Below are 60,948 nucleotides of genomic sequence, written 5' to 3'. Positions count from 1 at the left end.
ACCACCCAGTGGGGACAAAAGTCCTGGCTTCATAGTCGATTTTTTCTGACACCACCTCGGCAGGGGTTTGGCATGACTTTTACTGTCCGTTCAGGGTGAAAATATAAGCTCTTCACTTGGCATTTATTAGCATTGATGGGAGTTGGGCCACATTTTTTTCCTATACTTTTGGGATGCAGTAAAGCAACTATTTTCTGAAAGTTTACCATATTGTTAAGCTGCCCATTCCCTGGTTCTTTTACTGGACAGAACTGGCTTTTGTAGGGTCTTTTTTCTTGTCTGGGCCCATCGGCATTTCTAGGTTGCCAGGTTCTCCACCACTGTCAGATATATGAGGCAAAAAGAAAACCCATGGAACCAATGTTCTTTTCTTCCCCCCGCCTGCCCCGCACCACACAGCTTGTGGGATTTCAGTTCCCTGACCGGGGATTGAACCCAGGCCATGACAGTGAAACACCAAGTCCTAACCACTAGGCCACCAGGGAACTCCCAATGTGCTCTTTTCTTTTGGGTCCTGAGGTCCTTAGCCAGCTTGCCTCCTTCACTCCACTTTTCTGAGTCAGCTTATGTTTGTTTTATAAATATCATTTCCAAAGTTTTTTATTGTACTTAGCAGGAGGAATAGGGAAAAGTGCTGCTCCACTTTCTCCCAGAAAGAGAGAATCTGCTCCATTCTCCCAGAAGTGGAAATCATGTAATTGGGTCTTTTAAAATATTTCCCGGGCTTCCCTGGTGGCGCAGTGGTTAAGAATCCGCCTGCCAATGCAGGGGACACGGGTCTGAGCCCTGGTCCGGGAAGATCCCACATGCCACGGAGCAACTAAGCCTGTGCACCACAACTACTGAGTCTGCGTGCCACAACTACTGAAGCCCGCGCGCCCTAGAGCCCATGCTCTGCAACAAGAGAAGCCACCGCAATGAGAAGCCCGCACACCGCAAGGAGGAGTAGCCCCCGCTCACCGCAACTAGAGAAAGCCCGCACGGAGCAACAAAGCCCCAACTCAGCCAAAAATAAATAAATAAATTAATTAATTAATTAATCAATTTAAAAAAATATTTCCGAAGTCTCTACTTACTTTCTGAGCATGTGGAATACATTTACAACAACTTTTAAAATATCCTTGTCTGCTAATACTAACCTCTGTGTCACTTCTGGGTTGGTTGATTGCTTGATTATTCTCATTACTTTTCCTATTTTCTTAACTCTTTTCATGCCTGGTAATATTTGATTGAATGCCAGACATTGTGAATTCTATTTTGTTGGGTACTGGGCATTTATGCATTTCTATAAGTCATCTGGAGTTTTGTTCTGGGACACAGCTAAGTTACTTGGAAGGAGTTTGATCCTTGCACATCTTGCTAATATAATTTTTTAGGTGTATCCGGAGCAGTTCTCAGCCTAGGGCTAATTAATCCCTGCTACTGAGGCAATAGCTTCTTGAATTCTCTACCCAATGCCCTATTTTTCCAGTCTAGCTATTGAGAACAGGCACTATTCACAGCCCTGTGTGAGCATCAGACACCATTTCCTCTTATCCTTTCGGATGGTTCTCTCCCTGGCCTCAGTTTCCTCACATACATGTGCTGATTGATACTCAACTGAATACTCAAGGAGGACCCTAGGCAGATCACCCCGATCTTCTCTCTGTGCAGTTGTCTCCACTTTGGTGGTGTGTCCTACAAATTCTAGCTGCCTTGTTCTCCCTAGACTCTCAGTTCCTTCTCAATTCAGGGAATTCACCAGTCTCTTCCTCAATTTCCCCTCTCTGTGCAGTACCCTGGAAACTCTCTCGAGGAAGTATGTTGGACAAATCATATGATTCACTTTATTTGTTTCCCTTTCCTCAGGGATCACTGTTCTTCATTGCCTGATATCCAGTGTCTTGAAAACCTTTTTTTTTTTTTCTCAATGTACTTTGTCTGGTTTTTGTTCTGTTTGTTCCTGGCATGAGGGTAAATCCAGGCCCTGGGACTCCATCTTGGCTAGAAGAAGTCACAGGCAGGAATTTATAAATGTGGAGATTTGTCCATGGAGATCATCAGTAAGAGATATATTTCAGTTGGTGTGATTTTTATGAATGATGAATACTGTAACCTGGGTTTGAGACAAGTATGCCAAAGAACCTGTATCTATAAACAAGGAACTTGTATCTACTAAGTGCTCATCAGTGTGGGATATATTGAGAAGTATTTAAGAAAGGGGAGATATGTCAATGTAGGCTGTCAATGAGATATTCTCCAGTAGGTGAAAATTTATGTTCAACTGGGATTTTTAATGTAAAAAAATTCCAATGGGCAGGTATTTGCACATCAGAAGATTTGTAAATTGGGTTGTCAATGAGTGATATGACTTTGGTGAGTATTTAAGAATAAAGAGATTTGTCACCAGTGATCATCAATAGAGTTATACCTGGTTGAGGGGGAGAGGTTTTTATGAATATAGATCCTGGTAAATGTGGAGCTATCACTTAGGGATACATTGATAGGTGTATAAGAATGGAGAGATATACAACAGGTATCGTCAATAGGGTATATGTCAACAAGGGTATTAATAATGGGTATATTTTTTAAATGAGCTGGGCAATAGGACATATGCCAATAGTCAAGTGTTTAAAAACAAGGCAAATTGTCATCAAAGGTTATAAATAGGTTACACCATCAGGTGGGTGTTTATAAAGACTTTTCAATGGACAAACAACAATGGAGTATGTATTATGGAGGTTATTTATAAAAAGAGATTTTTCAACAGGGATTATAAATAAGAAAGATGCCAGTGGGTGTTTATGCATAAGATTTCTCAGTGGCAGACTGGTGATATGTCAATAGTTTTTATTTCTCAGTGAGGAGATTTGTCAAGAGGGGTCATGAGTGGAGATATTTTAAGGGGTTTTTTTTGGAATGGGGTGATTTTTTTTTCCCCAACAGGTTAAGGAATGAAAGATTTTCCAGTGAGTAGATATTTATGAGAAGGAAGATTTGCCGGGACTTCCCTGGTGGTCCAGTGGTTAAGACTCTGCGCTCCCAACGCAGGGGGCCCGGGTTCGATCCCTGGTCAGGGAACTAGATCCCACATGCCGCAACTGAAGAGCCCGCATGCCATAACTAAGACCCTGTGCAGCCAAATAAATAAATAAATATTTAAAAAAAAAAAAAAAAAAAAAGATTTGCCAATGGGGACTGTCAATGGAGATATGCCAGTGGAATATTTGTGAATACAAAGATAGTGCAAAAGTGATTGCAGGAGGCCTTATATAAACATCTCCCCTTGATTGTGCGTGTAACCTGTGAATGTGATGAGATATAATTCCATGATTATATTACATTATGTAGCAAATTAATTGCAAATGTAATTAAGGTTACTAATCAGTTTGCCTTAAAATAGGGAGATTATCCAGGTGAGCCTAATCTAGTTAAGTACCTTAGCCCTTCAGAAATGCAGAGTTTTCTCCTGCTGGTGACAGAAGAGGATGCTGGAGAAATTGGAAGCATGAGAAGCATTTGGCACGTCCTAATTGACTTTGAAGACAAAGAGGCCCACATTGTGAGGCATGCAGTTGGCCTTTAGAAGCAGAGAGCAACCACCACTGGCTGACAGCCAACAAAGAAATGGGAACCTCAGTACTACAACTGCAAGGAACTAAGTTGTGCCAATAACATGAATAAGATTGAAATGGATTCTTCCTAAGAGCCTCCATAGAAGAGTCCAGTGTGGCCAACACTTTGACTTTGGTTTTGTGAGACCATTAAGCAGAGAACCCAGTCAAGCTTACTTGGACTTCTGACCTGTGAGATCATAAATGGGTGTTGCTTTAAGCTGTTAAGTTTGTGGTAATTTGTTACACAACGATAGAAATCTAATACAGTATTTGCCAGCTGGGTATTTGTGAAAGAGGGGATATGCCACAATGAAGAGAGGTTACTTTTCAAGGGAATTATTTACACAGGGCTTGGGGATTTGTCATCTGTTCTTGGCAACAGTAGAGATTTATAAACATGGGGATTTGTCCACAGTGAGGACTGCATAATGGAGAATTGTTATGGGTTGAATTGTGTCCTCCAAAAAGATACATAACCCCCACCATTTCAGAATGTGACCTCACTTGGAAATAGAAGCAGGAACATTATCACTTGGGGGGTGGCTGTCTCAGAAGTCTTTGAAAATGTTGGTATTTTTCAGTGGGGGGATTTGTACACTAGAAATTAGTGTATGAGCATCACCATAAGAAAAACATTACAAATGAGTATATTAAATATTTGTAATGTCTTTGAGTTTGTCAAAATCATGAGTTAAAGATGCCAGAGGGCATGCAATTACTACTAGTATTATACATTATTTCCAATATTATAAATTATCATGCCTAATAAAACATTATTTGCAATAATGTAAATAGTCATTACTAAGATCTATCACTAACATTATAAAATATATTTACCATTACTATCACTAATAATAACTAGTACAGAGAGCTATATGCCTAGCACTGTTTTAAGTACTTTACATATATAATGTCATTTAATATTCACACTGCCCGTATGAGTTAGGCATTATTTTTATCCCCATTTTACAGATGTAGAAACAGGCATAGAGAAGTAATATGATTTCCCCAAGGACACAGAGCTAGGAAAAGGCAGGATTTCTTTCTCAGTCGTAAGTGGGAATTAATTAATTGTTTTTCTTTAAAAAATATTACAAGGAATCAAATTAATAATCAAATTAATATTACAAGGAATCAAATACTGACTTAGTTAATATCTTTTTTATTTTTATAATATTTCTTAAAACTTTATTGAGATGCAATCCACATACAATAAAATTTACCCATTTAATATGACAATTAAATTAATTTTAGTATATTCACAAAGTTGTGCAACCATCACAATAGAATTTTAGAATATTTTCATCATCCCAAAGAGAAGCCCATTAGCAGTCACTCTCCAGTTCTCCCACCTCCCCCAACCCCAGCCCTAGGTAACCACTAATCTACTTTCTGTCTCCATAGTTTTACTTATTCTGGACATTTCATACAAATGGAATCATACAATATGTGGTCTTTTGTGACTGGCTTCTTTCAAGTAACATGTTTTCAGAGTTCATCCATTTTGTAGCATGTATCAGTACATCATCCCTTTTTATTACTGAATATTTTATTGGATGGATATACCACATTTTGATCATCCATTCATTAGTTGATGGATATTTGGGTTGTTTCCACTTTGGGACTACTCTGAATAATGCTGCTGTGAACATTTGTGTGTAAGTTTTTGTATGGATATATGTTTTAATTTCTCTTGGGTGGATACCCAGGAGTGGAATTCCTAGATCATATGGTAACTCTATGTTTAACATTTTAAGAAACTTCCAAACTTTCTTCCAAAACAGCTGCACCACTTTACATTCCATTAGCAATGTAAAATGGGTCCAATTTTTCTACATCCTCGTCAACACTTGCTATTGTCTATCTTTTTTATTCTAGCCTACTAGTGGTTGTGAAGTATTATCTCATTGTGGTTTTGATTTCCATTTCCCTAATGCCTAATGATGCTGTGCAGCTTTTCATGTGCTTAGGCCATTCATATATCTCATTTGGAGAAATGTCTATTCAGATCCTTTGCCCATTTTTAAGTTGGGTTATTTTTTTTTATTGGGTTATACAAGTCCTTTATATATCTGAGATACACATCCCTTATCAGATATATGATTTGCAAATATTTTTTCCCATTCTGTGGGTTGACATTTTACTTTCTTGACAGTACTGTTTACCACACAAAAGTTTTTAATTTTGATGAAGCCCAATTTATTTCCTTTTTGTTTTACAGTACGTGCTTTTGGTGTCATAGCTAAGAAACCATTAAGGCCTCGGATTTGAATACAGATTTGGCTTCAGTGTTCATGTTCTTCATCATTACACTACATTGCCTGTCTAGCAATTGTCACTGTTAGTAATATTACACATGAAGTTATTATTATGAGAGTTTTGTGTTTTGACCGGAAAAAATATCCAAGGGGTGAATACACCCATAAATCATCCTCCAATCCTAGCACAGACCTCAGAAGGATTCTGGGTAGGGACTGTGAGACCCATTTTTTCAGGGAGAAGTAATGAGGGTCGGGTGAGGGTAGGGCCAGCCCCCAGGCTACCCATGGAGCTGGACCCCATGCTGCACACCTCACAGGACTGCCAACCCCTCGTACTTCCTCTCAGCCATCAGAGATTCTTTTCCAAGCAGAGATTCACACACAGACACATGGAATGTGGGGGTAAGGGGTAACTCATTTTACTCACCTTAATGGATTTTCTAGAAGGGTAATCGGAGGAAATGTAGTGACTCACACCAGGACTCTGAACTAAATAGCCTCTCTGTAGGGTCTGTTTCTCCATAGCAGCCACAGCTAAAGGGATCTACCTGGAAGGTGCTCCCTCTGGAGCCTGCAACTCCCACTTGCTGTTTAATGCCTGCGGCCACATCCAGTGTATACAACAGTCCTTGGTGTTGAGAAACAGTTGGCAAAACCAGAAAATAAGCAATAAGACATGTGAACGTACCCAGGATTGAGGTAACATCAGGGAGGGTAAAGTAACCTATTCCATGTATTGGGGAACTGCTAGAAGCAGCAGGAACAGTCTGTGGTTCCAGACAATAGGTCAGGGCTGAGGAAACATCCCCGGACACTAGAAAACAGCCATAGGGACCAGGAAACAGTCATGGCAGTGATGTGAACAGTCAGAGAAATTATCAAACGGCCAGAGGACCAGAAAACAGTCCTTGTAGTTAGAGGACAACCAGAGAGACTCTAGAACAGGCAAATGGAAGAAGAAAACATCCCTAAATGTCATGCAACAGCTATAAATACCTAGGAGACAGCCAGACAGATAAGGGAACAATCTCAAGCTGAGGGCACAGCCAGAGAAACCAGGAAACAGCTAACGGGACAAGGGGGTAGTGTCTGGACCTGAGGAACACAGGGATCATCAAACATCTGAAGAGACCACAAAACAGTCCTTGTATTTGGAAGACAGTCAGAGGGGCTACAAAAGAGCGAGAGCAACAGGGCCTAGATCCAGAGGATCAGGCCAAAAACATCAAAGAAGTGTCTCTGAAGTGCTGGGAAAGGAAAAATTAAAAAGCAGTCTGCAGGGCTGGGGAACCACCAGAGTCCAAGGAACAATTATAGCGATTGAAACAGCCAACAAACCAATTTACAGAAATCAGGGAACAGTGACTGGTCCTAATAGAGGGTCATCAGAAACTGTGGGGAGTAATCACAGGGATCAAATATAGTATATTAATGACTAGTGGGAATTCAACAATCACGGGAGCTAATACAGCACCAGCAGATATGGTTATGGGGACTCATGGGAGTCAAAGACACTGTACTGGCGACCAATAGAAGATCATCAGAAACCATGAAGGGCTCTAATGCAGGGTAGGCTCTAATGAGTCCCAGGCATTATGCTGGGGCTCATGAGGTCAATGCATTGTATTAGAGGATAAGTAACCTGCATCCACAGGGATAGGGGTAGCGAATGGGCTGATGCTGGGGTGGAGACAAAAATCACTTTAGTGGTGGCTAATGGTAATCAGCAGGGTAATAAAGTACTAATGTGGGATCAGCAGACACTAGTCAGATTTTTTATGAAGATCAAAGACACTCTACCCATGACCAAGATTAGAAGACACAGTGATGACACTAATTAATATAGGATCAGTAGCAGATACTGTGATTGAAAAACGTGAGGCAAAGGCTCTAAACTAGTAGCTGGTAGTCAGTAGTCTCAGTGTTGAGGCCAGTATAGGGTTAGCAAACATGGTGATGGGCTCTAATGTATGGTCAGCATGCACTGTACTGGGGCATCATTGTATTCAGACACTGTATTAGTGGCTAATGGGGGATCAACAGGCACAGTGATGATGGTTAATGCAGGGTCAGCAACACTGTGATTGGGACTTATGAAGGTCAAAGACATTGTACTCATTGCTAATGGGTGGTCAGCAAGATGAGACTACTGTGGAATCAGCAGATACTGTGCCAGAAGCTCATGGAGGTTAGTCTCTGATCTTGTGGCTAATTGGGGATCAGCAAATACATTGCTGGAACCTCATGCATATTGAAGAAACAGTACTGCTGCCTAATGGAGGATCAACAGACACTGGGATCGGAGCTAACGTGGGGTCAGCAAACTCTACTCAGGCCACAAGGGGTCAAAGACACAATACTCGTGGTTAAAGGAGAGGGAGGGGGACTCAGCAGCAGACACAGGGATTCAGCTACTGTAAGGACAAAAAATATGGTAATGGGTCCTCAAGGAGGTCATACTCTGTGTGGGTGTCTGACAAGTCAGAAGACATTAACGTATGGTCAGCAGATACACTAATAGGCTATAATGTAAGGTCAGACGACATAGTGATGGAGGCTATTTAGGGGTCCTCAGGTAAAAAACTTGGAACTTGGTAAATGGGGGATCAGAAGATAGAGTGACAAGGTCATGTGAGTTCTGCAGACATTGTGCTGGAGCTCAAGAGGATCAAAGTCACCATATTCGTGGCTAACTGGGGAACAGCAGATAAATATTGGTGCAACTGTGCTGTGTTGTGGGTTCATGGGGGTCAAAGACACTGTACTCATGGCTAATAAAAAACCAGCAGACATAGTGAGGGGATCTAATGTAGGATGAGCAGACACTGCGATTAGAACTCATTGGATTAAATATACTGTACAGTGGCCAATGGGGAATGAACAAAGTGGTGAGAGCCAACATGGGGTCAACAGCCACTGCATTCGGTATAAAGGAAGGTGATGACACATCGCTGGGAGCTAATGGGAGGTCAGCAGTCACCATGTTGAGTCTAAAAGAGGGCAAAAGACATGATACTGAGTTAATAGATCATCAGTCACTAAGCTGGAGGCTAAAGGAGTGAAAAGACACTATGCTGTAAGTAAATGGAGGTCAGTAAAAATTGTAATGGCAGCTAAAAGGGGTTGCGAGACAAGATGCTATGAGCTAAAGGGGGTCAGCAGACTCTGCTGGAATAAAAAGTGTGGGAAGACAAGCTATTGTGAGCTAATGGAAGGTCAGCAGACACTGTGCTCTTGACTAAAGGTGGTGATAAGAACTGCTATAAGCTAATGGAGTGGGTGTTAGTAGACACTGTGCAGACATGTGATGGCGGTAAGAACTACATCATGGTAGCTAATGGAGGATTAGGAGAGACTGTGCTCAGGCTATTGGGAGCCAAATACACACAGTAGTATTGGCCAGTAGGGATCACCACATAAGTGATGGTAGCTAATGGAAGGCCAGCACAACCCATCATGGGGCCTTAGTAAAGGTCATTTTCATGGAGCAAAACCATTTCTAAAGCCTTGGGAGGACCAAGTCTCCCATTGCCAGTGTCTTTCATCTGATCTAGTGGTCAAGATTCTTGGTTTTCTCCCAAGCAGCCCACATTTGACTTCTGATATGGGAACAGGGAACTCTTTATTGTTGTTTTAAAATTTTAATTGACATATAATTTACGTACAATAAAATGCACAAATCTTAAGTTTACTCATTTGATGACCTTGTGTATCCCCATTAACATCCACTCCAGTCAAGATACAGAATAGTTCCATCACCCTGGGAAGTTCCCTCCTACCTCTTAGGAGTTAATTCCTACCCCAGAGGCAATCACTCATCTGCTTTCTGTCACTATAGATTACTTTTATTTATGTTTGACATTTTCCATAATAATAATAATTTTAAAACATCAAATTTAGTTTTTTTAATGGATGAGATGAAGATTGGAAGAACTGATGAGATATCATCTTGATAAACTTAATAATTAGTAAATGAGGATGAGGGCATGCTATATACAAAGTGAAGAAAGTGTAATATGTATATTCAAGTGTATGATGTATTGGGGGGCATCTGGTGATTAATTCAAATATCCTGGGTTGTCATAATCATTATGGAACACTCAGGGATAAAAGCAAAAAAAAGTATTTAATTTAGCATCAATTTACTATGGCACAGTGCTACCAAGTACTAAAGGTAAGGATTCACTTTTGTTTATCAAAAAAGTGCAAGAGAAAATATTCACAAGGTTGAGAGGTTTATCATTAATAGACCGCCACTAAAGAAAACTCTAAAGGATATTTTTCAGGCAAAGAAGAAAATGATCCTGGAGGAAATGCAGAAAAGAATGAAGAGCAACCAAAGTGGTAAATATGTGGGTAAAATAAAATGAATATATAAAACAGAAATGTTTTCTGGGGAGACATACACACACATGTATACACACACACTTATATACGTATATATAGATACATATATTACATATAAATATATATATACCCCATAATACATCATAATATTTTTAAATATATATGTATATACATGTATATGAGCAAATTTTCTATTAAAAGATTAACTTTCAAAGACAATTTCTTAGAGAAAACCATACAATACTATTTAAAATTTAAAAAGGTGAGTTAAATAAAAAGACAAACCATATTCATGGATGGGAGGGCTTAAAGCCATTTTACACCTTTCAGATCGGCAACAATTTAAAAAGAACAGATAAGTCCTGGTGAATATGTGGGAAAATGTAAACTTTTTCTCAAACTGCTCATGAGAGTGTAAATTAGTGCAATTTTTTTAACTTTAAAATTTAGTCAAGTTGAAAAACTTCTATATCAGTCAGAACCCAGTTAGGAGACAGAAACCATAATGATTATTTTAACAGAGAGAACTTAAAATGAATTTTTAACTAGTGATGAAGTTATTAACCACATAACTTAAAAGAGAAAGAGAGAACATTAAAATTATCATGGAGGTAGCAACTGCAGAAAGCAGCTGGCCTAGGGTAACAAGGGAAGAAGTTGGAATTATTAAAAATAGAAGGTTGGAAGCGGGGTCTCATGTGACTGGGATTCATACCTCTAAGGAGGTGGCACCAGCCAGATGCTGCTAGGTCTCTGAGGGGGTGGGGTACCCTAAAGCTGTTAGTGCTGGAAAAGTGCAAACTGGATTAAACTGCTGCTACCATGAGGAACTGCTGCTGCCCAAGTGAAGAAGCAATGCTGGGCTGACACTCAGATGAACAGGGAGCCAACCGGAAGGAAAAAAGGAGCAAGTCCCTTCTTCCTTCTGCAGGCTCAATATTTATATTTAGTATCTCTTACCGGTAAGACCCAACAGGGAGTAGCAGCTGGCAAGACAGAAATGTGTTCTGTAGAGTCATGGCCCCAGCATCACAAAGCCCAGTATAGAACGGTAGGTTCGGAGCTGAAGCACAATAGATTAATAACTGGCATACTATCTACACCCTGGACCCATCATTTCCACTTCTAGATTTAAACACTAAGCACAAAAACGATACAAATGTCTTTCACTAGGGGAATGGAGAGATAAATAAATATATTTATCAACATGGATAGATCTTGGAAATGTAACATTTCATGAAAAAAAGCAAGTTGCATAAGTTTTAAAATAGTGTGATACCACTGATGTAAAGTATTTAAAAGAAATGCAGCATTATATATTGTAGACTTCATATTACACAGAAAAAATTTAGGGTAGATTAAAATTCTAAATGTTGAAAGTGAAACCTTCACTTTAGAGGAAAGTATAGGAGAATATTATCATCTTGAAACCAATAATATGAAAACATAAAACCTCAGCAGAAGAAAAGAGTTAAAAAAATTAAAGAACCAGTCACAGTCTGAGGGGAGATATTTGCAACACACATGACTGAAAAATGATTTTTATATTTTCATATATTAAAAAAAAACAAGAAAAACAACATTTAAACCAAGAAGTAAAAGATAAACAGCCCATTAGAAAACAATGAGCAAAGGATATGAACAGTCATTGCACAGATGAAATAAAACAAATGGCCAGTCAACAGGTAAGCCAATGTTTAACCTCACCACTAATTAGGAAAATCCAAATGAAATGAAAACAACAGTGAGCCACTCCCTAAGGGGATCAGGACAATTTTCACACCAATGTAAGAGCCAAATTGTTACAAGTGCACTCTGTGTGCACCAGTAATCAGATGGCCCAAAGGGCTTGGTCAAATGATGAGGGGAATCTTCTTAGAGAAGCTTTCTCCATAGTACAAGGCAAGGGCTGGCCTAAGTGAGTTATCTGATGTTCTGTGAGAAGTGCTTTCTGGCAGAAGGCTTTCCCACATTCTTGACATTCAAAGGGTCTCTCTCCTCTGTCAATGAGGCATACTTGCACATAGAAGGCATTTCTGCATTCACTTCATTCATAAAGTTTCTCTCCTATGTGAGTTCTCCGATGTTGACACAGGGATTTCTTCATACTGAAGATTTTTCCACATTCACTACATTCATAGGGTTTCTCTCCTGAATGCATTCTCTGATGTTCAATGAGGCGTGCTTTGACATAGAAGGCATTACCGCATTTATTACATTCATAAGGTTTCTCTCCTGTGTGAATTCGCTGATGTATTCCGAGAGATGAGTGCACCCTGAAAGATTTCCCACATTCGTTACACTGATAGGGTTTTTCACCTGTATGAGTTCTCTGGTGATTATTGAGAGTCATCTTCATTCTGAAGCATTTCCCACATTCACCACATTTATAGGGTTTCTCGCCTGTGTGAATTCTTTGATGTTGGTTTAGGGATTTTTTTGCACGAAAGTTTTTCCCACAATCACCACATTCATAGGGTTTCTCCCCTGTGTGAGTTCTCTGGTGTTGAGTAAGGGATATCTTAACACGAAATGTTTTCCCACATTCGCCACATTCATAGGGTTTCTCCCCTGTGTGAGTTCTCTGATGAATCATGAGGGTTGCCTTCTCAGAAAAGGTTTTCCCACACTCAGTGCATTCATAGGGTCTCTCTCCTGTGTGTGTTCTCCAATGCAGAATGAGTTGTGACTTCCTGCCAAAAGATTTTCCACATTCATTACATTCAAAGGGCTTCTCCCCTGTGTGAGTTTTCTGATGAGCAATGAGGTATGATCTTGCACTAAAGGTTTTTGCACATTCACCACATTTATAGGGTCTCTCGCCTGTGTGTATTCTCAGATGTTCAATAAGATTTGATTTCCTGCAGTAGGTTTTCCCACATTCATGACATTCAAAGTTTTTCTCTCCTGTGCGTGTTCTTTTATGTCCAACAAAGCCTGTTCTCTTGTAGAAGGCTTTCCCATATTCAACAGTTTGATCCAAAGTTTGAATCTTCTGATGCTGAAGGTCATTATCATGACTGAGGGCATTACCCCCAACAGAATTGTTGGCACACAGCAGTGAGAGAGAGCCTTTAAAAACAAATCAGATCATATCACTCTCACTCAAAACCCAACATAGGTTTTCCCTTGTCACAGTGTAAAATTAAAATGCTTAACAAAGCCTATAAAAATTCTACATAATTTAGCCCCCAGCTAACTCTCTGATATCACCTCTTAACACTCTCACCACCCACACTTAAGCCACACCAGCATCTTTGCTGTTCCTATGATATATTGCTCAGACTAGGCTTGGCACTTACTGTTCTCTCTGCTCAGAATACTAAAATTCCACATGGCTCTGTCTCTCTCACTTCACTGATGTTGGTGCACTAATGTTAACTTCCCCAAAGAGTCTTCTCTGACCACATTCCCCAAAAGCACAAACCCCATCACTGTCTATTCTTATCTTGAATTGATTTTCTTTTCACCACCAAACACCATGTACTTGTTTGTTTCTGGTCTCTTTCCCTCATTAGACTGCAAGCTCCAGGAGAACAGAGATATTACTTTATTCACTACTGGATCCCCACACCTAGAATGTGACCAGCATATAGTTGACCTCATTTAAGATTTGGTAGATGACTAAATGAATGTATGAACGATTGCTTGACAACAGAAGGCATCCAAGGCAATGGAAGGAAGGAAGGCAATTGAGAATACTAAAGAGAGACAGACTAGCTAAGAATAAATGCCTAAGCTGAGGCAGGCAGGGAAAGATAAGAGTGGTAAATGACTACAAAGATTGAGATAAAATAGGAGAGAGCACTTAAGTGTGAGTAGGATATTGGGATGTAGGATTTAGGTATCTAAAGCATATAGACCTTTGTCCTCCGGTCATTTTCAAAGAGCAAGGGCCTGTGAAAAGAGATTCCTGAAAAACACTGCACAAACTTAACCTTTGACCTGAATTCCTGAGCTCTTATTTCCCCTATTTTCCATATGCCTAGTTCTTGCTCACTCACCTGGGTAACCATGGCCTGAGGATTCCTCCTCTAATATCCACAGTTCTTCCCCTCGCTCCAACTTGAAGATCATCTCTGGTTTGGCCACGCAGAGGCCTGTTAATGGGAAATGGCACAGGACGTGGGCCAAGTTGTCTGAGCTTTAGGGCCTCTGATGGAGGAGAAAGGTGCATCTTCATGAGCTGCACAAGGAAGGGCGCCCATTGAAACCTTTCATTGGGGGAAGCGAGAACACACACACTCTTCCTGGTGCCCCAAACTGATAAATCATCTGTGACCCCTTGAATCTAGAACTAAAGTATTACTGAACTCTACAAAGGCTGCCCAGGTTACAGCAACCAAGAAAGGAAACACATGCTACCAGGAGTTACATGGACAATAATCCTCACCCACTGATGCCAGGTTGCTGTAGTTCTCCAGCATCACATCCTTGTGCATGGTCCTCTGGGCAGGGTCCAGTCTGTACCACTCCTGTCGGGTAAAATCCACAGCCACGTCTTCAAATGACACAGATCCCTGTAACAACAATCTGCAATGATCAGAATGGGACACATGGAAAAGATGTGTGGGAACTAATTCTTTCAATAGAGCACTTTTGACAGTTGACTAGAAAAAGCTACACTGGTGTCAACTGAAAAAAAAAAAGCACAACGTGAGAGTTGTGGGTTAAGTTTTATTTGGGGCAAAATGAAGACGATAGCTCAGGAGACAGCCTCTCAGATAGCTCTGAGGAACTGCTCCGAAGAGGCAAGGGGGGAGGTCAGTATATATGTGATTTTGGTGAAGGAGGTACATGCAATTAAGCACACATCTTGGTAGAAGGTTGCTGCTAGTCAGAAGGAGCAGATGTTTCTGTTAATGGTTTTAGTGCTTTGCTAGATATGAGAAGATGCAAGAAATTGAGTTCAGAAAATTTTCTCCTGAAAATATCTAACTATCTGAAGGCCTGCTCTGCCAGTTTTTCCCAGAGCACAGAGTACCTCATTCCTGATCTCCACCCTGAACTCCTTTCAGGGTATGTTGAAGGTCAGCGACTGCAGTGGCTAGTGACTTCATCCTTGTAGAGGCAGATAGCAAGTGACAATTTTTAGCTGGCACTGGAAACCTGACCCTGTCTTGCTTGATACTATACTTTGGGGGAAGAAAACACAGAACAGTCCTGCTAGTGTATTAATTTTTCAATTCATGGAGAAAAGACCACTGACTACTGAGTTAACACTCTGTGCCTGGACCTGTCCCAATTGCTGGGGAAACAAAGATAGAGTGCCTGCTCTCAAGGAGCTCGTACCCCAATAAGGAGACTTGCACAGGCATGCCGTGTTTTACTGCGCTTCACTTTATTGTGCTTCACAGATATCACGTTTTTTACAAATTGAAGGTTTGTGGCAACCCTGTATTGTCAGATGATGGTTGGCATTTTTAAGCAATAAAGTATTTTTTAATTAAGGGATGTACATTGGTTTTTTTAAACATAATGTTATTACACACTTAATAGACTACAGTATAATGCCAATGTAACTTTTATATGCACCGGGAAACCAAAAAATTCATGTGTCTCGCTTTATTGAGATATTTTCTTTATTGCAGTGGTCTGGAACCAAACCTCCAATATTTCGGAGGTATGACTGTATGTGAACACACACCTGTGATGAGATGTTACAGGAGCTATGCTGGACATGTGTACAGGGTGCAATGGGCTTTCACAAGGGATGGAATAAGATTCCACCTTGTGTTACTGGGGAGGTAGAGCTTTGAATCCTCAAACAAGAATATAATCTCCCTCACGAATATGGGGCAGTAGTATGAGAAAAGGCAGGAAGACATGAAACACACATGGTGATTTACAGAACTACAAATAGCACAGTATGACAGGAAAACAGTGCTTTGGGCTGTGATGAGATAAAGGGCTAGAGAGATATTCAGGGGCAGACAGTGGAGGGATTTTCACCTTTTTTTTTTTCTGTAGATCATCAATCTCCAAAATACTTGACTCTTTATATGATCAGAATATTTTCTGACCTTCACACAATATAGTTAGATTTATAAGTTATACAGAAGTACTGTCAAGTAGGAGAAAGGGAGAGAATATTACTCCCAGGATAAAAGCATGAACAGCTGGGTTGAGGCTGGTGCCACAATATTGAGAGTAGCAAAACAGGAAAGACAGTGGGTTGGCAGAAGGGGAAATTGAGATAGATCTTGGACCTGAGCTGGAGTGTTTATGTCACATACTGATAGAGACATCCAGCTGGAAGGTGCATATATGATGCTGGATCTGTGAGAGGAGGCTAGGATAGATGAAGGATTGAGAGACAGTAGCATTTCAGCACTAGCTGAAGCCACCAGAATAAACTGGGTGGCTAGGAGAACACAGAGCTTGAGAGAGGCATCAAATACAGAGTCAGCAGGTACACCAATATGACATGAAGACTGAAAGGGGGTGGGAGGGGATCTTGTGGGACAGAGAAAATGAGAAAAAGCCTCTTTTCTTTCTCATGCAGTCCTGCCCCAAAGTAAATCCCAGTGCCAAAGATGCAACCTTGCAGCAGCAGGCCCCTCAAACTCTAAGGGAGAGGAATCCTCTTCTTTGGCCAGAGGAATAGTGGTCTGAAGAGTATGGGAAGGATCCCCATTGCCTTTTTTCTAACCTCTCACCACTTGGCCCCAAGGGTAAACCTAGTTGCAGAAAGTGAGTGCCAGGATGGAGATGAAAGCCCCAACTGTCCAGCTAGAGGACCAAGATGGGGAAGCCCTGGGAACAGGGGTGTGGGGGAGATTGCCCTAACAATATAGCTTCAAAATACATGAAGCAAAACTGAAAGAAGAAATGGGACAATCCACAAATACGGCTGCCAACTTTCATCACCTCTTTTAGTGATGAGTGAAAATCAACAAGGATACAGAAAAACTGAACACCACCAATTATCCAATGAATTGTAGAACATTTCACTCAAAAACTGAGATTAACTGTTTCTTCAAGTACACATGGAATATTCACCAAGCTAGACCATATACTGGATCATAAAACAAACCTCAACACAATCAAAGGGCCCACTGGATACCAAGGAAAATTGACTTGGAACAATCAACTCTGAGATATATCCTAATTAAAACTATTAGAATTTAAAGGCAAAGAAAAATATTCCTCAGGGCCTCCAGGCAAAAGAATTAGATCGGCATCAATTTCTCAAAAACAATGTAGAAAGCAAGGCAATAGTAGAACAGCACATTCAAGAAACTTAAGGAAAGAAAGTACAAATAAAGGAAATTATATCCAGCCAAGATACCCTTCAAGTATCAAGGCCATCAGAAAAAGTTTTGAATAGGCCAGAATATGTGTGCCCTTCCTAAGGAATTTGCTAGAGCTGCACTGTTTAATATGGTAGCCACTAACCACATGTGGCTATCTGAGTTTAAATTTTGATGAATTAAAATGGAATAAAATTAAAAATTCAGTTCCTCAGTCACACTAGGCACATTTCCAGTGCTCAGTAGCCACATGTGGCTGGTTACAGTACTGGACAGTACTGGACAGCACAGATACAGAACATTCCCAACACTGAAGGAAGTGTTAGTGGATAGCACTATACTAAACAATGAGCTTCAACCAAAAACAGTGAATGGGAAAATTCTGGCAAAAGGACTGACAGTAAGCATTTCATATATTTAACGGTAAAGCTAAGACTAAAATAAGGCTGGGGTCATGGGTTGAAGGATAATGTATAAACATTAAGTGTCCTGACAAAGTAGAAAAAATACAACTAAAATATGGGAGGAGAAGAGAAAGAAAAAGGGGGAAACTGAATAAGATCATTTACTGCTGTATAGGTAACAGATGAGAGACAAATTAGATGGTAAAAGATTAATTTTAAAAAGGTAAATTGGTAAAGCCATTATGGAAAACAATGTGAAGATTTCTCAAGTAATTAAAACTAGAACTACTGTATGATCCAGTGGTCCTGCTTCTGGGTATATATCCAAAGGAAATGAAATCACTACCCCGAATAGGTATCTGCACTCCCATATTCATTGCAACATTATTTGCAATAGCCAATATATGGAAATAACCTAGGTGTCCATCAGTGGATGAATGGATAAAAAAGGTCTGGTATATATAGAGTGGAGTAGTATTCAGCCATGAGAAAGAAGGAAATCCTGCCATTTGCAACAACATGGATGAACCTGGAGGACATTATGCTAAGTGAAATAAGTCAGACAGGAAGACAAATATTGTATGATCTCACTAATATGTGGAATCTAAAAAAAAAATTAAAAAGTCAAACTCAGAAGCAAAGAGTAGAATGGTGGTTACCAAGTGTATGGGGGAAATGAGGAGAGATGTTGGTCAAAGATTATAAAATTACATTTATGTAGGATGAATAAAGTCTAGAGATCTAATATACAAGCATGATGACTATACTTAACACTGTATTGAACAATGGAAATATTCTAAGAGAGTAAATTTCAGGTGCACTCATCACACACAAAAAATGGTAACTATGTAAGGAGATGATATGTTAATTAGCTTAACTGTAGGAATCATTTCACTATGTATATGTATATCAAATCATCATGCTGTACACCTTAAATATATACAATTTTATAAATAAATATGTAAACAAAAAGAAAGATAAAAGGGTTGACTAAGAGTACTATAAAAAGGATTAACACAAAGGTAACCACCAGCATAAAAATACAAGTCTTCCTAACTACCAAAAAAAAGTTTAGAGGAAACACTCAATAGAAAAAGAAACACAGTAAATATAACAAATACACACAGTAATTACATCATAAGATAAAATGAGAGAACTGAGAACATATTTGTATTATTTATATTACCAAACAGAAATACAAATAAATGTGAATGGGCTTACTTCCTCTATTAAGAGAAAAAGGTTTTCGGGCTTCGCTGGTGGCTCAGTGGTTGAGAATCTGCCTGCCAATGCAGGGGACACGGGTTCGAGCCCTGGTCTGGGAAGATCCCACATGCCGCGGAGCAACTGGGCCCGTGAGCCACAATTACTGAGCCTGCGCATCTGGAGCCTGTGCTCCGCAACAAGAGAGGCCACGACAGTGAGAGGCCCGCGCACCGCGATGAAGAGTGGCCCCCGCTTGCCGCAACTAGAGAAAGCCCTCGCACAGAAACGAAGACCCAACACAGCCAAAAAATAAATAAATAAATAAAATTAAAAAAAAAAAAAGGTTTTCACATTGCCTTGTAAAGCAGAACCCAACACAATGCTGTATACAAGAGACATGCTTAAAATGGTCTTTCAAAAAGGCTAAAGTTAAAAAGATGGACAAAGATTTAACAAATGAAAACAATATAAAAGCAGGGATTGAAATCCTGATACCAGACAGAGTAGAATTCCAAAAGCAATTATACAAGATAAAGTAGGATACTTCGTAATGTTACAAGCCCTGTTCACAATGAAGATATAACAATAAAGATATTTGTAAATATCTATGCACAAAGTAACACAGCAAAAGCCTACATAAGCTGAAAACTACAGAGATAGAAGAAGAAATAGAAGCTTTCTCTAATGGGAGACTTTTAAAGAGAGAGAAAAAGGGAGGGAGGGAGGGAGGGAGGAAGGAAGGGAGAGAGAAGGAAAGAACAAAAGAAAGAAACACTATACCCAGATCATACAGAATATACTTTTTCTCAGGTGTACATGGAACATTCACAAAACTTGATCATATACTAGGGCACAAAGAAAACAATCTCAGTAAGTTCCTTAAAATTGAAATATTACAAGCAACACTGATCACAATCAATAAAGAAATTTAAGAACTAAAAATGGACAAGCTGATTCTAAAATTAATATAGAAATAAAACCACAAGACTTAGACTAGTCAGAGCAATTTTGAATAAGAAGAAAAAAGTTAGAGGACTGACATTACCTCATTTGAAGACTTATAAAGCTACAGTTTTCAAAACAGTGTAGTATTTTTGTAAAGATATACATGAGAGGGACTTCCCTGGTGGTCCAGTGGGTAAGACTCCACGCTCCCAATGCAGGGGGCCCAGGTTCAATCCCTGGTCGGGGAACTAGATCCCACATGCATGCTGCAACTAAGTCCACATGTCACAACTAAAAAAAAAAAAAAAAAAAAAAAAAAAGATCCTGCATGCCGGAACAAAGATCCCACATGCCGGAACAAAGATCCTGCGTTCCGCAACTAAGAGCTGGTGCAGCCAAAATAAATAAATAAATTTTATAAAAAAGATATCCATGAGACAAAATAGAGTTTAGAAATAGATTCACACATATATGATCAATTGATGTCTGACAAAGGTGTCAAGAATATTCAGTAGGGACCTCCTAGAGAAATGGAAATAAAAACAAAAATAAACAAATGGGACCTAATGAAACTTTAAAGCTTTTGCACAGCAAAGGAAACCATAAACAAGACGAAAAGACAACCCTCAGAATGGGAGAAAATATTTGCAAACGAAGCAACTGACAAAGGATTAATCTCCAAAATATACAGGCAGCTCATGCAGCTCAATATCAAAAAAACAAACAACCCAATCCAAAAATGGGCAGAAGACCTAAATAGATATTTCTCCAAAGAAGACACACAGATGTCCTAACAGACACATGAAAGGATGCTCAACAGCACTGATCATTAGAAATGCAAATCAAAACTACAATGAGGTATCACCTCACACCAGTCAGAATGGCCATCATCAAAAGATCTACAAACAATAAATGCTGGAGAGGGTGTGGAGAAAAGGGAACCCTCTTGCACTGTTGGTGGGAATGTAAATTGATACAGCCACTATGGAGAACAGTATGGAGGTTCCTTAAAAAACTAAAAATAGGACTACCATACAACCCAGCAATCCCACTACTGGGCATATACCCTGAGAAAACCATAATTCAAAAAGAGTCATGTACCACAATGTTCATTGCAGCACTATTTACAGTAGCCAGGACATGGAAGCAACCTAAGTGTCCATGGACAGATGAATGGATAAAGAAGATGTGGCACATATATACAATGGAATATTACTCAGCCATAAAAATAAACGAAATTGAGTTATTTGTAGTGAGGAGGATCGACCTAGAGTCTGTCATACAGAGTGAAGTAAGTCAGAAAGAGAAAAACAAATACTTTATGCTAACACATATATATGGAATCTAAAAAAAAAAAAAAAAAAAAAGGTCATGAAGAACCTAGGGGCAAGACGGGAATAAAGATGCAGACCTACCAGAGAATGGACTTGAGGACATGGGGAGGGGGAAGGGTAAGCTGGGACAAAGTGAGAGAGTGGCATGGACATATATACACTACCAAATGTAAAATAGATAGCTAGTGGGAAGCAGACGCATAGCACAAGGAGATCAGCTCGGTGCTTTGTGACCACCTCGAGGGGTGGGATAGGGAGGGTGGGAGGGAGACGCAAGAGGGAGGAGATATGGGGATATATGTATACGTATTGCTGATTCACTTTGTTATATAGCAGAAACTAACACAACATTGTAAAGCAATTACACTCCAATAAAGATGTTAAAAAAAAAAAGAATATTCAGTGGGGAAAGGATACTCGTCTCAACAAATGTCTCTGGAACAATCAATCAGACAGTCATATCCAGAAAAACTTCAGAATTCCTGAGGGATATTTACTGAACTGTTAAGACTGGTTATCTCCAGAAGATGAGATTATGAGGACTCTTCAAATTAAAATTTTTATGTTTCTGATCATTTAGTTAAGGTAGTGTCCGTCAGGTTTCTCCATTGTAAAGTTACCAATTTTCCCTATGTAATTAATGAGCAATGTGTAGGAACATACCTTGAAACTATGTAAATGTGTTGTTCCTCATTAAACTTTCATCCAATAGCTTTGGCATCCATCAATGATTCTTGCTTGGCTTAATTATTACTAACTAGAATGGTTGCAAAAGGTTATTTTTCTAACTCCATCATTCTTTCCACATTACTAGTTGCCATTAGACCTTAAGGAAGAGCTTTCCTTTCTCCCTTGTTCATACATTTACTATCAGTATGGACTCAAGGTTTATCTTAGTCTCCAGCCAGGCTCAACACCCAGCTGAGTACCCAAAGGCCATATGCACATATGTGGGTAAATGGCCAGAGGGCAGAGAAGAAAGTTTCCTGGGACTCTTTGACATGTAAGAATAATGCACTGTGATTCCAAAATCTGTTGGTCAAGTCCTAACAGGGGCCACAGTTAGATTAAAAGGATATAGGGGGCTTCCCTGGTGGTGCTGTGGTTGAGAATCCGCCTGCTAATGCAGGGCACATGGGTTCGAGCCCTGGTCTGGGAAGATCCCACATGCCGTGGAGCAACTGAGCCCGTGAGCCACAATTGCTGAGCCGGCGCGTCTGGAGCCTGTGCTCCGCAACGGGAGAGGCCACGATAGTGAGAGGCCCGCGCACCGCGATGAAGAGTGGCCCCCCGCTTGCCACAACTAGAGAAAGCCCTCGCACGGAAACGAAGACCCAACACAGCCATAAATAAAATAAATAAATAAATAAATAAATAGATAGATAGATAGATAGATAGATAGAGAAACCTTAAAAAAAAAAAAAAAAAAAAAGGATATAGGGATGCAACAGTTGATGGAATTAAGGTGAAAATCTGCATGAAAATGGGAATATTTGAATAGACTTTATGTGAAGTGCATCTCCTTCATCTAAATGTATTCCTGAGATGGATATTTATGTCTGACTGGGGAATACTTCTCCTACGTAGTATTGTAAAACAAGAGGAATATAAGTTCATCCCTTGGCCAGTATTAATTGCACATGATAAATGAGAACCTTTATAATTGCCCAAGCTCATACAAGTTGTTATTTTGAAGCAGTGTAGAAAATGTGTTGGACAAAAAAAGTTACCATTTTAATTAATGACATGTTAGAAGCTGGAGTGCTGGTCCAACAAATTCTCTTAGAATAGCCCTGAGTGGCCCATGAAAAAGGCGGATGGCTCAGGGAGACTAACAGCAGATCATCAAGGCTTAAATAAATTAGTATCACCTAACAGCATCAGTACTTCCTGATATGGTTTCAACAGTGGAAAAATACAGGAAGCTAAAGGAGACTGGTTCTCAGTGACTGATCCTGCAAATGCTTTTTTCCCTATCTCAATATAGGAAGAGTCAACTACAGTTTGCTTTCATGTGGGAAGGATCCTAATTTACATTTACTGTACTGCCAAAATGTTATTTGAATTCACCAGCTGTCATACTTCAACTGTCATAATTTGGTTAGAAGGGATTTAGACTTAATGCAGGTCCCAAGTATAATAATATACTACATTGATGATATCATAATATTGGAAACTGAAGATTGAGCTAGGACTGACTTAAATGCAATAGTGACACATATGATCAACAGAAGCTAGTTGATAAATCCAACAAAAATCTAAGGGCCCACTCAAATGATGAAATTCTTAGGAATACCCTTAGCAGGAGCCACACGTGACATTCCACAGGCAACAAAAAATGAACTGTTGTTGCCTACTTTTGGTACTAAGAAGAAACACAGCCCATGATCGGGTTACGTGGATTTTGCAGGATGCATGGTCCACATCTGCAAATATTGCTAGCTCCTCTCTATAAAATGACCCAAAAAGAAGGCCATATTTGTATAAGGGCCTGAAAAAAAGTAAGCTATGTCTGAATTGCAAAAAGCGGTAGCTCTCTTGATGTCTTTGGGCATCATGAATGGAACGTTGCTGACAACAGGCAAAAGTGGAATTCAAGAGGGAATCTTATGCTAGAGAAAGAAACATTGTTGCAATAATTCAATTCTGTCTTCTTGATGGTTCTTCCTTTATAAATCAGTTCCCTCTGGATGCTCCTTGAGAAAAAGCATTGCAGTTTACTGCACAGGCAGAAAGACCAACTACATCCATGGTGCACTCTTCCAGGGGAGACATTTGGACACTGTTGGGGATGGTACTTTATCCATGCCACGTCATCTGGACATTGATTAGCAATTTCTTATTTGGTAATGCTCCTCCTGCACAGACTTCTTTGATAACAACATCATCAGAACCCTCAAATTGTGCACCATCTAGCAACTCAGAAAAAAAGAGAACCAGCCAGAAAGGAGTATCAGAAAAGCATGGGGAAGACTTCAAAAAGGAAGAGAGACAGATTAAGGACTCAATGATGGTGAAGATGAAAACACTTGGAATGCAAATTCTATTCAACAGATGTAGTGAGACTAGAACAATATGTGCAATAATCATTGCACTTCTCTTACAATTTAATTCAACTAAAATTCTACTGGGATGTAGGATTGCTTTATGTTTTCCAACTAATCTTTATTTTAAAGTGTCTCTTTAATCCTGCTTAGTGGGTGTGGGTTAAAACTGTAACTCAGAAAAGTCAAGAGAGAAAATAACGACGAACTGGTTGCAAAGTCCCTGCATATGGCAACCAACTGTTAGAAGCCTAAAGAATCTAAAGGTCTTATATATAAAATAGATAAATAAGGTCCTACTGTATAGCAAAGGGAACTATATTCAATATCTTGTAGTAACCGATAATGAAAAAGCATATATATATATATATATATATATGTATGTATGTATGTATGTATGTATAACTGAATCACTTTGCTGTGCATCAGAAACTAACACAACATTGTAAATCAACTATACTTCAATTTTAAAAAAAAGAATCTAAAGGTCTGACACAACTACCTTCCATCAACTTTCTTATGTAGTATTTTATGTACCCAGTATCCCTATGCTCTCAGATGGCATGTTTTGTTTAGAAGTATTTTGGTCAAAAACTCTTAAGCCCACACAAAGTAACTGGTATATCACTGAGTAACTTGACTTTGGGTCAGATGCATTTTAATTACCCAATCAGAGGATAATTTATGTTCACCCTTTCTCTTATCACTCATTAACTGTAAGCAAAATCTTATAGGTTTTAATCTTACTTAAACACTGAATGAAAAAAATATTTTCAAAAAGAGAAAAAGCCATAGGAGTCCTGTAATAGCATTTATGACAAAGTTGTGATTGAAGATACTGTTTCCATCATCCATATGAAGATCCATCAAAAGATTTCTTAACTCTCAAGTATCAGGAAATCTTTACTATAGAGGAATTATCGATTTCTCTGTGGGGACATTGAAATTCATGTGTTTGATTGGACTTCTAACTCTGTTATGTCATCCCAGAATATCAGAGATAAATCTAGACTTCGAAGTTTCTAATTGTGTAGGATTGTTGACCAACATGCCTACATTCTAAAACTTGTTTTGATATTTTCTTCTTTTTATTTCCCTTCCTTTTATCCTAATATTTGTCTATTTATACTTAGAAGCTCCCTAAAAACCACAGGAAAACAAAATTAATAAGTAAATAAATGAACAAATAAAAACTGGCTGGAGATGTGGCCATCTCTAACTTTTTTGGAAGATCTGGGAAGGAAGAGCTGGAGAGGGGTACAGCACTGATCAGGAAAAAGTTGCCATGCATTGCCCAGAATCATCAGCCTCCAAACAGTATTACCATTTAGTGTGAAGAGGAAGATTTTTCACTGTCATCCACTGAATTCCTTACAATTTAGTGAACCCTCTCCTGTGACACAAAAATTCAATTTCCCAAAAAATATCTTTAACAAATAATCATAGATGTACGTAAAGAAACAAATCAAGGAGTTTCACCATCAAATTGTCAATTATAATGAAAACTTACCACCATTGCAAGTGCTCAAAGGATGGAGTGCTATGTAACCACTAAAATTATGTAGAAAATTGTTTCTGGACGTGGAAAAATATTTATCTAACACTCCCAATGTTTCTTTTTTTTAGAAAAGGTAACCATTCTTATTAGTTTTACTTCATTTGCCATTATTTTTTATATTATAGGATAAACCAAGAAAGTAATTGTGTTAATGTCATTATAACACCTCCACCAAAAAAACATATGTAAGTATAATAGCAAAGAAGTAAAAGTTCTGTAATTTTAATCTGAACTGGAAATGAGCTCTGTATTTTTTTTCTCTCTTAAGAACTAGGCTGATTTCTGCTTCTGGGAAAATAGAGTAAATATACTTTTCCCCATTCCTCCTGCTAAGTATGACTAAAAACTCTGAACACCATATACAAAACAAAGTTCTAATTCAAAAAAATACACGCACCCTAATGTTCATAGCAGCACTATTTACAATAGTCAAGACACAGAAGCACGCTGTATCCATCAACAGATGAATGGATAAAGAAGATGTGGTGTATATATATATAGTGCCACTTGGCACTAATGAGGTGACACCCTCTCTTCCCCAGCTGGAGTGAAGTCAGAGGAAGCCAGCTAAAACAGGTTTAAATAAGAACAAGATTCTCATAGCATAATACCAAAAATGCCTAGGTTTCAATTGACAATCACTCATATCAAGAACCAGAAAAATCTCAAACTGAATGAAAAAAAAATCAATAGGTATCAAGACTGACATAACAGAGATAATTATCCAGCAAAGATTTTGAATCAGTCATCACAAAAACGCTTCAGTGAGCATGTCTCAGGAAAAAAATAGAAGATATAAAAAAGACCGAAATGGGCTTCCCTGGTGGCGCAGTGGTTGAGAGTCTGCCTGCCAATGCAGGGGACGTGGGTTCGAGCCCTGGTCTGGGAAGATCCCACATGCCGCGGAGCGACTAGGCCCGTGAGCCACAATTGCTGAGCCTGCGCGTCTGGAGCCTGTGCTCCGCAACAAGAGAGGCCGCGATAGTGAGAGGCCCGCGCACCGCGATGAAGAGTGGCCCCGCTTGCCGCAACTAGAGAAAGCCCTCGCACAGAAACGAAGACCCAATACAGCCATAAAAAAATTAATTAATTAATTATTTTTAAAAAAAGACCCAAATTGAAATTTTAGACCTAACAAACACAATAACTAAAATTAAAAACTCAATGGGTGGGGGCTTCCCTGGTGGCGCAATGGTTAAGAATCCGCCTGCCAACGCAGGGGATGTGGGTTCGAGCCCTGGTCTGGGAAGATCCCACATGCCACGGAGCACCTAAGCCCATGCACCACAACTACTGAGCCTGCGCTCTAGAGCCCACGAGCCACAACTACTGAGGCCTGCATGCCACAACTACTGAAGCCTGTGTGCCTAGAGCCTGTGCTCTGCAGCAAGAGAAGCCATTGCAATGAGAAGCCCTCGCACAGCAACGAAGAGTAGCCCCCACTCGCCACAACTAGAGAAAGCCCACGCACAGCAACGAAGACCCAACACAGCCAAAAAATAAATAAAAAACAAACCAAAAAAAACCACAAAAAAACCTCAATGGATGGCCTCAACAACAGAACAGAGGGGACAGAGGAAAGACTCAGTGAAATGGAACACAGAAGAATAGAAATTACCCGGACAAAATTAACTGGAAAAATACTGCCTCAGGGACCTGTGGGACTATAGCAAAAGAACCAACATTCATGTTATCAGAACACAAAAAGGAAAGGAGAAAGAGGATGGGGCTTAAAAAGTACACGAAGAAATAATGGCTGAAAACGTCCCAATTTGGTGAAAGACATAAATTTACAGATTCAAGAAACAGAGCAAACCACAAATAGGATAAAACAAAAGAAAGCCACACCAAGACACATCCTTAAACTTCTGAAAACTAAAGATTAAAATATATGTACTGAGGGACTTCCCTGGTGGTCCAGTGGTAAAGAATCCACCTTGCAATGCAGGGAACATGGGTTCGATCCCTGGTCAGGGAACTAAGATCCCACATGCCGTGGGGCAACTAAGCCCACGTGCCACAACTACTGAGCTCGTGCATCTCAGCTAGAGCCTGCATGCCACAAACTACAGGGCCCATGTGTTCTGGAACCAGTGCGCCACAACTACAGAACCCACGCACCCTGGAGCCTGTGTGCCACAACTAGAGAAGAGAAAACCCACACGCCACAGCTAGAGAAAGCCCACGCGCCACAACGAAGAGCCTGCGCCCCACAACAAAAGATCTCACTTGCCTCAACGAAGATCCCACGTGCTGCAACTAAGACCCGACACAGTCAAAAATAAATAAATTAATTAAATAAATAATAAATCAATCTTTAAAAAAATAAAAATAAAATAAAATATATGCACTGAAAGCCATGAGAGAGAAACAACACCTTACAAAACAATGTGAATGACAGCAGATTTCACATCAGAAACCACAGATGCCATAGGAGGTAGCATAACATTTTTCAAGTGCTGAAAGAAAAGAACTGTCAACACAGAATCCTATACCTAATGAAATATCCTTCAGGAATGAAGGAGAAATAAAGACATTCTCAGATGAAGGAAAACTAATAGAATTTGTCACCAGCAGACTTACCTTAAAAGAATGGCTAAAGGAAATTCCCTAAACAGAAAATGAAAGATAAAATATAGAATATTGGAACACCACAAAGTAAGAAAGAATACAGTAAATGAAAATGTGGGTAAGTGCAATAGACTTTCCTTCCCCTCTGGAGTTTTTAAATTACGTTTGACAATTAAAGGAAAAAATTTTAACACTGTTTGATCTGGTTCTAAATGTATGTAGACAAGATATTTAAGACAATGATAAACAGGAGACTGCAAAGGGGATTAAAGGGAGGCAAGGTTTCTACATTTCACTCAAACTGGCAAAACGATGACAGCAATAGACAATGATAAGTTATGTGTATATAATGTAATATCTAGAGCAACCATTAAATGAGCTATACAAAGAAATACACTCAAAAACACTATACGTAAATCAAAATGGAATTCTAAAATATGCTCAAGAAACTGGTAGGAAGACAGGGAAAAATAAAACAGAAAACAAAGCAGAGAGAACAAACAGAAAAGAAAAATAGTAAATGTAGGCCTAACATATCATTAATTTCATTAAATGTGAATGGTCTAACTACACCAAGTAAAAGACAGAGACTCATAGAAAGGATTAAAAACATGACTCAACTGTATGGTATCTAAAAGAAAGTCACTTCAAATATAGCGATATAGGCAGGTTGAAGGAAAAAGTATGGAAAAAGATATATCATGCAAACATTAATTAAAAGAAAGCAGAAGTATTGTCCACTATACCTCAATAAAGCTAGACGCATGAGTAGCTATATTAATATCAGATAAATTAGAATTTAGAAAAAAAATTTACCAGACACAGAGAGAGATATATAATGATAAAAAAGTCAATCCATCAAGAAAAACAAAGCAATTCTAAATGTGTATGCAGCAAATACAGAAGCAAAAGCTGATAAAACTGAAAGGAGAAGTAGACAAATTATAGTTGGAAACTTCAACACCCCTTCTCTCAACAATTTACAGAACAGCTAAACAGAAAATGAGCATTCTCAACAACACAATGACCCAACAGGATCTAACTGACACTTACAGAACACACCACCCAACAACAGCAGAACACACATTCCTTTCAAGTGTCCATGGAACATATAGCATATCTTGGGCCGTAAAACAAACCCCAACAATTTTAGAAGAATTGAAATTATACAAGTTATTTTTTCTGATTACACGGGAATCAAACTAGAAATCAATAACAGAAAGATAACAAGAAAATTTCCATACACTTAGAAATGAAACAACACACTTCTAAATAATCCATGGTTCAAAGAGGAAGTCTCAAAGGAAATCCAAAAAATACAATGAACTGAATGAAAATGAAAAAAATACATATTTACAATTTGTGGAACACATCTAAAGCATTGCTGAGAGGAAAATATACAGCACTAAATGCATACATTTGAAAGAGGAAAGTCTCAAATCAAAGATTTAAGGTCCCACACCAAAAACCTAGAAAAAAAGACCATATTGAGGATAAGTTAAGAGTACAAACTTGGAACTAGTAGATAAATAAGTCCAAGAGAGCTAATGCACAGAATAGTGATTATAGTCAACAATACTGTATTATACAAAGTTGCTAAGAGACTAGATCTTAACTGTTACTGCCACAAAAAAGAAATGATAATTATGTGATGTGATTGAGGTGTTTGCTAATGCTACAGGGATAATCATATTGCAATATATAAATGTATCAAGTCAACACATTGTCACTTGTTTTTTTTTTGGCTGCACAGGACAGCTTGCGGGATCTCAGCTCCCCCCCATCAGGGATTGAACCCAGGCTGCAGCAGTGAAAGCCTGGAATCCTAACCACTAGGCCACCAGGGAACTCGCAACACATTGTCACTTTAAACTTACATAATGTTATATGCCAATTATATTTCAATTTAAAAATAAAGAAAAAAAGACCAAAATAAACCCAGAGCACAGAGAGGGAAGAAAATAATAGAAAAGAACAGAAATTAATGAAGCTGAACAGAAAAACAATAGATAAAAATCAATGAAACAAAGAGCTGGTTCTTTGAAAATATCAATAAAATTGATAAACTTTTAGTAAGACTGACAAAAAAAAAAGAGAGAGGACACAAATTACCAATATCAGGAATGAAACAAAGAATATCACTACAGACCCAGCGGACATCAAAAGAGAAATTACTATGAACAATTCTACACTTATAACTTAGATGAAATGAACCAATTCTTCAAAAACCACAAACGACCACAAGTCATCCAATATGAAATAGATAAGTAGCCCTGTACTATTAAGGAAAATTTATCCATAATTTAAAACTCATAAAAGAATCTAAAAAGAATGGATATATGTATATGTATAACTGATTCACTTTGCTGTACAGCAGAAACTAACACAACATTTTAAATCAACTATACTCCAATAAAAGTTTTTAAAAATAAAAAATAAAACTCACCCAAAAAAAGATATCTCTGGCCAGATGGTTTCCCTGGAGAATTTTACCAAACTTTTAACGAAGAATTAACACAATTACATAATCTCTTACAGGAAACAGAAGAGGAGGTAATTCTTTCAAACTCATTCTATGAGGCTAGTATTTTCCTAGGATAGGTGAAAAGGGGCCCCCCAAAGATATCCACATCCTAATCCTTGGAATCTATGAATATCACCTTACATGGCAAAAATAAAAAGGTCTTTGCAGATGTGATTAAGGATCTTCCGATAAGGAGAGTATCTTGTATTATCCAGGTGGGTTCTAAATGTGATCACATGTATCCTTACAAGAGGGAGGCAAAAGAAGATTTGACGCACACAGAGGCAGTGATGTGAAGACAGTAGAGAGATATTTGAAGATGCTGGCCATGAAGAATGAAGAGATGAAGTAACAATCCAAGGAATAGCTGCAGCCCCCAAAAGCTGGAAGAGGCAAGAAACAGATTCTCCCCCAGAGCCTCTGCAGGGAGTAAAGCCCTGTCAACACCTTGATTTTCGCCCAGTGATGCTTATTTTGGATTTCTGGCCTTTAGAACTATGAGAGAATAAATTTCTGCTGTTTTAAGCCACCAAGTTTGTGGTAATTTGTTGCAGCAACCACATGAAACTAACACATTCCCTGATTACAAAACTGGATGAATATAGTATAAAAAAGAAAACTACACACCAATATCACTCATGAATATAGAGGCAAAATTTCTTGACAAAATATTAGCAACTATAATTCATTAATATATTCAAGGAATTATATACCATGACCAATTAGGGTTTATTCCAGGGATGCAAGACAGGTTCAATATTCAAAAATCAATCCATATACTCCACCATGTTAACAGGATTTTAAAAATCACATGATTGTATCAATCAATATAGAAAAAGCACTTGAAGAAATCCAACACTCATTCCTGCAAAAACCAGAATAGAAATAGAAATACAGAGTAACACCCTCAATTTGATAAACAGCATCTAAAACAAAACTACAGCTAACATTATACTTCACGATAAAAGACTGAAGAACAAGAGCAAGGCAAGGATGTCTATTCGCACGACTCTTATTCAACATAGTGCTGGAAGTTCTAACCATTACAATAAGGCAAGAAATGGAAATGAAAGGCATACAGAATAAAAAGGAAGAAATTAAACTGTCTCTATTTCCAGATGAAAAGGTCATAGAAAGCATAGAAAAACACACAAAAACCAAGTGTTTTTCTATATGTTAGCAATGAAAACGTGGACTCCAAAATAAAAAATATGAAACCATTGATAATTACTCAGAAGTATGAAACACTTAAGTATAACCCTAACAAAACTAAAAGTTGCAGTAAGTTAAATTGCTGTTTACTTATTTGCAGTAAGTTCACTTCTTGCAGTAAGTTAAATACTGCAACACACTAGCAATCTTGAGAAAGAAGAACAAAGCTGGAGGCATTACACTATCTGATTTAAAACCCTTGAACAATGCAGGATTAGGGGCATTGACCCTCTGAGCAGTTGAAAGTCCACGTATAACTTATAGTTGGCCCACCATATACTTGGTTCCTCCTTATCCCCAGTTTCTCTGTATCCACAGATTCAACCAACTGTAGATCGTGTAGTACTGTAGTATTTACTATTGAAAATAATCCACATATAAGTGGATCCACACAGTTCAAACCTGTGTTGTTCAAAGGTCAACTATATATTACAAAGCTACAGTAATCAAAACAGTATGGGAGAAAACTATAACTCAAAAAGTTACATGCACCCCAATGTTCACTGCAGCACTATTTACAATAGCCAAGACATGGAAGCAACCTAAATGTCCATCGACAGAAGAATGGATAAAGAAGATGTGGTATATATATACAATGGAATATTACTCATCCATAAAAAAGAATCAGATAATGCCATTTGCAGCAACATAGATGGACCTGGAGATTATCATACTAAGTGAAGTAAGCCAGACGAAGACAAATATCTTATGATATCACTTATATGTGGAATCTAAAAAAAGATACAGGGAGTTCCCTGGTGGCCTAGTGGTTAGGATTCAGCGCTTTCACTGCTGTGGCCTGGGTTCAATCCCTGGTGGGAGAACTGAGATCCCGCAAGCCTGGTGGCACAGCCAAAAAACAAAAAAAGACAGATACAAATGAACTTATTTACAAAACAGAAACAGACTCACAGACACATAAAACAAACTTATGGTTACCTTATGGTTACTTATGGTTACCTCCCCTTTACCAAAGGGGAAAGGGAAAAGGGATAAATTAGGAGTTTGGGATTAACATATACACACTACTATCTATATAAAATAGATAACCGGGGCTTCCCTGGTGGCACAGTGGTTGAGAGTCTGCCTGCCAATGCAGGGGACACAGGTTCGAGCCCTGGTCTGGGAGGATCCCACATGCCGCGGAGCAACTAGGCCCGTGAGCCACAACTACTGAGCCTGCACGTCTGGAGCCTGTGCCCTGCAACAAGAGAGGCCGCGACAGTGAAAGGCCCGTGCACCGCGATGAAGAGTGGCCCCCGCTTGCCACAACTAGAGAAAGCCCTCGCATAGAAACAAAGACCCAACACAGCCAAATAAATAAATAAATAAATAAATAAATAAATAAATAAATCAGGAGCTCTAAAAAAAAAAAAAATCAATTAAAAAAAAATAGATAACCAACCAACAAGGACCTACTGTATAGCACAGGGAACTATACTCAATATTTTGTAATAACCAATAAGGGAAAAGAATCTAAAAAATTATGTATATATATATAACTGAATCACTGTGCTGTACACTGAAACTAATACAACATTTTAAATCAACTATACTTCAATTAAAAAGATAAAAATAAAAATAAATAAATAAATTTAGTGAAAAAAAACCCAGTATGGTATTGGCATAAAAACAGACACAAACAACAACAGAACAGAATAAAGAGCCCAGAAATAAACCCATGCATATATGGTCAATTAATTTATGACAAAGGATCCAAGAATATACAATGGGAAAAGGACAATATCTCCAAAAAATGGCGTTGGGAAAACTGGACAGCCACATGCAAAAAATGAAACTGCATTACTATCTTACACCATATAAAAAATTAACTCAAAATGAATTAAAGAGTTGAATGTAAGACCTGAAACCATAAAACTCATAGAAAGCATGGGCAGTAAGTTCCTTGACATCAGTCTTAGCAATGATTATTTTGGATCTGACTCCAAAAGCAAAGGCAATAAAAGCAAAAATAAACAAGTGGGACTACATCAAACTAAAATGCTTCTGCACAGCAAAGGAAACCATCAACAAAATGAAAAGGCAACCTACTGAATGGGAGAAAATATTTGCAAATTGTATATCTGACAAGGTGTTAATATCCAAAATATATAAAGAACTCATACAGCTCAATAGCAAAAAACAATCCAATTTAAAAATGGACAGAGGATCTGAATAGACATTTCTCCAAAGAAGACATAGCAATGGCCAACAGGTACATGAAAAGATGCTCAACATCACTAATCATCAGTGAAATGCGAATCAAAACCACAGTGAGCTATCACCTCACACCTGTTAGAATGCCTATTATCAAAAGGATGACAAGTAACAGTTGTTGGTGAGGACATAGAGAAAAGAGAACCCTTGTGCACTGTTGGTAAGAATGCAAATTGGTGCAGCCATTATGGAAAACAGTATGGAAGTTCCTCAAAAAATTAAAAATAGAACTACCATATGATCCAGTAATTCCACTTCTGAGTATTTATCTGAAGAAAATGAAAATACTAACTTGAAAAGATATGTGCACTCCCATGTTCATTGCAGCATTATTTACAATAGGCAAGATATGGAAGCAACCTAAGTGTCCATCCAATGGATGAATGGATAAAGAAAATGTGAGATAGATAGAGATATAGATATACACACATACACAATGGAATATTATTCAGCCATGAGTAAGAAAGACATCCTGCTGTTTACAACAACTTGGATGGACCTTGAGGGCATTATGCTAAGTGAAATAAATCAGACAGAGAAAGACAAATAGTGTATGATCTCACTTATATGTGGAATCTAAAACAAAACAAAACAAACTCATAGATATAGAGAACAGATTGGCGGTTGCCAGAGGCAAGAGGAGAGGGTAAAATGGGTGAAGGCAGTCAAAAGGTACAAACTTCCAGTTAAAAAGTAAATAAGTCATGGGGATGTAATGTACAGGCATGGTGACTATAGTTAATAATATTATATTGCGTATCTGAAAGCTGCTAAGAAAGTAAATCTTAAAAGTTCTCATCACAAGAAAAAAAATTCTGTAACTATGTATGGTGATGGATGTCAACTAGACTTACCATGGTGATCATTTAACAATACATACAAATATCGAATCACTATGTTGTATATCTGAAACTAATATAATATTGTAAGTCAATTATACCTCAATTTAAAAATAAATAAATAAATAAAAGTATGGTATTGGTAAAAATAGACAAATTTATCAATGCAACAAATAGAGAGCCAGAAAATAGACCCACACAAATATAGACAACTGATCTTTGACAAAGGAACAAAAGCGATTCAATGGAGAAAGGACAGCCTTTTCAATAAATGGTGTTGAAACAATTTGATATCCATATGCAAAAAGAAAATATCTAGACACAGTCCTGACAACTTTCACAAAAATTAACTCTAAATGGATCTTACACTTATAGGCAAAATGCAAAAATATAAAACTTCTGCATATAGGGAGTTCCCTGGTGGCCTAGTGGTTAGGATTCCAGACTTTCACTACTATGGCCCAGGTTCAATCCTTGGTCAGGGAACTGAAATCCCACAAGCTGCACGGCGTGGCCAAAAAAAAAGAAAGAAAACTTCTGCAAATAACAGGAGAAAATCTAAGTGACTTTGGGTTTGGCAGTGTTTTAAAATATAACACCAAAAGTACGTTACATGAAAGAAAACTGACAAGTTGGACTTTATTGAAATTTTAAAATTCTGCTCTGTGAAAGACACTGTTAAGAGAATAAAGAGACAAGCCCAGAACAGGAGAAAATACTTGCACAACACATATCTGATAAAATGACTTGTATTTAAAAATATACAAAGAGGGACTTCCCTCGTGGTCCAGTGGTTAAGAATCTGTCTTGCAATTCAGGGCACACCAGTTTGATCCCTGGTCAGGGAACTAAGATCCCACATGCTGCAGAGCAACTAAGCCCACGTGCTGCAACTACTGAGCCCACGCACTCTGGAGCCAGTGTGCCACAACTACAGAGCCCATGCACTCTGGAGCCCACACACCACAACTAGAGGGAAGCCCGTGCGCCCCAACGGAGAACCCACGCACTGCAACAAAAGATCCCGCCTGCCGCAACTAAGACCCACCCAACACAGCCAATAAATAAATAAATAAATAAATAATTTTTTTTAAAAAATTCTTTTTTTTGGCTGTGTTGGGTCTTCGTTTCTGTGCAAGGGCTTTCTCCAGTTGCGGCGAGCGGGGGCCACTCTTCATCACGGTGCGCGGGCCTCTCACTGTCGCGGCCTCTCCCATTGTGGAGCACAGGCTCTAGACGTGCAGGCTCAGTAGTTGTGGCTCACGGGCCTAGCCGCTTCGCGGCATGTGGGATCTTCCCGGACTGGGGCACGAACCCGTGTCCCCTGCATTGGCAGGCGGATTCCTAACCACTGCGCCATCAGGGAAGCCCCTAATAAATATTTTTTAAAAATTTTTTAAATAATAAAATAAAATAAAATATCCAAAGAACTCTTAAAAATCAACAATAAGAAACAAACAACCCCATTACAAAATGGACAAAAGATCTGAATAGACACTTGACCAAAGAAAATATACGGATGGGAAATAAGCATGTAAAACCATGTCCAACATCATTTTTCATTATGGAATTTCAAATTAAAACAACAATAAGATACCACTACACACTTATTAGAATGGTTAAAATTCAAAAAACTGACAGTACCAAATCCTGGCAAAGATGTGAAGCAACAAGAATGTTCATTCATTGCTGGTGAGAATGAAAATGATGAAAAACTGTGGAAGACAGTTTGGTAGTTTCTTACAAAGTCTTACCATATGACCCACAGTTGCACTCCTAGTCATTTACCCAAATGAATGGAAAACTGATGTCTACAGCATAACCTGTACATACATGTTTATAGCAGCTTTATTCATAATCACCCCACACTGGAAACAACCAAGGTGTCCTTCAATAGGTGAATGGATAAGCAAACTGTGGTACATCCATACAATGGAATATTATTCAGTGATAAAAATAAATGAGCTATCAAGCCATGAAAAGACATGGAGGAAACTTGAATGCAAATTGCTGAGTGAAAGAAGCCAATCTGAAAAGGCCACAGACTGTATGATTCCAACCATATGACATTTTAGAAACGGCAAAGCTATAGAGACAGTAAAAAAGTGTGGTTGCCAGAGTTTCAGGCAGGGGGAGAGGAAAGATGAATGAATAGCTAAAGCACAGATGAAACTGTTCTGTATGAACTGTAATGGTGGATATATGTCATTATGTATTTGTCAAAACACATAGAATGTGTAACACAAAGAGTGAACGTTACCGTAAACTGTTGACTATAATTAATAATAATGTATCAATATTGGTTAATTGTAACAAATGTACCACACTAATACTACCATCTCAATTATTCTGTAAATCTAGAACTACTAAAAATTAGGTCACTTAATTGTTTTAATGCTCTTAGCATACAATCCAGCAATTGCACTCACGTGCATTCCTTCGATACAAAAATCTTACACAATCACAGCATCCTTATTCATAACAGCCAAAAACTGGAAACAACCAAGATGTTCTTCAACTAGTGACTGGTTAAGCAAACTGTGGTAAATCCATACCATGGAATGCTATTCAGCAATAAAAAGGAACAAACTATTCATATATGCAACAATCTGGATGAATCTCCAGAGAATTATGCTGAGTAAAAAAAGCCAGTCCCAAAAGGTTACATACTGTATGATTCTACATATATAACACTCTTGAAATAACAAAATTATAGAACTGGAGCACAGATTATTGGTTGCCAGGGGTTAAGGAGGGAGAGGGGGAGGAGGGAAGTGGGTGTGACTATTAAAGTGCAACATGAGAGATCCTTGTGGTAAAGGAAATGTTCTGTATGTCAATATCCTGGTTGTGATACTGTATCAATACCAAGGTTTTGCAAGATGCTATGATGGGGGAAACTGGGTAAACAGTACATCAGTACATTGCATTTGAATCTACAATTATCTCAAAATCAAAATTTGTCTAAAAAATAAAAATTTTTGTCTAAAAAATTTTTTAAAGATAAAAAAATGGGAAAAAGTAGGCTCCTCTTACTTACCTCAAATGATCTGCCAGGTTGTCCTGGAACCAGGGCAGGAAACCTCTGGGGTGATTTCCCATTAGCTGGCATGTTGACTCCGAATACCAGCCCACCTTCCAAAGCTGGAGAGGCCTTTGTATGTGGGCTGCAGTCAGAATAAATGGAAGATCCTGCAGCCTCCAATATGCAGAAAGTTCAACAGCTCCACAGAGACACCAACAAATCCTAAAAGGATAGTATCCATGTCATCACTGTCATTCCACATTCACCCCACAAAGTTCAGCAACTCCCACTCTGAGTATTAGTGAGGGTAGATTGTGGAAACAATCATGATATTTGGAGTCAAATTAATGAACTCAGAGTCCGTTACTCTTGGGTGGCTCCACAGGGGGTGCTTCACACTTTACCCAACCAGCTCTTCCCTCAATTCCAGGTTCACGGCAGGTCTGGGTTTGGGGAGAAGGTGGAAGTGAGGCAGTGAATGGTGCTGAAGCCCCATGGGGTAGGCAGGGGAAGGACTTGTCCATGGGGTCCTGGTGAGTGACTGTGGAGGCAAAAAACCTGGAAACCTGGTAATCTTAATGAAAGGGGTCTCTTCTGTCCACTTTAATTATTTCACCATTTTAGGGTGAAAAATCCCTCTTAAATTCTTCTGCAGAGAAGCTCTGAGCCTCTTCTTTCCAGAAGATGATTCAACATTAATAATATTTATTAAATCAACAAACTGGGAGGGGGGGGGAGGAAACATGCTGCTTTTAACTTACACCAAAAAAGCATTTGACACAATTCAGCAGTCATTACTAATAAAAACTCAAACTAAAATTAGGGAAGAAGTAAATCACTTAAATATCACAAAAATCATTTACAAAACATATCCCTGAAATACTATGCTAAAAAATAAAATGATGAAGCAACTGCCATTAAAATTAGTAAAAAGATAGGGATGTCTGATACAACTCAAAATTGTTTTTTCTGGCTCTAGCTTACACAATAGAAGACGAAATAATCAGAATAAATATTGCAAAGAAATGAAAATGGGGCTTCCCTGGTGGCACAGTGGTTGAGAATCTGCCTGCCAGTGCAGGGGACACGGGTTCAAGCCCTGGTCTGGGAAGATCCCACATGCCGCGGAGCAACTAGGCCCGTGAGCCACAACTGCTGAGCCTGCGCGTCTGGAGCCTGTGCCCCGCAACAAGAGAGGCCACGATAGTGAGAGGCCCGCGCACCGCGATGGAGAGTGGCCCCCACTTGCCACAACTAGAGAAAGCCCTCGCACAGAAACAAAGACCCAACACAGCCAAAAATAAATAAATAAATAAATAAATAAATAAATAAATAAATAAATAAATAAAATTTAAAATAAAGTTAAAAAAAAAAAGAAATGAAAATGTAGCTTTCTTTGCCAGTGATATGATTTTATACATAGAAAACCTACCCCAGACTCTACCAGAAGTCATAGGGTAATTTGATAAGGGGCTGGATACAAGATAAAATTACAAGAGCAGATAGTTTTTTCCCTGTATAATAACAATGACCAAATGAAAACGGAAAAAAAAATCCGTTAGTAATGATAACAAGAAAAATATAAAATATGTAAAATAAATTATTTAAGGAGCTGCACCTATAAATTTAAAAAGTAAAAAAAAATTGACAAATATAAAATAGTCACACAGACATACCATACCCCTGGATAAAAAATTTAATTAAAATGTCAGCCCTCCCAAAACATTATAGTAATGTAAAGAATAAATAAAAAAGAAAAATTAAACACAAAGCTCAATAATAAGATGGTGTATATAACATTTTGTGGAACGCAACTAAAGAGACTCTTAAAGGGAAATTCATGTTTTCAAATGCCTTTTAACAAAGAAAGGCTGAACATTAATGAATTAACAACCAATTTAAGAAGTTAGATAAAAGAGAAAATAGCACAGATAGTAGGAATTAGGGAAAGAGAAAACAAAGGTACATCAGAGAGGATCAACAAAGCCAAAAGTTGGTAGTTTGGAAAGGCTAATAAAATTAGCAAATCTCTGGGGAGACTGAGGAAAAAATCTAAAAGCACACACACTATTAGGACTTGACAACAAAATGCAGCAAGGAATCTAAAAAAGAACTGACTATCCTGATCAGAAGCCTCCATCCCTCCCTGACCCGCATACACTCCCATTCACCAGATTCTTTAATTCCCCACCAACTGACCCCACAAACTGTCATTCCCAAAAGCCAACAAAGCCATCACCTCAAAATCACTGATGACTGTCACGCCACAAACCCTCGTGCACTCGCTTTAGTGCCGCGCGCCAACAAGACTTAAACAGCCTCGGAGGGCCACTTCCGTTTCCTGTCCTCACCTCTGAACCTGCCCCTTCTGGGGCTGTTAATTTCGCACACGATCACACAAGAGCTGTGCGACTGTGGTCTACTCACTCTGAACAAGGTGCTGTTATGGATCTGCAGAGACTTTGTCCATGAGCAGCGGTGCCGAGAAAGGAACATGGCTGCGCCGAGGCTTTCCACCATGAGGGCCGCCATCATAGCATCCATTCCGTACAGTGGGCTGTTCCATAGGCGACGGAGGGGGGTGTCGTTCATGGGTAGAAACTTTCTGAAGACAAGCTTCCAGGAGAAGCTGGTCTTTGGAACCGAGTTCTATAGGTTTGTGCAAAGTTTACAGAAGCAGAGGTGCCAAACCCCAACTCGGGGGAGGGGAGATGTGTCCCGATCTTCAAGGGAGATACCACTGGGAAGAGGGGGGAAAAGTCCCTCCTGGGCGATACCACTGTAGAAGAGAGGGGAGGAGTCAAGGTGGTACAGTCTCCTTTTGACGGACTGTGGAACAGATATGGAGGGGTCTTTAATCCCCCTCAATCCCATTACCCCACTGAAATGATAGTAGGTGAGAATAATAATACTAGCCTTTGATCTGGACAACTAATGTTTTTCAGCAAATTATCAATAGAAAAATATTTAGAAAACATTTTAAGCACACTTTCGATGAAAATGCATCTCCAAGACATGCCCCCAACACCTGCTGTCAACCAGGTTAGCCTCTCTTATATGGAAATTCAGGAGCTGCTACTGACTCTTGGGAGAGAAGAGAATTCTGGGTGTTCTTCACCTCTGAACTCCTATACACAGTCTTTATAAGCTAGTCCTAGTATACCCTCCTGCAGGGAGCCTACTCTGACAAGAGGTAAAGAGCTCTTTTCCCTGCGTAAGGTGTTTCCAACCTAGCAGGTAGACCCTGGCTAAGCTTGAGTATGGATTGCTGGGTACCCTGAGGACATTCATTTCCTTTCTCTGGACCTCAGCTCAACAATCTGGAGAGCTAGAATGTTAGCCTCTCAGATTATCCCATTTTCTCTGTCTCCCCAGCAGTATTTATGAACTGGATGAAAGACAGAATGGCAAATATGAGAATATTATTGTAACACACGCACCTCGACATAAATTGCCAAAACTTATTATTGTTGTGACTTCTGGTCAACGTCTCAAATCCTAGACCCTGTTTACTTCCATCATCAATGCCTCTCTGAGCTGATCTCAAACCTGAACCTTTCTTAACTCTACCAACACCTATGTTGCATTTTTCTGATCTGGCTTCATGTTCTCTATTAATGATTCAATCATCAATGTTCTTGTATTTTGACTTTTGAAAATATTGCACTAAAATGTTATTTGTTTTGATTACTGAGTTTTTTGGTGCCCCCTTAAATTTTGCACTTTGAAGTGAGTGTCTCTCTTGCCTTACCCTAGTCCCAGAAAACTTGTTCTCTAAAATCATAGACTATCAGAAGCTTTGTTAATTGAAATTATGTCAGTAAGAATAAAACATCCCACTCTTGCCTGGAGGATTCAAGTCACTTTGACACAGAGAAGCAGACTCGATTTCCAACCCAGGTTCAGAGCTTCAAATAAGGGGTATCTGAAGCAAACATGTCACATCTATTTTTTTAACTTTTTATTTTATATTGGAGTATAGCCGACTAACAATGTTGTGACAGTTTCAGGTGCACAGCAAAGGGACTCAGCCTTGCATATACACGTATCCGTTCTCCCTCAAACTACCCTCCCATCCAGGCTGCCGCATAACATTGAGCAGAGTTCCCTGTGCTATACAGTAGGTCCTTGTTGGTTATCCATTTTAAATATAGCAGTGTGTACATGTCGATCCCAAACTCCCTAACTATCCCTCCCCACCATGCTTAGACTGAACCCTTATGCTTTTAAAAGTAAAATCAGAAGGCAAGGGTGTAGGGGAATAATTTTCCAATACTGTTCTTATAAACTCTTCTTTGAAATAAAGGAGGCTTTTACTGTTCACAAGGTTATTTGTCAGTTGCAATTTTTCCCTGTATTCCCCCATTCAATCTGGGTTGCCACAATCAGACAAACAGAAAGCATAAGGACACTTTTTTCTTGCATCTGTAGTGGAAACCTTAGCAGACAGTATGTCACATCTTTTTTTAATTTAGCGTTTCTAAATAAAAAGGACCCTGGATCCACCTCACAGTCCAGACTTGACATGGACTCTTTTACATACCAACCTACTTTGCTTTGGGCTAATCAGTACACTGCTTCATTTAAATTTTATCTGAACTCCACTCTTCCCCAACATCTTGTAGTACAGTAAGTCCCCTACATACAACCTTCAGGTTGCGAACTTTCGAAGATGTTGACGTGCGTTCACATGTCCAATCACGTAAATTAGCTCACATGTCTGGTGTACATTGTCATGTGTGTGCATCCTCTATAAGTGGTTGTGCTTTTATGTACTTTACAGTACCATACTGTATACAGTACAGTAGTACAGTATCTTTATTTCAAGCCCAGGATGTCCGGAAGCAAGTGTAAAAGCAGCGGTGTTGTAGTTGGTACTACTGAAGAACCGAATAGATTCACGATGCAGGAAGTGGCAAGGGGATTTTCTTTATTTGAGGAGGCACTGTTAGTTTTTGAGGCACAGGACCCGAACGTAGAACAGTACACGAAGGTTGCAGCAGCCGTTCAGAATGCAATCCAGTGCTACCATGCCATCTATGACGAAAAAAGAGGCTAGATAGAACTGAATCCAGCAAGGAACCAGAACCTGTGCCATGAATGTCAGGCGTGAGTGAAATTGCAGTTTGCCCTCCGTCTCCCATTGCTGACGATCCTTCAGCTCTACCATCTCCCACCTCCTCTCCCTCCTCCAGTCAGTAACTCTTCTTGCTGTTCACTTGATGCCAGCCCCTGTATGCCAGCTGTTGTACTGTACTACTGTACTTTTCAAGGTACTGTACTGTAAGATTAAAAATGTTTTCTTTATTTTTTGTGTTTGTTTTTTATGTATTATTTGTGTGAGAAGTATTATAAAGCTATTACCGTACTGTCCTATATAGCCAATTGTGTTAGTTGGGTACCTAGGCTAACTTTGTTGGGCTTACGAACAAACTGGACTTACAAACGCGCTCTCAGAATGGAACTTGTTCGTATGTAGGGGACTTACCATAATTCTATTTCTTCCTTTGTTTGGTGAGACTAGGGTGATCAACCATACCTGTTTGCCCAGGACTGAGGGGTTTATTGGAACAAGGGAACTTCAGTGCTAAAATCAGGAAAGTCCCAGGCAAAACTAAAACAAGTTGGCCACCCTAAGTGAGGTCCTCCACAATTCCTACGGTGTGTGGTCTCCCTTGCTGCAGCAAGTTAAAATCCATTTCTGGGCTCCCCTGGTGGCGCAGTGGTTAAGAATCCACCTACCAATGCAGGGGACATGGGTTTGAGCCCAGGTCCGGGAAGATCCCACACGCCACGGAGCAACTAAACCCGTGTGCCACAACTACCGAGCCTGCCCTCTAGAGCCCGCAAGCCACAACTGCTGAGCCCGCGTGCTACAACTACTGAAGCCCGTGAGCCTAGAGCCCGTGCTCCACAACAGGAGAAGCTACTGCAATGTGAAGCTCGCGCACTGCAATGAAGAGTAGCCCCTGCTTGCCGCAACTAGAGAAAGCCCACATGCAGCAACGAAGACCCAACGCAGCTGAAAATAAATAAATAAATAAATTTTAAAAAAACTTGTTTAAAAAAACCCCATTTCTGTCCAACTATGGATGTGACCCTTGTGGTCTTTATCAGATGGACTTTATCAAGGTCATTAATGTTGGAAGGTTCACAGATGTCGAGTTTGAGATCAGTCCTAGTATGCATTGATGGTGGAAAAATTAACAGGCCTGGGTTCAAGCTCCAGATCAGAGAGACATTGATGGAGGAATAGTTAATTAAAGGCTGAATGCTAAAAGATACGAGAAAGGCATTGATGGTGGAAGAATTATCAGAGCTGTAGATTACAGGTCAGACTAGAGCAATACTGATAGGGTTGAAATTTGGTCCAAAGGTAGTAGAAATGTTATTACAGGAGCCTGGATTTTAGATTTTGACAAGAGAGTCGTTGATGGTTGGTCAGATAACAAATGACCAAATTCAAGGTCCTACCGTATGAGCAGTGGTGGTGGAAGAGTTAATGGAAGCCAGCAATTTGAGCTCTCTTGTCTAGACCAAGTCTGAGGGGATGTAGATAGATGGTACACCTGGCCAATGGCTGTGTACGAAAGGTGGGATCTAGTTTCCGGTGGCCAATGGGATGAAGCAGCAGCCTGTTACTAGGGAGAAGCCCCTGTTGCTATGTGCAGAGTGAGAGAGGCAGGGTCTAGCCTGAGTTGCTACAGAAAAATAGTTAGCCAATGACTGCAGAAATTGGGCTTTAGCTTCTTCAGCCTATAGTAAACTGATGCTAGGTAGTAACCCCCACGGCCATGTGAAAGAAGGCAGCCAAAGTGGCACCTGAGAGGCTGTAGACAAAAGGCACAGTTAACCAATGGCTGAGTAAGAATGGGGCTCTGGCCTCCCTAGGTATATGAGGCTTCCTGGTCTGTAAATCAGTGAGGTCCTCATTGTCCAGTGCAGGGAGGGGGCAGTGCATAGCCTGCGGGGGTGTAGATAGATGACACAGCTGTGTGAGGGAAGTGGAAGTGGGTGGGAGCAAAGGCTTGAGGTTGCTTTGGGCAGGTGGTGCAGCTGGCCAATGGCTCTGTGTGGGAGGCAGACTTTAGTCTCCCTGACTAATGAAATGTGAACATCTCTGTTACTATGTAGAAATAACTTTGCTGTTCCAAATTGTATGTATATGTATAGCTGATTCACTTTGTTATAAAGCAGAAACTAACACACCATTGTAAAGCAATTATACTCCAATAAAGGTGTTAAAAAAAAAAAGAATGAAACTTCTTACTCCTGCCTGGAGAATCTAAATCACTTTGACACAGAGCAGCAGCCTGGGGATTACCCTGGTGGTCCAGCGTTTAGGACTTGGTGCTTTCACTGCCGTGTCCCGGGTTCAATCCCTGGTCAGGGAACTAAGATCCTGCAAGCCGCTCAGCGTGGCCAAAAAACCAAACTAAAACAAACAAACAAACAGAGCATCAGCCTCAATTTCCAACACAGGTGGAAAAGGAGGAGGAAACTTCGCATGAGGTGCTGCAGACAGATGACACATTAAAGAAAAAGAAACAAATGAAATTAACTTTAATAATATATTTAAACTACATATCCAAAACATTATCATTTCAACATGTAATCAATTTTTTAAATTATTAATGAGATATTTGGCATTCTTTTTGTTGTAGTAAGCCTGTGAAATCAGATGGGTATTTTATACTTACAACACATCTCAATTTGAATGCTAAATTTTCATCAAAATACTTGATTTATATGTAGACTTCATAAAATTTACAGATGAAAATGTAGATTAGGGACTTCCCTGGTGGTCCAGTGGTTAAGACTCCATACTTCCAATGCAAGGGGCCCGGGTTCAATCCCTGATCAGGGAACTAGGTCCCACATGCTGCAACTAAAACCCGGCACAGCCAAATAAATAAATAATCTTTTTTAAAAAAGAAAATGTAGGGGCTTCCCTGGTGGCGCAGTGGTTGAGAATCTGCCTGCCAATGCAGGGGACACGGGTTCGAGCCCTGGTCTGGGAAGATCCCACATGCCGCGGAGCGACTAAGCCCGTGAGCCACAATTGCTGAGCCTGCGCGTCTGGAGCCTGTGCTCCGCAACGGGAGAGGCCACGATATTGAGAGGCCCGCGCACCGCGATGAAGAGTGGCCCCCGCTTGCCGCAACTAGAGAAAGCCCTCGCACAGAAACGAAGACCCAACACAGCCATAAATAAATAAAAATAAATAAAATGTCCTTTCTTTAAAAAAAAAAAAAAAAAAAAAAAAAAAAAAAAGAAAATGTAGATTAATAGTCACAGGTTGTTTCAAACATACTTTAAAAGTTTTCCAATAACTGAATTGAGTATTTTTTTAACAGAAAAAATGTCTAATATTACCAAAATGTATAACATTACATTTAGAACAGTTTTTCTTTCAGATGGCAGCTAGGTATTTGAAAGGTTTGCCAGGGAAAGGTTGTGACTCTCAATACGTGGTCAATGGGGACAGGACATCATTTCAGATCTTTTAATCCAAAATTGTATTGCATTTTATTGAAGCACTGGATCTTCCACTTGAGTATCTATTTTAAATTTTTAGTTAATTAAAATGAGTAAAATTTTAAATCAATTCTCAGTCTCATTAACCTCATTTCAAGTGCTCAGTAGCCACACGTGGCTGGTGTCTCCAATATCAAATGGCACAATTCTAGGCAATATGCCATTGATGGTGGTCAAGTTGAAAGAACCAGGCAGGGGGGCACTGCTGGAGAGATACAGCCGCAGCAAGAGGCCAGGCTGGAAACTTCTTTTACCTTGAAGGCCCAAGAGACCTGAGATTCCCTTCTCCCAACAGGAAACATGATGCTGGTGGGTGAAACTAGAAAGAAGGATCCAACCAGTCGACCAGACTTGGAAAACCTCTCCCCTGTCCAGAGTCACCAGGCAGGCAAGAGGGGCAGAACCAGCAAGAGGGACCTAGCCACAGCAATCATCCTGAGCCAGGATGCCACTTTGACCTGAGATTCCCCTTCTGGCTGCACAGAGACACCTGGGCAGCCAGAAGGCACTGGTCAGTGGAGCTCATCACATCCCTCTGCCACTGAGGAACACCCAGAGGTCTGGCCTGTAGAAATTCTTCTCACCCTTAAGCAGCACCAGCAAAGGCAAGTGAGAGCCCCAGAGGCACCAGATAGTCCAAGCAGATAAAAATAACACCACAAAGGCTCAGAAAATTAAACTGCCATTGGAACCACAGCACCAAAATTAGGCCGAAACTTTCATGCCAAACCTAAACAGGGTGACTGGCTGCTAAAATGAAAGATTTTCATAGGACCCATAGTCTCCTAACATCATAGACAAAGGCCTGGAATACAACAGAAAATCATTTGTCACATCAAGAACCAAGTAAATAACAACTTGAATGAGAAAAGACAATCAACGGATGCCAACACTGAGATGACTCACATGTTCAAATTATCTGACAAGATTGTAAAGCACCCAATATAAAAACGTTTCAACAATCAATTACAAACTCTACAAATTCTCTTGGAACAAATGAAAAATGAGAAGAATCTCAGCAAAGAAGTTATTTTTTTAAAACCCCAAATGGATATTATAGAACCAAAAAGGGCAATGACAGAAATAAAAACCTCACCGGATGGGCTCACTAGTAGAGTAGAGGTGACAGAAGGTAGAATCAGTAAACTTGAAGACAGATCAATAGAACTTACCCAATCTGAACAACAGAGAGAAAATTGACAGAAAATATTAAACAGAGTCTCATAGACCTGTAAGACAATAACAAAAAGCCCAGCATTCATATTATGGAATTCCCAGGAAGATAAAAGAAAGACCCTGAGACCAAATGAGTATTTGAATAATTAATGAAATGTTCCAAATTTGGCAAAAGACACAAACCTACAGATCCAAGAAGCTGAGGGAATCTCAGTATGATGAACCCAAAGAAATTCATGTCAAAATATATCATAATTAGGGGGACTTCCCTGGTGTTCCAGTGGTTAAGAATTCATCTTGCAATGCAGGGGTCACGGGTTCGATCCTTGGTCGGGGAACTAAGATCCCACATGCTGTGGGGCAACTAAGCCCACGTGCCACAATTACTGAGCCCACTCGCTGCAACTACTGAGCCTGCATGCTCTGGAGCCCACTCGCCACAATGAAAGATACCACATGCCACAACTAAGACCCAATGCAGCCAAATAAATAAATAAAATTTAAAATACATATATATCATAATTAAACTTTTGAAAACTAAGGCAATGAAAATAACTTGAAAACAGTGAAGGGGTGGGGTAATTTTCCCTTCTTTCCTCTAGGTTCTTTGGTTGGTCTAATAATTAAATTGACATAAGACAGATTAACAGGAGAAAAACAAACAAAAGTTTAATAACATGTATACCTCCTGTATACATGGGAGATACCCAGGAAAACTGAGTAACTCTCTGAAATGGCCAAAGCCATCACCTTAAATACTATCTTCCAGCTAAAGGTGGAAGAAAATGTTGGAGGGGGTGAGAGGGAAGTCAGTTATGGGAGGTGACCAGGAAAAGCACAGTAAACAGGGGTAAGGTTGTTATGTAGATTTAAGTTGTTGCCTTCTCCATTGATAAGAAGTTCTAGAGATTTAAAATCATCTTTCTCTTCCTGGTACAGAAGGGAGACACCTAACAAATGGAGATTTCCCTTATAAATGTAAAGGTCTCTTACAAAAGGGTAACTTCTACTCAGTTTTCAGAGCTTCTCTCAGGGCTGCTGTCTTTTTAAAAATAACCAGCTTAAAATAATATGCCAGGGCTTCCCTGGTGGCTCAGTGGTTACGAATCCACCTGTCAGTGCAGGGGACACGGGTTCGAGCCCTGGTCCGGGAAGATCCCACATGCTGCAGAGCAACTAAGCCTGTGCACCACAACTACTGAGCCTGCGCTCTAGAGGCCTCAAGCCACAACTCCTGAGCCCATGTGCCACAACTATGGAAGCCCGTGCACCTAGAGCCCATGCTCCGCAACAAGAGAAGCCACTGCAATGAGAAGCCCGCGCACCACAACCAGAGTAGTCCTGACTCGCTGCAACTAGAGAAAAGCCTGCGTGCAGCAACGAAGACCCAATGCAGCCAAAAATAAATTTTAAAGTAATTAATTAAAAAAAAAAAAAAAGCTGAAGAGGCATGTTTGGGGTGGCAAAATCTGCTCCCTTTTAGCAGCCAGAGAGAAATAAAGCATTATCTCTAGGGGAACACCAATTTAAATGACAGCAGATTGGGTGGGGAAATTGCAGAGATACTGTTTAAGGGTACAAACTTGCAAGTAATAGATAAATAAAGGAGATCTAATACACAGCATGGTGAATATAGCTAGTGATAATGTATCATATACTTGAAAGTTGCCTAGAGAGCAAATCTTAATTGTTCTCACCACAAAAAAGAAACTGTAATTTGTGACAGGATAGAGGTGTTAGCTAATGATATGGTGATAATCATTTTGCAGTATATAAACACATCAAATCAACACATTGTACACCTTAAACTTACACAATGTTATATGTCAATTATATCTCAATTTTTTTAAATGCAAAAAAGAAAAAGACTGAAACAAATGACAGTAGATTTCTCACTAGTGACATAATATTTTTTAAAGTACTGAGAGAAAAGAGTTGTCAAGTGCAAATTCTTTATCTAGTGAAACTATCCTTCAGGTAAGAAGGGGAAATAAAAAGCTTCCAGTTTGGTGAACATGTGAAGATGTGGGGAGAGTGGTGCACCTAGAGAGGGCATGGAAGCTCCGCTCCCCCTTCCCAGACATCTTGCCCTATGCATCTCTTCCATCTGGCTGTTCCTAGGTTATATTCTTTTATAATAAACCTGTAATGTAGTAAGTAAAATGTTTCTCTGAGTTCTGTGAATTAATCAAATTTCTGCTTCATGGAAACTGGTCAGAAGTATAGGTGACAATCTGGCATCTGAAGTGAGGGTGGAGAGGGTAGTCTTGCAGGACTGAGCCCTTAACCTGTGGGATCTCATTACCGAACTGGTCAACCAGACCCGCACCAGAGTCCTAGCCCCAGCCGAGATGCCTTGTCTGGGCCAGGGAGATTCTTTTTCCGATCAGATTCGCACAGCCAATCACGAAACTGATGCTGAGACTGGAACAGCACAAGCTTTATTCAATGGCCAAAGAATGGAGAAGCAGAAACCTAGTTTGCAAATCAACTTCTCAACCCAATTTGGGTGGAGACACCATATATATAGGAGGGTTGAGGTAAAAGGGAGGGAATTGGAAAGAGGGAGGAATATTCGTGACTTATCTGAGAACAGGGGTGTGGTTTGGACAGGAACTGAGGCAATACTCCTTTTCAGTCCTTGTATGGGCTTTTCTGATTGTTGTCATGGCAATTGTCAACTGTCATGGCACTGGTGGGTTTGTCATTTAGCCTGCTATTGTGTTACAATGAACATATAGTGAGGCTCAAGGCCTACTAGAAGTCAAATCTGCCATCTTGGGCCTAGTTGGTTCTAACCAGTTGTTTTTCTCTTTGCAGCTTCCTCTTGAAACTTAGATAAGAGCAATTGGTTTCCATTCGAGGGAGGGGCAGGGGTATGATTATGGAGCAAGAGCCTTGGTAACAATCTGACACTCAGGGAAGGTAAGGGAGGTGGTGGAATAAAGCCTATTTCCTACAAATGAGAAAATGAGGAACACAGAAAGGTTTTTGTGCCCAGGAGGGCCCCATAGGGTTCTGCTCAGTTTCAATTTTATATATATATATAAAATACATATATATATGCACACACATATATATACATATATGTGTGTGTAACACAAATGTATTTCTTATAAATAAAATATATATGAATATACACATATGGAAATATATAGAATAACTTTTATATCTAGATATAGATATTTAGATATATGGGCATCTTTCTGAGTCTTAAGATGAAGACATTTAGTGGTCATAAGAGGATTTAGTTGCATAATGGTGAAATATAGTGGCTGATTCTGAAACAGGAGGGAAGGGGGCAAGGCACAACCTTTAAAAGAATGACATAGTCATTGAGGGTACAACATAAACTGATTAGAACCGATTAGGTCCAAGATGGCAGAAGATTCAACTTCCAGTAGACCTTGAGCCTCATTATACACTCATTGTAATACATTAGCATATGCTAAATAACACACCTACCAGCGCCATGACAGTTCCAAGGCCAAAAAGTAGGTGGTGGCCAAATCCTGGAAATCCCCACCCCCTTCCCCAAAATAGTTGGAATAATCCTCCTACTCATTTGTCTATGAAATTACCCATCCCATAAAAACTAACCACCCCTTATTTTGGGGATGCTCTTGCCTTTTGAGACGGACCGCATTCTGTCTATGGAATGTGTATCTCTCTAAGTAAATCCACTTCTTAACCTATCACTTTGTCTCTCACTGAATTCTTTCTCTGACAAGACATAAAGAACCTAAGCTTGATTAAGTCCTGAGACCAGGTGAGTGATTTCAATTAAGAGACAGTGGGTTCGAGTCCCAATCTGAGTTTTGGCTGGGTTCAAATCCCATCTGAGCTGTGCGGTTTCAATTCACCCTATGTACTTACAAACATTAACTGATGGTGAAATATATATTCTATATGTCACTAGACATAAAGGACACAATGCTTTAAGGAGTGTGCCTGGAGTTGGACTAAAAGTAAGGATGAAAAGGGGGAAAAATACATATTAAAAAGCACAATTTAAAAAGCAGGGAGAAGAGGTGAAACTGAGCAGGAACTTGTGGGGCCCTCCAGGGTACAAATCCTTTCCGTTTCCCCAGTTTCTTGTTTGTAGGAAATAGGCTTCACTCAGCCTCCTACACCTTCCCTGAGTTCCAAAGGGCAGATTCAAACAGTTACTAATTAGGGAAGAGAAGGGAATGCAGAAACAAAGGAGGAGCAGTCAAGAAACAATAGTGCAGTGATTAAAGCAGGGTCCTGGTTCCTGCTCAAGGAATATACATAACAATATCTTTGAGTTTTTCCTCAGGAACTAAGGCCCCCAACCAGGTGGAGGATGGTAACTTCAGGCTGAGCACGAGATCTCCGGAGCACCACCCTGTTACCTCACCACCAACCAATCACAAGAAAGTCACACACCCTGCAGCCCTCACCCCAAATTTTGACTATTTAAAAACTTCTCCCCAAAAACCACTGGGGACTTTGGGTTTTTTGATCATGAGCCATGCATTCTCCTTGCTTGGCCTGCAATAAATCTTTCTCTGCTCCAAACTCTAACTTTTCAGTTTGTTTGGCCTCACTGTGCATAGAGCACATGAACTTGCTTTGGGTAGCAGAGGCATGTTTATTATCATTACAGTTCTCAAAATAATGATTTTTATTTATTTATTTATGGCTGCATTGGATTTTTGTTGCTGCACGCGGGCTTTCTCTAGTTGTGGTGAGCGGGGTGGGGGGGTGAGCGGGGTGGGGGGCAGGCGGGGCTACTCTTCAATGCGGTGCGCGGGCTTCTCATTGTGGTGGCTTCTCTTGTTGCAGAGAGCGGGCTCTAGGCACAAGGGTTTCAGTAGTAGTTGTGGCTCCCGGGCTCTAGAGCGCAGGCTCAGTAGTTGTGACACATGGGCTTAGTTGCTCCACGGCATGTGGGTTCTTCCCAGACCACGGCTTGAACCTGTGTCCCCTGCATTGGCAGGCGGATTCTTAACCACTGCACCACCAGGGAAGTCCCAAAATAATGATTTTTTTTTAAGTTTTATTATAGAAACTTAAACATGGACAAAAGGTAATTAAAAAGCACAGTGACCTGTCATATAACCAGCACAAGTTTCAACAATTTTCATGAAAACTATTTTTACACCTTACATAAATCACATAGCTAAAACATCTTTATGCAATATCTATGTGATTAATTTAATCTATGTAATGTTATGTTTTTATATCTATATTTAACTATATAAACAGGAAGAGAGATTGCTCCAAATTTACAGTCTGCGAGGCAGTTCCAAAACTCCTAAAAGCTGACCCGCTTCCTGCTGTCCCATCCCAAGGGTACAAGGACAGGCCACCAGAGCGAGGCCAGCTCCTCTGCCAGAGGGACAGATCCAATCTGCCACTCGCTGGGAACACAACGCTGTGGGGAACACCACTGAGTGCCCGCGGCAACTGAAGAGCCCCCAGGAGCAAAATCCCTGCGGTCACAAAGGCGCCCTTGTTGGCCATGGGAAACTGACTTCACAGCTGCTAATGAGGATGCACAGTGGTGGCAAATAGGTGAGGATTGAGAGAAGGGGACAGATAAAAAGCAGCAGAAGGGGTCTTTGTTACAAGAACTCACCTAGATACTGGCTTTTACCAGGAATGACCCCTTGGGTTAGTGATGGGGGGCTGGGGTTCAGTAAGCCAAGTTATGGAGATCTGTGGGGTCAGTAATGGAGTCTATGGGGTGCGTGATGGAGGCTATGTGAGGTTAGTGAAGGGGGTCTCTGGGGTGAGTGATTAGAGAGATGTGGGGTGAATGATTGGAATTGTGTCAGGTCACTGATATAGTTTTATTATTTCCTTGGCTTCTTTTGCCATATTATAAGTACTCCTAGTTGAGATATGGCCATCTTTTCCTTTATAAAGAATAACGTGGCAAGACCCCTTGTCCCCAAATTTATATAATTATCATTCTAAATTTTCTTTTAGCTTTTTACATTTATTGTTTTTCACATTCTTCATTTTCACAGAGTTTTGGTATGTGCAGGGCACCTATCTTTTCAAAAAAGTTATATATTTTTTCCTCTCCAATATTTGTTCCTCTAGTTTCAGTCTCTAATTTCTTAACCATCATTGGCTAACTAAGACATGTCAGGTCCTGACAGGGACCAATTTCATCTTTTTTCCTGACTTTAATGGAACAGCTTTTGTGGTCCCACCGTTAATATGATGCTGATTATTGGTTTTATCAAGTTAAAGAAATAGCCAACAATTCTTAGTGTATTATGAGTTTTTATTTGGAATGATCATTGGTTTTTTTTTTAAACCTCTATGTTTTCCTCTGAGTTTTATTTTATTTTATTTTATTTATTTATTTATTTATTTATTTATTTATTTATTTATTTATTTATCTTTGGCTGCGTTGGGTCTTCGCTGCTGCTCGGGCTTTCTCTAGTTGCGGCGAGCGGGGGCGGGGCTACTCTGTTTCAGCGCGCAGGCTTCTAATTGTGGTGGCTTCTCTTATTGCGGAGCACGGGCTCTAGGCTTGTGGGCTTCAGTAGTTGTGGCTCACGGGCTCTAGAGCGCAGGCTCAGTAGTTGTGGCACACTGGCTCAGTTGCTCCACGGCATGTGGGATCTTCCTGGACCAGGGTTTGAACCCATGTTCCCTGCATTGGCAGGTGGATTCTCAACCACTGCACCACCAGGGAAGTCCTGATCATTGGTTTTTTTTATCTTATATGTTTTACATCTGGGAGATAATCCAATTTTCTCCTAATATCAATCAGTATAATGATTTACAGTAATAGATTTCCTTCCATCTGACTCTCCTGGCATCCCTAGAAAAAAAACTCCCACTTGTTTATGCTGGATTATTCTTTTGTTCTGCAGTATTTTTCACATTGTTTCAGGTATGATTTATGAACTGATATACATAAATGAAATTTGTAGTTAGTTACCTTCCCACTTTTTTTCCTCTACTTTTGGTAAGTTTGGATCAGTGTTACATTCAATTTAAAAAGAATTGAGGGGGGGTCTGGGCAAGGTGGCGGAAGAGTAAGACGCGGAGATCACCTTCCTTCCCACAGATACATTAGAAATACATCTACACGTGGAACTGCTCCTACAGAACACCCACTGAACACTGGCAGAAAATGTCAGACCTCCCAAAAGGCAAGAACCTCCCCACGTACTTGGGTAGAGCAAAAGAAAAAAGAAATAACAGAGACAAAAGAATAGGGACGGGACCTGCACCAGTGGGAGGGAGGTGTGAAGGAGGAAAGGTTTCCACACACTAGGAAGCCCCTTCGCAGGCGGAGACTGTGGGTGGCGGAGGGGGGAAGCTTCGGAGCCACGGGGTTGAGCGCAGCCACAGGGGTGCGGAGGGCAAAGCGGAGAGATTCCCGCACGGAGGATCCGTGCAGACCAGCACTCACCAGCCCAAGAGGCTTGTCTGCTCACCCGCCGGGGTGGGCGGGGGCTGGGAGCTGAGGCTCGGGCTTCGGTCGGATCCCAGGGAGAGGACTGGGGTTGGCGGCGTGAACACAGCCTGAAGGGGTTAGCGCGCCACAGCTAGCCGGGAGGGAGTTCGGGAAAAAGTCTGGAGCTGCCGAAGAGGCAAGAGACTTTTTCTTGCCTATTTGTTTCGTGGTGCGCAAGGAGAGGGGATTCAGAGTGCCGCCTAAACGAGCTCCAGAGACGGGTGCGAGCCGTGGCTATCAGCGCGGACCCCAGAGACGGGCGTGAGACGCTGGGGCTGCTGCTGCCGCCTCCAAAAAGCCTGTGTGCGAGCACAGGTCACTCTCCACACCGCCCCTCCCGGGAGCCTGTGCAGCCCACCACTGCCAAGTTCCTGTGATCCAGGGACAACTTCGCTGGGAGAACGCACGGCGCGCCTCAGGCTGCTGCAACATCGCGCCGGCCTCTGCCGCCGCAGGCTCGTCCCGCATCCGAACCCCTCCCTCCCCCCGGCCTGAGTGAGCCAGAGCCCCCGAATCAGCTGCTCCTTTAACCCCGTCCTGTGTGAGCGAAGAACAGATGCCCTCAGGCGACCTACACGCAGAGGCCGGTCCAAATCCAAAGCTGAACCCCGGGAGCTGTGCGAACAGAGACGAGGAGGGGATATCTCTCCCAGCAGCCTCAGAAGTAGTGGATTAAAGCTCCACAAACAACTTGATGTACCTGCATCTGTGGAATACCTGAATAGACAACAAATCATCCCAAATTCAGGAGGTGGACGTTGGGAGCAGGATATATTAATTTTTCCCCTTTTCCTTTTTTTGTGAGTGTATATGTGTATGCTTCTGGGTGAGATTTTATATAGCTTTGCTTTCACCATTTGTCCTAGGGTTCGGTCCGTCTGTTGTTTTTTCTTTTTGTACTTAAAAATTTTTTTTTCTTAATAAATGTTTTCTTAATAATTTTTTCTTTATTTTCTATTTTTAAATATTAAAAATTTTTTTCTTAATAAGTTTTTTCATATTTTTATTTTAAAAAATTAAAAAAATTTTCTTAATAAATTTGTTACTTAATAATTTTTTTATTATAAAAATTAATAAATTTATTTTTAAAAATTAAAAATTTTTTTTTCTTAATAAATTTTTTCTTAATAATTTTTTTCTTATTTTTTATTATAATAGCTTTATTTTATTTTATCCTCTTTCTTTCTTTCTTTCTTTCTATTTTTTCTCACTTTTATTGTGAGCTGTGTGGATGAAAGGCTCTTGGTGCTCCAGCCAGGCATCAGGGCTGTGTCTCTGAGGTGGGAGAGCCAACTTCAGGACAATGGTCCACAAAGGACCTCCCAGCTCCACGTAATACCAAATGGCAAAAATCTCTCAGAGATCTCCATCTCAATATCAAGACCCAGCTTCACTCAACGACCAGCAAGCTACAGTGCTGGACACCCTATGCCAAACAACTAGCAAGACAGGAACACAGCCCCATCCATTAGCAGATAGGCTGCCTAAAATCATAATAAAGCCACAGACACCCCAAAACACACCAGCAGACGTTGACGTGCCCACCAGAAAGACAAGATCCAACCTCATCCACCAGAACACAGGCACTAGTCCCCTCCACCAGGAAGCCTACACAACCCACTGAACCAACCTTAGCCACTGGGGACAGATACCAAAAACAACGGGAACTACGAACCTGCAGCCTGTGAAAAGGAGACCCCAAACACAGTAAGATAAGCAAAATGAGAAGACAGAAAAACACACAGCAGGTGAAGGAGCAGGGTCAAAACACACCAGACCTAACAAATGAAGAGGAAATAGGCAGTCTACCTGAAAAAGAATTCAGAATAATGATAGTAAAGATGATCCAAAATCTTGGAAATAGAATAGACAAAATGCAAGAAACATTTAACAAGGATGTAGAAGAACTAAAGAGGAACTAAGCAACGATGAAAGACACAATAAATGAAATTTAAAATACTCTAGACGGGATCAATAGCAGAATAACTGAGGCAGAAGAACGGATATGTGACCTGGAAGATAAAATAGTGGAAATAACTACTGCAGAGAAGAATAAAGAAAAAAGAATGAAAAGAACTGAGGACAGTCTCAGAGACCTCTGGGACAACATTAAATGCACCAACATTCAAATTATAGGGGTCCCAGAAGAAGAAGAGAAAAAGAAGGGGACTGAGAAAATATTTGAAGAGATTATAGTTGAAAACTTCCCTACTATGGGAAAGGAAATAGTTAATCAAGTCCTGGAAGCACAGAGATTCCCAAACAGGATAAATCCAAGGAGAAACACTCCAAGACACATATTAATCAAACTATCAAAAATTAAATATGAAGAAAACATATTAAAAGCAGCAAGGGAAAAACAACAAATAACACACAAGGGAATCCCCATAAGGTTAACAGCTGATCTTTCAGCAGAAACTCTGCAAGCCAGAAGGGAGTGGCAGGATATACTTAAAGTGATGAAGGAGAAAAACCTACAACCAAGATTACTCGACCCAGCAAGGATCTCATTCAGAGTCGATGGAGAAATTAAAAGCTTTACAGACAAGCAAAAGCTGAGAGAGTTCAGCACCACCAAACCAGCTTTACAACAAATGCTAAAGGAACTTCTCTAGGCAAGAAACACAAGAGAAGGAAAAGACCTACAATAACAAACCCAAAACATTTAAGAAAATGGGAATAGGAACATACATATCGATAATTACCTTAAATGTAAATGGATTAAATGCTCCCACCAAAAGACACAGGCTGGCTGAATGGATACAAAAACAAGACCCATATATATGCTGTCTACAAGAGACCCACTTCAGACCTAGGGACACATACAGACTGAAAGTGAGGGGATGGAAAAAGATATTCCATGCAAATGGAAATCAAAAGAAAGCTGGAGTAGCAATTCTCATATCAGACAAAATAGACCTTAAAATAAAGACTATCACAAGAGACAAAGAAGGACACTATATAATGATCAAAGGATCGATCCAAGAAGAAGGTATAACAATTGTAAATATTTATGCACCCAACATAGGAGCACCTCAATACATAAGGCAAATACTAACAGCCATAAAAGGGGAAATCGACAATAACACAATCATAGTAGGGGACTTTAACACCCCACTTTCACCAATGGACAGATCATCCAAAATGAAAATTAATAAGGAAACACAAGCTTTAAATGATACATTAAACAAGATGGACTTAATTGATATTTATAGGACATTCCAGCCAAAAACAAAGGAATACACATTTTTCTCAAGTGCTCATGGAACATTCTCCAGGATAGATCATATCTTGGGTCACAAATCAACCCTTGGTAAATTTAAGAAAATTGAAATCGTATCAAGTATCTTTTCCGACCATAATGCTATGAGACTGGATATCAATTACAGGGAAAGATCTGTAAAAAATACAAACACATGGAGGCTACACAATACACTATTTAATAACGAAGTGATCACTGAAGAAATCAAAGGAGAAATCAAAAAATACCTAGAAACAAATGACAATGGAGACAAGACGACCCAAAACCTATGGGATGCAGCAAAAGCAGTTCTAAGAGGGAAGTTTATAGCAATACAAGCCTACATCAAGAAACAGGAAACATCTCAAAAGCCCAGGACCAGATGGCTTCACAGGCGAATTCTATCAAACATTTAGAGAAGAGCTAACACCTATCCTTCTCAAACTCTTCCACAATATTGCAGAGGGAGGAACACTCCCCAACGCATTCTACAAGGCCACCATCACTCTGGTACCAAAACCAGACAAAGATGTCACAAAGAAAGAAAACTACAGGCCAATATCACTGATGAACATATATGCAAAAATCCTCAACAAAATACTGGCAAACAGAATCCAACAGCACATTAAAAGGATCATACACCATGATCAAGTGGGGTTTATCCCAGGAATGCAAGCATTCTTCAATACATGCAAATCAGTCAACGTGATACATCATATTAACAAATTGAAGGAGAAAAACCATATGATCATCTCAGTAGATGCAGAGAAAGCTTTCGACAAAATTCAACACCCATTTATGATAAAAGCCCTGCAGAAAGTAGGCATAGAGGGAACTTTCCTCAACATAATAAAGGCCATATATGACAAACCCACAGCCAACATTGTCCTCAATGGTGAAAAACTGAAACCATTTCCACTAAGATCAGGAACAAGACAAGGTTGCCCACTCTCACCACTATTATTCAACATAGTTTTGGAAGTGTTAGCCACAGCAATCAGAGAAGAAAAAGAAATAAAAGGAATCCAAATCGGAAAAGAAGAAGTAAAGCTGTCACTGTTTGCAGATGACATGATACTATACATAGAGAATCCTAAAGATGCTACCAGAAAACTACTAGAGCTAATCAATGAATTTGGTAAAGTAGCAGGATACAAAATTAATGCACAGAAATCTCTTGCATTCCTATACGCTAATGATGAAAAATCTGAAAGTGAAATTAAGAAAACACTCCCGTTTACCATTGCAACAAAAAGAATAAAATATCTAGGAATAAACCTACCTAAGGAGACAAAAGACCTGTATGCAGAAAATTATAAGACAATGATGAAAGAAATCAAAGATGATACAAATAGATGGAGAGATATACCATGTTCTTGGACTGGAAGAATCGACACTGTGAAAATGACTCTACTACCCAAAGCAATCTACAGATTCAATGCAATCCCTATCAAACTACCACTGGCATTTTTCACAGAACTAGAACAAAAAATTTCACAATTTGTATGGAAACACAAAAGACCCCGAATAGCCAAAGCAATCTTGAGAATGAAAAATGGAGCTGGAGGAATCAGGCTCCCTGACTTCAGACTATATTACAAAGCTACAGTAATCAAGACAGTATTGTACTGGCACAAAAACAGCAATATAGTTCAATGGAACAGGATAGAAAGCCCAGAGATAAACCCACGCACAGATGGTCACCTTATCTTTGATAAAGGAGGCAAGCATATACAGTGGAGAAAAGACAGCCTGTTCAATAAGTGGTGCTGGGAAAACTGGACAGCTACATGTAAAAGTAGGAAATTAGAACACTCCCTGACACCATACACAAAAATAAACTCAAAATGGATTAAAGACCTAAGTGTAAGGCCAGACACTATCAAACTCTTAGAGGAAAACATAGGCAGAACACTCTATGACGTAAATCACAGCAAGATCCTTTTTGACCCACCTCCTAGAGAAATGGAAATAAAAACACAAATAAACAAATGGGACCTAATGAAACTTAAAAGCTTTTGCACAGCAAAGGAAACGATAAACAAGACGAAAAGACAACCCTCAGAATGGGAGAAAATATTTGCAAATGAAGCAACTGACAAAGGATTAATCTCCAAGATTTACAAGCAACTCATGCAGCCCAATAACAGAAAAACAAACAACCCAATCCAAAAATGGGCAGAAGACCTAAATAGACATTTCTCCAA

At 39.8% G+C, this 60,948-nt stretch overlaps 1 protein-coding gene, 2 non-coding genes and 1 pseudogene across 4 annotated transcripts; 2 read left to right on the top strand and 2 right to left on the bottom strand.

Moving 5' to 3' along the window:
• The first annotated feature begins 2,987 nt into the window (after positions 1 to 2,987).
• On the top strand, positions 2,988 to 3,060 carry TRNAG-CCC (transfer RNA glycine (anticodon CCC)). Its single transcript has one exon. It is a non-coding gene; the product is annotated as a tRNA-Gly (tRNA).
• Positions 3,061 to 11,849: 8,789 nt separating this feature from the next.
• Positions 11,850 to 38,433, bottom strand: ZNF157 (zinc finger protein 157). 2 transcript variants are annotated; one of them, XM_059910781.1, is made up of 4 exons: positions 38,352 to 38,433; positions 14,598 to 14,724; positions 14,209 to 14,304; positions 11,850 to 13,276 (listed from the first exon to the last, which is right to left on the bottom strand). In XM_059910781.1, exons 1-4 carry the CDS (start codon positions 38,421 to 38,423, stop codon positions 12,252 to 12,254), a joined length of 1,320 nt encoding a protein of 439 aa, XP_059766764.1. In that variant the 5' UTR covers positions 38,424 to 38,433; the 3' UTR covers positions 11,850 to 12,251. The 2 variants fall into 2 exon arrangements, with proteins under 2 accessions (XP_059766764.1, XP_059766765.1); XM_059910782.1 differs by lacking the exon at positions 38,352 to 38,433 and having other exon boundaries at positions 14,209 to 14,390; positions 14,598 to 14,670.
• Positions 22,553 to 24,406, top strand: LOC132357014 (UBX domain-containing protein 4-like; annotated as a pseudogene).
• Positions 38,434 to 42,686: 4,253 nt separating the features above from the next.
• Positions 42,687 to 42,782, bottom strand: LOC132358050 (small nucleolar RNA SNORA31). The gene has a single exon (XR_009500407.1). It is a non-coding gene; the product is annotated as a small nucleolar RNA SNORA31 (small nucleolar RNA).
• Positions 42,783 to 60,948: the final 18,166 nt, after the last annotated feature.

This window comes from Balaenoptera ricei, chromosome X (genome assembly GCF_028023285.1).
Source record: "Balaenoptera ricei isolate mBalRic1 chromosome X, mBalRic1.hap2, whole genome shotgun sequence".
In the NCBI taxonomy this organism is placed as follows: Eukaryota; Metazoa; Chordata; class Mammalia; order Artiodactyla; family Balaenopteridae; genus Balaenoptera; species Balaenoptera ricei.
Note: the sequence above shows the minus strand (reverse complement) of the source record. Positions and strands in the feature narration are given on the sequence as shown.

Bases quoted from the DNA above. Each gene is read 5' to 3' on its own strand.
- ZNF157 (XM_059910781.1), bottom strand. From the start codon at position 38,423: ATGCCAGCTAATGGGAAATCACCCCAGAGGTTTCCTGCCCTGGTTCCA. The intron at 14,305-14,597 runs GTGAGGATTATT...TCCCATTAACAG, and splicing joins CAGCAACCTGGCATCAGTGG to GCCTCTGCGTGGCCAAACCA. The intron at 13,277-14,208 runs GTGAGTGAGCAA...TTGTTTTTAAAG, and splicing joins CTCAGGCCATGGTTACCCAG to GCTCTCTCTCACTGCTGTGT.